Here is a 72,089-nt window from a genome sequence, read left to right on the forward strand (position 1 = left end):
CATGCTCTTTTTCAGTGAGTGGGCAGAACTTCATTGAAGGAAAGAGGTTATTAGATTTTTAAGGGTCTCACTCAGTATTCAACCTTGTAGTTGGTGATGATTTTGAGTCCACTTCAGAACAAGCATTTGAAAGCAAAAGCCTGTTTATGTCTATACAGAAACCAGGAGCTGTCAATTTAAGGTAACTCTGGTCAAGGAGAGGCTTGCACAGCATACTTATGTTACTTTTTAGTCTTTGCCTGCCACCCAACTCTTTCTTTTTTTTTTTTTTTTTTTTTTTTTTTTTTTTTTTGCTGGGCAGTGAGGGTTAAGTGACTTGCCCAGAGTCACACTTCTAATAAGTGTCTGAGGCCGGATTTGAACTCAGGTCCTCCTGAATCCAGGGCCAGTGCTTATCCACTGCCCTCACCCAACTCTTTTTTAAACTAGTATTTATTTTAGTAGCTTTTTCATGTTGTCCTTTGAAAGATACTGTGGCTATAACCAGTTTTCTTTTTCATTCTGAAGAACTAAACATATTCTTGTATAAATTATGCCTTAGTTGAGAAGATTCACTGGAATGCTGAAAGGGAACGTGGTAGAGTGGGGGGGGTGGGGGGGGAATGCTACACCTACAAAGAACTTGCATTTAAATCTTTCCTTACTCACTATCTTTGTATAATGTGACAAGTCCCTTAACCCTTTTGGGCCTTAGCTCTTCTTCAATAAAATGAAGAATTGGAATGAAATTGTCTCTTCAAGATCCCTTGGGTCAGCAAATCTATGCTCCTATTTAATTTGTATCTTTGTATCCCTAGTACCTAGCACAATGTTTTGACCACAGAAGATGCTTAATAAATGTTGAATTTAATCTTAAAGTTATTACCCCAAATTAATGCATATCAATGGGAGATGGTAAATATTATTGCTTATAACATCAGTTCTCACTCTGCTATTCTTCATTTTTTTTCTTCTGAAAGTAATGGAAGTGTCAGTCAGAAATTAATAGCTCAATTAAGTGTCACAATCAATAACACATCATAGTGTCAGAAATAATTCTAGACCCTTAGAAATTGATCCTCTGGGTTCTGTTTCTTGGTTACTAACATACAGTAGAGTCATGGGTATCCAGTTATTTTAAAAATATATATTTTGGCATGCTGACTTAATGATTTGAGATAAAGGGAAGGGTCCAAGGCATAAAACCTGCAATGAGGGAGAAGGAGCAGATCATAGATATCCTTGGTTTTATCAATAGTTAATGTGTTTGTGGAAGTCAGTACTATTAGAACTTTATTCTTTACATATAAAGCCATTTGTGGCTTCCTGAATATTAATAGTGTGCTATAAAAGTCAGCAATTATCCTTATGGCAAGCTATTGGTGATTTCATGAATCAAGTATAATTAGGATAATTAAGCAAAATCCATTCAGTTAATGTACTTCAGAAAGATGTGCCTCTAAGTCAAACCTCAACTTATCAGAATCATTAAGTTTATGGTTAGAAAACTAAATCATCTGAATTTATATATAGTAATCATAGGTTGTTTTTCCACTCAACTTCATATACCCATACCTTTCAATAGTGGATATAAACAATCCCCTAGTACCATCTTTGGACAATGAGGTTCTGAACATTTTATGACGTTGAATACACTTGGAAATAAGATGGTATAATAATAGTATTCTGTGGTGAAGATCTTATACTAACACTGAGTAACAATATATTTTCTAAAGTATTATTACAAGTAACAGTGTAGAGGTGACTGGCTTTGTAGTGAAGAAGACCAGTTCAAAACTTGACACTGACATATAATAAAAAGGTGATCATGTTCAAGAAATTTGATCTCTCACTACCACAGAAAACATATTTAGGATGATAATATGAATTGCAAATAATCTTTGTTATATGAAGATTCTATACTTGGAACTCACAAAATGGATAAAGAAAAAAATTCAGAACATAGAGCAAGAAATGCAATGTTGCCAGATGGCTGAATATTGTTCTCCAGACATTTCATAGGATCATAAACTAGACCTGATGTAAAATCAAATACTACTCTCTCATTTTATGAAGGATGAGAATGAGTTTTAGAGATGAAATAATTTGCCCCAAATCATGTATTCCCTCTGAGCTTAATTTTGATTCAAGTTGTATTTAATTTATGTGTGTATAGTTGCTCATATCTGGTCTCCCCCATCAGAATGTGAACTTCTTGAGGGTTCTTTTTGGCCAAGCACTAAATCCTTGTCAACTTACTCTTTCTAGAGCTATTGCTTTTTATACTGCATAATCCAAAAACCAAATACATAGTTGTTTGTTATTATTGTTATTAATGAAAATAATAATACATACATCTAATAGGTAGACATGTAGAACAAATTTTTTCATCAAAAATTCTCCACAGGGGCAGCTAGGTGGTACAGTGGATAGAGCACCGGCCCTGGATTCAGGAGGACCTGAGTTCAAATCTGACCTCAAACACTTGACATTTACTAGTTGTGTGACCTTGGGCAAATCACTTAACCCTCATTGCCCCCCCCACACACACACGTTCTCTATAATTTTTTTCTTTAACTATACAGTAGGTCACAATTGTCTGAGATAGTAAGGTGAAAAGTCTTCCTTGCTTCAAGCAATACAAACATTTATTCTAATGACTTTTACATACTCTCTTCAAACATCAGCAAAACTTTATAAGGGACATTTAGGAGTAACATTTGTTTGAAAAAGTTCACTTACTAGGCTTATACACTACTTCCACTAGTGAGCTCGAAAGCAATGTAAACAGGAGAAAGACAAATGGAACAAATAATCTCCAAACTGGATAATCAAGTGATTCATAATTGAGAGTTTCTATGTAAGTGTTCAGAATGAGAACACATTAGGAAAAAAAGTATCTTCTTTGTATTCTCTCATCTCAAGGTTTTTCTTTACAACATTCTGCTGATGTTGTCTTCCTCTTTTACCAACATTTCCCAATAATTTTTGCAGGATTATCCCTAGTGAGACCCACTCAAAGTATAAGTATGCTCCAGTGTTCTGTCCTTCATCCTTTCCTGTTCTCTCTTTATTCCCTCTCAGGAGATTTCATCAGAATTTTAAGGTATCTTTGATGATTCTAAAAATTACATAACTAGGCTTCTTCATCTTCATGTTATAACAGAAATCTTAATATGTTTGTTCCATAGGCATCACAGACTCAACAAATCAAAATGGAAAACAATTTTTTTCTCCTATGTTATGATGATTTTTAATTTTTTTTTTAAATTTGACACCTTGGTTGTGAGACTAAGAGACTTGTCTTCCATAGTAATAGGGAAGGTCAAAGGGTGAAGCATTTAGGGGGATAGATGATGAGTTCAGTTTTTGATATATTGAGTGTAAGATGTCTGCTGGTCATCAAGTTCAAGATGTCTGAAAGGCAGTTGGAGATGTGAGATTGTAGGTCAGCAGACAGATTATGGCAAAATAAAATGTTTTGAGAATAATCAACATAGAGATAGCAATTACTTTTTAAAATTCCAATAAAGTTAATTAATTCTATAGCGTTTATTGCTATCCATCTATTCACCCAGTATTTTGACCCAAGAATCATCCTCCCACTCTTTTTTTCTATCATTACCCACAACCAAACAGTTGCATTATTTTGTCTTTTCTACTTCTACAAAACCTCTGGAATTTGTCCCCTTCTATTCATTCATATGACTCTGATTCCAATTTCTCTTTAACTCTCTCCCTGAATATTGCTGGATCCTCTTCATTGGACCCCTTGATTAAAACATCCCCTCTTCTCCAGTCCAACTTCCAAAGAGCAGCCACATTGATATTTCTAAAGCACAGATCTGCTCATGTAACTGCCAACTTAAGAAAAGTTTAAGACTTGAATAATACTTTACAACAGATTGGATATAAGGGTTAAAGAGACAGTGAGGACTCAGAGATGAATCCTCAATTGTGAGCCACAAGACTGGGAGTAAGGTATTGCCTTCTACTGTAATAGCATTTAGGGGTATGATGAGTCTAATTTTTGGATATATTGAGTGTGTGTCTACTGGATATCAAGTTCAAGATGTCTGAAAGGCAGATGCAGATGCAAGACCAGAGGTCAGCAGAAATGTTAGGGCAGGATAGAATGATTTAAGAATCATAAGCATAGAAATTGCAATTATATCCATGGAGATGCTGCTTCATTAAATCAATAATAAAGGAGAAGAGAAGTGGGACCAGGACAGAATTCTCTGGCATACCTATGGTTAGAGGGTGTGATCTGAATAAGGATTCAGCAAATGAGACTGAGAAGAAGGGGATCATACAGGTAAGAGGAGAATATGTTCTCCCAAAAGCCTAGAGAGAAAATAGTAGCAAAACATGAGTGATTAACAGTGTCAAAGACTGCAGAGAGGTCAAGGATGATGAAGATTGGAAAAAAGACTGTTGGATATAGCAACCAAGAAGTTATTGCCAATTGTAGAGAGAGAGCATTGTCAGTGGAATGATAAGGTCAAAAGGAAGATTATAAGCTATTAAGAAAGGAGTTAGAGGAGAGAAAATGGAGGCACATATTATAGATAGCCTTTGTAAAACATTTAGCCACTAAGTCCAGAAGAGAAATATGATAATAGTTAGGGGGGATGGGAAGATTAAGTGAGGATTTTTTAAGGATGGGAGGTGGGCATGTTTGTAAGAGTAAAAATTCAGTCAGTAGATGGGGTAGAATGAAAATAAGATAGAATGGGGATGGCAGAGGAATCAATCTGTTGGAAGATATGGGATTGAACAAATTTATTTAAACAAGTAGAATGGCTAGCCTTCCTAAAATATAGGACTACCTCTTTCTGTGAGACAGGGTTAAAGAAGGAGATAGTGGAAGAATACATAAGAATGATATCAGATGAAGAAGGTAAAATAACAAGAAGCTCATGATGAATGGCTTCAATTATTTTTGGTAAAATATGAGGCAAGGTTTTCAAATGAGATGGTACATGTGGAGGAAGCCATGGGAGATTTGACAAGAGAGGAAATGATGTGGAAGAGGTATTGTGGAAGGTAGGATAGTGAATTGACAAGGGAGGTATAGTAAGATTGCCTAGTAGTATTTGGAGCCCAGGTAAGGTTGTGTGATATAAATTTGTAATGTGTGAGATAAGTTTGTAATCAAAACAGATGCGTGATCTTCTTCACTTTGATTCAACTGCACATGTCAAGGAGTAAAGGCATTAGATGGTAGGAGTGATCCAAGACTCAGATTTTGTAGGATGAAATGATGTAAATTCTAGGGATTCAAGAAAAGAGGATAGTGTAAAGTTGAATTGGTTCACCATAGGGTCTAGATGGGGAAAAAAGAAGTGCAATGGAGATGGCCTGGGTAGGAACTGAGGAATCAAGAGATTGGACCAAATGGTATGGACAAAGATGAGGGTTTTATAAAAGAAGGTAGGAGGAGACTTAAAAATCCAGTAGATTGTCATAAAAGAGGATTTCAGAATTCTTGAACACATAAATGGTATGTTTCTGACTGGTTGAGGTATAACAGGTGAAAGAGGTCATGAGAAGTAAATAGGTTAAGAAACTGAGTTTTTAGGCTGTTGGAGGGAGAGTCAATAGGTATGTTAAAGTCTCCTATTATGAGGGCAGGAGTTGAGGAGGAGAGAAAAAAATTGAGTCCTGTACCAAACTCAATGATAAAGGATGGGGAGTAACCTAGAGGTCTGGAGACAACAGATACCAGGGTTTTGTTTGTGTAGTAGAGATAAATTTCACCAACATCAAGGGAGAGGCTACTGAATGATGGCAGTATGTACAGTACTGGGAAGCTGGGAAGTGTCATAGGGACCAAGAAATAGTCCCTCAGATGCATCCAGTACCAGAAAGGATGGTCAGGGAAGCTATGTTACGGGGGGGGGGGGCATGTCAAGTTTAAGCAATAGATAGAAAATGAAAGGAGTGCAAGAGGAAAATATTTAGGATGAAGGGAAGTTAGTTGACTATGAAACAGGCATTCCAGAGGGCACAGCAGAAGGGGTGGGTGGTATTTGGTTCTAAATTTGCAATGCATGGTTTGAAGGTGATGGGAATAAAGAATTGGGTGGTAGAGGGTATGGAGTGGGGTTTGGATGATAACCTATAGGGGATCAGAATCACTGGCATGTGTAAGGTGTGAGTGGGTGTGAAAATGATCATTGTGTTGATTTGTTGCTTGCTTTTTAAAAAAGAAACCTAAACTAAATACAAATTTTCTCAATCTCTTTTATTAAGAATATCATTCAGGAATGCAATTTTGTCTTTAAGATCCATGTTAGCTATATCCAATACATTTTGATATATATTCATTATATTGCCATCATGTTTAATGTAATTCTTTATAATTGACAATTTTATTCATATGATCTAGTCCATGGTGTGAGTAAATTTCATGTGATGCCAAGAAATATGTATTTTCTTTCGTTGTCCCATTTAGAAGATGCCATAATTATTTTAATTCTGGTTTCTCCAGTAATATATTCAGTACCAGATTATCCCTTCTGTTTTTCTTTTTGTTAGATTTATCCAAAATAGAGAGAGAAATATCGAGATCTCCTATCTCTGTTGTGTTACTTTCTATTTCATCTTGATGTTCAATTAATGTTTCCATTATAAATTTGCATGCTAGGTCATTTGGAGAATATGTTTATTATGGATTTAAGTTTTTGTCTCATGTTCCCTTCAGTATTATATAGTTTCCTTGTTTATCTCTTGTTTTTTTTAATGTTTATTTTTGCTTTTTCAGATAGTGTGATTTTAAGTCCTGCTTTTTTGGATTCACTTGATACATACTGTTTTGATTTGTTTTTTCTATCCTCCTAGTTTTATTTTGTCATGCCAGTTAAGTTTATATTTTTCTCCTCTCTCTTATTGTCCACCCCTGCCAAGTTATGATGACTTTTCCTCTTCTACTCTAAACACAATGCTATGTCCTTTCAGTCACTTTACTGGAGGTGGACCTATTCCATCTATTGAATCTTTTCTTATTATCTCTGATTCCCACTTTTTATTTGTTACCCCTTACCCTTTGGATTTTTCTTTTTCCCTGTTTTTCCCTGTTTTCTCCTGCTTTTATCTAATTATATAGCTCCCTTACCCCTTTCCCTTTTCAGTCAATGCACATAGAAGTTTTACCCCTCTACCACCAAAAGACCCCAGAGAGGATTGCTAAAAAGACCTTCCTCTAGGTCTTTTAAGAGTGCTATAAAAAAGTGATCAGAGTTAGTGAAAATGAAGACTTTTGAGGACTCTTACTAATCTGAGTTGATTCTCTACTACCTAGACCCTCCCTTTCCCCAAAGCATTGTCATTGCCATTGTCCCCAGTCCCACTCTGAATCCTGGCTAATATTGAGAATACTGAGATGACCCAGAAGGCAAATGCTGGTCATTTGCATGAAGGTAGTGGGTGACAGAAGAAGCTAAGCTCTCTCATGAGGAGTGTAACTTGCTCTTTAAAAACCTGACATTATAGATGTAATGTCAGTTTCAAAGTCCACTGATATAGGAGTCTCTCCTTACTGTTAGAGATAAAAGTCCTGCCCAGGATGTGGGTCTTTGAGAAGTGGGTGAGAGGCAACAGAACCTCAGCCTTTGCCAGTATGCCATTTAGACTCTTCATGACCATTAACTTTGGTGGCTTTTCCATTATTAAGTAGTCCTCTTAAGGGCAGAGACCATCTTTATTTCTGTTAGTATCTGTTAGTATTTCTGTTAGTATCTTGGCACATTTACCACTTGAGTATTTAGCAAATACTTGTTGACTTGATTTCACTTGTTGACTGTCCCAGAACTTGACAAAAGGAGAAACATGCAGTTGCTTATGGACAACTTAAAATTGTGGACACTGGACAAAATACAAAGAAGTTTGTGATGATGCAGAAGTATGGAAAATTTAACCTCATGCAAGGTGTCATCTTTTCCCTGAAGAAATATTTTTACACATTTCCCTTGGATTTCCAATAGCAGAAAGATACTTTCCTTGTGTATGGAAACCAATCATTTATCATCTTTTTAGACTGAAGCGTTGGGAAAGCTCATTCTTTGGTTTCTGTTTATCTTTACCTTCTTGATATGTTCTTACTGCTATAGAAAAATATTAATAACTTTCTTTCATATAAACATATTTAACTTATACATACTTATGTATAGGGTTAAATTCTATATGGATGTTAAAATTTTGAAGCAATTCTTTAAGTGACCATTTTGTTTTACAGTAAAGAAATGAAGCAACTTGAACATTCAACATAACTTCCCAACTCCTTCCCCATTCCTACCACCTTCTTTTTTAGGGTTTTCTCAATAGCAAATAACATTCACATGCTTCTCTTATGTATACCTGATGTTTTCAGAAGATTTTGAGTTAGCTAGATTGTGCAGTGGATAAAGCACTGAACCTGGAGTCAGGGAGAACTGAATTAAAATCTAGACAGACATCTTTTATCTGTATGACCCTAGGTTACCTTGGCAAATCATAAAATCTTTGCTGCCTCAGTTTCCTCACATATAAAATGGGAATAATTAAAACACCTACCTCATATGGCTTTTGTGAAGATAAAATGTAATACTATTTGGGGAAGGAAAAAAGGAAGGAATCTGGTACTCTGTCAAATGGAAAGAAATTTGGAATCTTAGGACTGGGATCACAAGTTGAAATATGCCTCCCGTAAAATATGTACTTGAGACCATAAGGTGCTGGAGATAGTAGGTAATGTTCCTATTCTTCAGTTGCTGCTATTTAAATTGATGAGTTCACTTTACTATATAATAAAGTAAAATAAAACTGCTAGAATATAGGGTATCCTGTTTAATGCTATTAAAGCTGCTTTTTCAGAACAACCAGAGTAAGATATTGCCTTTTGCATTTTAAAGATTATGTCATTTTCTTAATACACAAAAAAGAAAAAAATTATATACCAAAGTCCAGGTTGAATATTTATACTTCTTTTCTTTATAGCCTTGTGCACAAATGTGAAGGTGTTAAGTTTGTCCAGTGATTATTACTTAGAGGACTTGGACCACTTTTGTATTTTGCTAAGCACAGAGTAATAATGCAGAAATATTGCATAAAAACATAAAACAAGTGACATAAAATTTTGAACTTGGTTTAGTAGTTTTAAAAAGGTGAAATAATTAGCATTTTAAAAACCAGTTCATTTTTAGTGTGTACTGCCCAATTTACTAAGCCATTTCCTCACAATAGCCTGGTTAATTGTTCCAATATTACTATCTATATTTTACAATTGAGGAAACTGAGGATGAGTGGGTCAAATGACTTGACTGTTATTTATCACATTATAACAATAGAGGTAAAGCTGAATTACTCCATCAATGGCCTGATATACTAAAAATAACTACAGTTGCAGCAAAAAAATAAAGTAAAGGCCACCAGCTTATGAGGTAAATACTAAACAACTTATAAGCAAATTCAGACAAGAATTGCAAAGAGAGAAATTATGTCACTGTTGTTTTCTATGTGGATAGGAGGACCAACTACATGATTACTAAAAACATAAATCCATCAAATTATGAAAGCTAGTGAAGAGAAACAAATCCAAGATATTTAATATTGAGAAAAAATATAAAACTCAAAAGAATAAATTATAACTAATTATTTTTTTCTGTTTAAGAGGTGTGCAGAGTTGCATAATGAATATAGGAGAAAACTAGGAATCATGAAAACAGAATTAAGCCTTTGTTTTGTTTTTGTTTTTGTTTTTTAAGAGTATTATAGCTACGTGACCAAGTGTAAGGCATTTAAAGTCTCAGTGCCTCTAGCACTCATGTACAAGTATGGCTTGATTGAAGAGATGTGAGAATACACTTTGAACTGATACTTTGCAGATATGAGACATCCGTAAGTGTTGCAAACAGTATATTTTCAGACTCTTGCAATGTATTCATCTATTATGGTGATTTTTCCTCTTACTTTTTTGTCTTTAAGAAAGTACTTGTGGGGCAGCTAGGTGGCACAGTGGATAGAGCACCAGCCCTGGAGTCAGGAGTACTTGAGTTCAAATCCGGCCTCAGACTGTCAATACCAGTTCTTTCTCTGGAGATGGATAGTATGCTTCATAATTAATCCTTTGGCATAGTTTTGGCTCATTGTGTTTTTGAGAGTAGTTAAGTCATTCACAATTGCTCATAGAAAAATAATGTTGTCACCATGCACAATGTTCTCCTGGTTCTGTTCACTTAACTGAATCATATTTATTAGAAGTCATTTCCCAATTGATAACAAACTACAAATAACAACTATTTCTCAGAAATATAATGATCTGAGATAATTCTGAAGGACTTATGATAAAAAATGTTATCCACTTCCTGAGTAAAAACTGATGGAGTCTGAATGAAATTGAAGCACAGTTTTTTAAAAAAAAAAATTTTGGTATTTTTGGTTTTTTTTTGGTTTGTTTTCTTTTACAACATGACTAAAATGGAAATACATTTTGTATGACTTCACATATATAACATCAAATTGCTTTCCTTCTCAATGATACAGTAGGGAAGAATGATGAAGATAATTTGGACTTCAGTTTTAAAAGTGTTTAAAATTGTTTTACATGTAATTGAAAACCACAAAATATTCTAAACTCCAAAAAATATATATATAGACATTTTTATAACAGTGCATAACTCCACGATGTTTTTTTTTATAATTTAAGAAATTGGTAATCCTTAGCAAATTCAATTTTTATTTATTTTTTTTTTGTGAGGCATTTGGGGTTAAGTGACTTGCCCAGTGTCACACAGCTAATAAGTGTTACATGCCTGAGACCGGATTTGAACTCAGTTCCTCCTGAATCCAGAACTGGTGATCTATCCACTGTGCCACCTAGCTGCCCCAAAATATTCAACATACAAGAACACATCAGAAAATTAAATAAAATTATGAACTTTTATAAAGTAATTCACTTTGTAAATAAATCTACACATATAATTTAACAAGACAGAAACAAAATTGTCCCTTTATGCTTAGTTTTGTTTTCCTTTATACACAGTTTAAAAACTTTTTAAAATATATCTACACATTAGACTTCCCCCCTACCCCCCCCCACAATGGAAGTTCTTTTTCATAAAAATACAATTTTGTTGTTAATCAGAAATGCTCATTAGTTTTGTACATTTATCTTTTATCCTGCTCTATTGGTATTATTAATGTTTGGTGAATTCTTTTTTTTTTTTTTAAATAAACTATCCTGTGGATAAAGCACCAGCCCTGGATTCAGGAGGACCTGAGTTCAAATCTGGCCTTAGACACTTGACACTTACTAGCAGTGTGACCCTGGGAAAGCCAATTAACCCTCATTGTGACACAAAACATAAAAATAAAATAAAATAAAACATTTTCCAAAAATAGTGATTTTTTTTACTAATGCTTATTTCTTCATTTTTCTCATTTTGTACATATAGACATCATAGTTAACATTTATATAGTACTTACTATATATAAGGCACTGTGACTATACAATTATTATCTCATTTTATCCTCACAACTCCACAAGATAGGTGTTTAGTTCGTCCTCATTATACAGATGAGGAAAATACAACAGAAGCCCACCAGTGTCTCCATAGGTTATAAGTGTTTGAGGGAAGATTGAAACAAAAGTCACCCTGAAGTCTGAATCTTGCACGTTATCCACTACACCACTCAGCTGTCTCAAAAACACTGACAAGGTCAACTGAATTTGAGCCAAGAATTTTTTGTTCTTCAATTAAAAACTCTAGTAATCAGTTGTATGCCCATTTCTGGAACATTCCTGAATATTAACCATGAGGAACCTTGCCCAAGCCATGCTTTTAGTGGGAAAGATACTAAAATCTCCTCATTTATAACACTTTTGTGTCCAATTAAATACTTTCTGATTTATGTCTCCATAACATACACTGGGTAGATTTTCATCTCCATTTATTGTTAGAAATAGTTGTGTGATTAGGATTATTTATTCTAAAAATGTTTGAAATAATTCATTAGGGGCAGCTAGGTGGTGCAGTGGATAGAGCACTGGCCCTGGAGTCAGAAGTACCTGAGTTCAAATCCGGCCTCAGACACTTAACACTTACTAGCTGTGTGACCCTGGGCAAGTCACTTAACCCCAATTGCCTCACACACACACACACACACACAAAAAAGAATTCATCAATGATTCTATTTGTTTCTGGTAGTTTATTTCAATGTAGTGTATTAATCCTCTATTCAATTATTTTTCTATTGAACTATCAATTTAGGTCCACATTTGTTATTTCTATTTTGTAACTTTTTTGGCCATTTTAAACTTTCTCCATTTTATTGACCTATAGTAATGAAAAGATTGCTTGTGATAACCTCTAACAGTTTTCTTTATTTCTTCCTTATTCATCTATTTAAAATTTTGTTTTTAATTTGGGTGGTGTCTTCTTTTTGGTAATTATACAGTATCTTATTAATTTTACTGATTTTTAAAAATACATTTTAATCTATTATTTTAATTTCAATTCTTTATATATGTATATATTTTTCATAATAATCACTTTGATTTTTATTGTGCTAACATAGATTCAGGGCTAAAGCTTTCCTATAAGAACTACTTTAAATGCATCCCATTAATTTGTTACATTATGATTATTTTTATATCTCTATGATTATGAATGCTATATATTAATTATTATTTTCGTATTATATTATTGTTGTTATCTTTTTATATAATTAAATGTTTTCTTTAGTTTGGTATTTGACTTAGTCATTAGCATTTCTTTTAGGGTTCAAATCACTTATTAAATGTTAATAGCAAGTATTAATACCCCTATGAAAATATGATTTGCAAAAACATTTAATTATTTTTGCCCATTTTTGGACATCAAAGGGTACCTAGAAGTTTTAAGTTTTCATTTCTTTATTTATTGATGAGATTGAAAATGTTCCCACATGATTAACAATATTTTTTCTTTGGAAACTGTTTATATTTTTGACCATTTACCCATTGTGCCTATGAAATTTATTTGCTATTTTTAACAGTTCATTATAAATTTCACAAATCAAATTTTCATCTGTCATAATTTCCATAAATGTTTTCTTAATCTGTATTTTTGTTTTATTTCACTGTGAACATTTTTTAAAAATAATGTTTTGAGCACATATGTCTTGTACCTAATAATTCTTTTTCTTTCTTTCTTTATTCATTCATTCATTCATTTTTGGTGAGGCAGTTTGGGTTAAGTGACTTGCCCAGAGTCACACAGCTCATAAGTGTCAAGTGTCTGAGGCCACATTTGAACTCAGGTCTTCCTGAATCCAGGGCTGGTATTTTATCCACTGTGCCACCTAGCTGCCCCATTCTTTTTATTTTTTAACAAAAAAGGGACACAGCTCTTTTTGTAATGTTTACCTTTCGTACAAACTTTTATCCACTGAGGTATGATGAATGCAGTCATCTGAGGGGCTAGCTGACCCTGACCTCATGGTGGGAGCAGGTTCAAAGCAGTGGAGCTGTTCTTATGATTTTCGATGTAGACTCCCAGTTGCTACAAAAAAGCCTCTTGGTTGTTCTGATCATATTTCACCACTCCCTGAGCCTCCCCTCTCTTCCCTACAGACTTTCAGCTATTCTGCTAAAAAAACTCATGTAACAGCTTTGAGAGGCTGTAACTTCCAATGAGACTCCCTCTCTGCTGAAGTACATTTAAACCCTACCCCTTCTGCCCCTCCATTCCCTCCCCAGCACTACAGTACTTTTGTTCTGAGTGATATTCCAAACTGCAATTCCCTCACATTAATTAAAGACCCTTGTTGTTGCTACTTTTGTAATTCTCCTTGTTTCAGGTTGATAAGTATATGCTATGCAATATGAGTCTAAGTGCATCTCTCACTAAATCACTACCCAATTTATTAGCCATTCCTTTTCCCCAATTTTATTTTTTTTAATTATAAAATGCTAAACTTCTGTATATGTTTTTTGGATGCCTGGTATTTTCCATTCATCTAGTTCTTTGTTTTTTGTCTTCTGTTTTTTTTTTATTTTGTTTGTTTTGTTTTTCTCCCAGCACTGTATAGCTTCAATGACATCTACTTAGTTACAGCTTTTAAAGCCTGGGAATACAAAACAGCTTTCATTGTTTTCCCCTGCGTGTCTACTGACATTTTTGAACATTAGGTTTTATACATATATGTCATATTTTTACTCAGTTCTGTAAATAAATTCCTTGGTAGTACAAGGGATAGTACATTTAATTTGGAAATTATTTTGGAGAGTATGCACATTTATTACATTGATACAACCTGCACATGAACATTAGTTGTTCCTCAAATTATTTGTCTTTCTTTCAGAAAGTAAACTTTTCAGTGACCTATATTGAGAAGGAATGGAATATAGTGGATAGAGGGGCAACTTATAATGATGGATACCTGGGTTCAAATACCACTTTGGGTGCATCAGAACTGGGTAACTGCAGTTGTATATAAGTGATCAGACTCATTTTGCACATGCTTTTAGTGGGAATATTTATAATATTTCTTTACTATATATTATTTTAATTCCTAGATCAAAGTAGATAATGTTTCTTGTGTTGAGTAAAAATACTAAATGTCCTATTCTTAGCATAAGCACCCCAGTTCAAACCTTCACTATATTTCTTGTCCTGTCTATTATAATAGGCTTTCCAAATTGGTTCTGGGGGCTGTGGCCAGATCTCCATGGATATGTGATAAACGGATCAGATGGTCACATGCCATTCTCCACAATAAGAGGTCAAGATGGTTCTCTCCAACACTACCACACCTACCCTTTTCTGCCAACACTCTCAATCCAAACCCTCTCTGCTGTGCAAGTCCCCAAACTTCTACCTTCCATACCAGATGTAGCACCCTGAAAACATTTGTAAACTAACTGCAGCAAATTGCATAGGTGACAATGTTAAAATTTTATCCATTCTACATATTGATACCCTGCCCCCCAAATAGCTTTGTTGCTGGAACAAAAGTTTGTGGAATGGCAGGTTCTAGACTTCAGGTCAGTGGCTCATGAGAGCCCTACCTCCACCATTTAATGATGGGTGGGACAGAATGAATCATACAGCATGAAGAGGCATGGATAGGTTGTTAGCTATATGAATCTCATTACATGGTCTTTCTGCCCAAACTTAAACATCTTCCAGTTTTCCCTATTATTCTCAAGTTCACCATTTCCCTTCTGGTTACCTAATTTCACAACCTCAATTATTTTACTTTAAATATCTAATTAGTTAACAAATCTTATTTTGTGTAGCATGGCCACATCTCTTGAATGTGTCCTTTTTTTAAGATTTTAAATAGTCACCCCCTAGTTCAGGCTTTTATTATTTCTCTAGTAGAATATTGCAATGGCTTCCTAATTGATGTTCCTGCCTCTATCCTCTCCCTTCTCCAATCTATCTTCCATATAGTTGCCAAAATGATTCTCCTAAAGTATAGTTCTCACACGTAGCTCTTCTAATCAATAAATATGAGTGGCTCATTATTGACATTGAGATCAAAGTTCAGTTAATTGTTTTAAAGTTCTATTTGTTTTCTCTTCCTCTCACATCTTCTATTACCTATGTTCACATCAATCAATCTCTAAAGATTAAGTACCCCCTATCTTCCAATCACTGTGGTAAGCCATGGGGATGCAAAAAAGGGTAGAAAATTCTAAAGGAAATTACAGTCTGTTATGGGAGTAAATATCCTAAAAGGAGAAAACAAACCGCATAACAAATATGAAGTCAAGCATCTTTATCGCATCTTTTTATTTATTTTTCTTCAAGTTTTATGTTGTAAAGAAATTTTGCTACAGAAATGCATTAGGTGACTTTATAATTAAGTGTGTGAATACATTATGGAGATATTTACAAAAAAGAAAGTTTTACTAATTATTTGTGCTATAAAAAAAAAATCTTTAGAATCCATTGTTCCATATTACAACTCAAATTATCTTCCTGATTTGCCATAGCTACTCATAACATTCAGGTGTTCCCCATTGCGTTCTTTTTTTTGGGGGGTGAGGCAATTGGGGTTAAGTGACTTGCCCAGGGTCACACAGCTAGTAATTGTTAAGTGTCTGAGGCCGAATTTGAACTCAGGTCCTCCTGAATCCAGGGCCAGTGCTCTATCCACTGCGCCACCTAGCTGCCCCCCATTGCCTTCTTATGAAGAGATAAACTCAAGGTCCTTGAAAACCTAGCTCCAAACGTCTTGCTTTTCTGTTTTTCATGTAGCCCCCCTTCATATTTTCTACAGTCTAATCAGTTTCAAATATTATTTAGCTTCTATTCTGATGCCATTCTCTACATCACAGCAGAGACTACTGGGGAGTATAATTTTACATATATGTAAAGGAAAGTGTAGATATGCTTAACCAGGAGTCAGAAAACTTCTACATTTGTGAAATTTATGACAAAAGTATTTTTTATTTTATGGACTTAATGTCAGGATCTATTTAGGCCAAGGTAACAACTTGCTCAAAGATAATATTCTTTTTGACTGGCATCAAGAAGTCTAGAATAACACCTTCCCTTCCTCAAGAAGATCCCAAACCTGAAGGTTTCTACTGCATACTGATGAACATACTGGGGCCAGTGAAATCAGAAAGAAAAAAAAACACACAGTAAAGACAGCATATGGCATTCCTTGTATATTCATAAAATTCTACTGGGAATGATGTCACCAACTTTACTCACTACCTAATGATGTTTGGACAAAAACTACTTTTTACCTTCTGATTTGCATATTGGATTTGGAAAGAATGGAAAACACATACACACAACCAATAAATTTCTTAGTGAAACTTGACACCTAGATACATCTTCAGTTTGAAAGAATGCTAAGATAATTTTTAAATGGTATATAGTGTGTTCATCATTAAGGCATTCAATAAGCTGACAGAGTTCTGCTGAGAAATCTTTGTATTTGTGTGGAGAATACATAAGCAGAATAAGAGAAAATTACTCTATGCCTTGTGGAGAGACTAGGCAACTTACCTATTTAATAAATATTTGCCTATTTAAAAAAATAAAAACTTGCCTATTTCATAAATAAAAACTACACCAGTAGTTGGTGTAGGTCCTGTAAGACAATGTATTGCAAGTACTTATTTCCATTTGGTGAATGAGTTGATCTCCCTGAAAGGCTTACATTGACATTTTGACTTCATGAGAATCTAGACTAATGAGATTCCTTGTCAGTCATTCAAAGACTGTTTGGTCTATATTGAATTAGAAACAGACACTACAAAGAATCATGTATATAGTAAATCCCTAAAACTATTCAAATAACAGTAGAGGACTAAACCCATAGGCAACAACTTTTCTGTCCAATACTTCACCTCTAGTTTTTCCTCAGGTCAGATATACTTTCAAGCTCAAAGTTCACTGCATGTGAACCTTGTCTCCTTATAGACTCAGATTTAGGTACACAAGATTATTCTGATGAAGTTTATGATCAACCTACTCCTTAGAATAGGATAGGTATTAGATTAGAAAGGTATTAGATTAAATATTTCATTAGAAAAATTAGGAGAATATAAGCAGTTACCAAAAAAATTTTGATGTCCCAGGTGAAACTAAAGAAATATGTATATATGCAGCCAAAAGATAACATTTTATTCAATTAATGTTTCCTTTGAACATAATTACCATATTAATAGCTACAACTGTTACATGTTTAAATATTCTTCTACTTTTTATCATTTTATTATGCTTATTTGTGTTCTGTGTATATCTGAAGCAACATTTGTCTGATAATTATGGATATCCTGCTATAATGCATATTTGTTTTCTACATAGAGTTGCACGTCCTGCTGCTACACATGCATGCATTATAACTGGCAAGTAATTTAGACTTGTAGCCACTAGAGAAGTCCGCTAAGTGATGCTTCATTTTGGACTATATCTATTGTATATACTATTGGTATTCATCCATTGTGAATGGCACCAGTAAATTGCTAGGCTACTCATCCTAATTCTAAGTGATGATATGTCATTTGATGTTCTGATGTCTAATTACAGATATCAGAGATGCTGTGACAAATTCTAAACCTTAGAGAAATTATTTCTAGGTAACCTGCATATCTTATTTTACATAGGTTATAAAGATATGGAAATTTTGGCTTATGTAGTAGAAGTTGATAGGAAATGTAAATATTTCCCTTTTGAAATGGAATGGAAGACTTAAGGATTGTGAGATGCTAGTGCATGCAAAAGAGAGAGAGTCCTGAACTACAAATGTATCGCTACAGGATTAGGTGTAAATGAAAGGCTCTCTTACTCTTACTCAACTACAAGAGTAGTTGAAGTTTTATCTGACTCATTAATTTGCTTATGAGTGATCTGCCTGGTTTGCCCAAATATGCATGACTTGCCACACTTCTAAAGTTCTGAATTTATCCATTCTTTACTTCCTCTCCCTCCTATGTCATCATTGCTTGGTGAATAAACAGCATTTGTCATGTAAAGTTGCTGGCTCTTTTTGGATTTTAATTGACTATACTTATAGAATAGGTTTTTATCTCCAAATAAATGTTAGCTAATTTTTATTGAGTTCTGAGGATAGGTTTGGTCTGGAGGAGTACTAGTAAGAAGGATTATGCAGAGAAGAAAAGGAACAAAATTGGAGCTATTGGACTACTTGCTGTAGAATTTAGGGAAAAAATTGTAAGCTCTGTGGTGAGATGAAAAGGGGTTTCTTCTTGAATGGATTTTCCTCATCAATGTCCATTGAACTTCTTTCCTTTACTGCCAAACTCAAATGACCCTTCCCCCACAAAATCCGTTCTTTTCTCCTAATGTAATAGATAAAAGTGATCTCTCCTTTTCAAATTTCTCATATAATTTTTGTGTTTATTTCTCTTTAATGCTAAACACACTTTTACTTGCACCACAGTAATTTGTGTAAATGCTGCTCCTCATTAGATTGTAACATCATCAATTAAAAGATTATACCATATTTGTCTTTGTAACTGTACCTTTCATTACCAAGTTTTACATATAATTACTTGCACATAGTTGTGTAAATAGTTGTGTGTATATACTAAGCACTTGAGAAATAGTCATTGAATTGAATTGACTCTAATTTCCTGTTTCCATTAACCTTAGCCTAATCTTTTTTTTTTTCAATCTCTTGGTCATGTGCACTAGTTCTCCATTACAAAGCTGGCTTTAAGTATTTCTGAATGTGCAAAGTAAAGCAATGAGTGTTCTTATTTCCTTTCTATGTTTAGATAGCCAGATAAAAATATGAGCTGGATACTGCATTCATTATAATGTGTAAACCAAAATAGATAATAAAAGCTGACATAAGAAATCTCAAAGGAAGGCATTAAATTATAAACAAATCTTAATAAGCTGAGATATTGATATTTTCTTGACATTTCAGCTAGTTTCTGAAAACCAATATTGTCCCTTCTTTTAAAGATGTGACATATTCTGGGAAGTTGCCTACATTGACAGTGCCTTAAAATTAAATTTTTATCTTTCATCTATTTTTTTTTATTTTATTGTCTGCCTCATATGGTTGCTTTCTTCACTGCAGTTCAGAATCGCATTTGCATGCAGAACCCAATGGTGGTATTTCTTTTTTTCAGTAATATTTCTGATACAATTCCCTTTCTCAGACCTATTAATTGCAGAGCATCTTTTCAAGAAGTTCAACTGAGGTACTTCTATTAGGATGTGATGCTCCAAATGTACAGGCACATTGATTATTTTAATTTTACACAGAGCTTTCCCACCTCACACAAGGTATTGCCTGAGTTGCATTTAAGTTAATCCATCAGTAAAATGCAGTCAGTGCAGCTTAATTTGAAATAAAAATGGATGATGTTAATAAGCTTAACTTCCATGCAATGTGGCTTCATTTAAAGCCATTCCTCTGGGAATCTGCATTATTTTGCTTTCAGCAGGTTCCAAATCTGGAAACCTAAGACTTTATGGAAAGATATAAACATTTTGCTTTGAATTTGGGAATATTTATTTTGATGAGGTGAAAACTTATTAGGGAAAGCAGATTTTTACAACTGAAGAAAGTTTGAATTTCAAGTGGATAGAATATTTGTAAAATAAAAATGGAATAAATTTATTTTCATGTAACACATAATTTATTATTGTTGATTTTCAGAAGTAAAATATAGATCATTCTCTGGAGGAGAATGTTTTTGTTAATTTTATAAAAAACAGGAAATTATAATTATTTAATTTTAGATCCTTAATAAATAGGGTCAAGCATAGCTACACTTTAATTTAGAAAGATGTTTATTTAATGTGGAGTATTCTATTTACTATCTAATATACAAAATGATTCGGTATTGTCATATATACATTGTTATGTGAAATACGGGTTTTTATATAAAATTCAAAGTCAATGTATTCATTTTAAGCATAGAATAAATTTACTGAGTATCAAATCAAATAATTTAAGAGGACCTAAGATATAGCTTTTAAACATTTTGTAATTAAGGCACTTAAAGAAAATATATTTGCCAATAGAAGATAATGATGAGGATTTATTTACTTATTGAAAAGTAAGCTTCAGATTTAAATCAAATAAAATGATCTGGAACAAATACTGAAATTTATATTTGGGAGTTCTCATAGTAATACTTTCATTTAACATCTAATTATTTAGTATTGCATGGAGAGAAGAACACTAAACCAGGTAGTCAAGAAAGAGAAAAAAAGGCATAAGATGGGGCCCATGATTTCATGGATATATTTCATTCTGTATTACTTATTATTGTACAGCTATTACAAAACTGAATTACTAAAACAATAAACATTGTTGCAAAGCACTATGAAAGAAAGGAGAAAAAAGATGAGGCAAAATTCAGAATTGTTTGGATCCAGTAACATTCCATGGAGGAGGTGACATTTGAATTGGACTTTGAAGATTGATAGGATTTCAATATATAACTGGGGGTGGGGGGCGCTAATCCCTGATATAGAGAATGAAGCACAGAGAGGTAAGAGGGTAAGTGCAGGAGATGATGTTCAATTTAGCTGGAACATAGAGTAAATGAAGAGAACAAGTATAAGATAACATATGAAAGGGAGGGTGGCACTAGGTTGTAGGAGCACTTAAAAACCAGTTGGGAACCATTGGCAGGTTCTGACTCTGGGGATACAGAAAGACAGTTTATCTGTAGGTGAAGGATACTTTGGTACAAGGTTAAAGATTTGACTCTCGTTTACAACAAGTTATTGTTTATAACTTTTGTGTTACTCCAGGCATATGTTGAAATTTTCCTAGAATAAGGTTTTTTCAAGAGTAATTTTAGTCTTGGTAAATTTCACTCAGGGCCAGTTAGGTAGAATACTGGATAGAGTGCCAGGCCTGGAGTCAGGAAGACCTAAATTCAAATCCAGCCTCAAGACACTTGCAAGCTATGTGACCCAGTGCAAATCACTTAACCTTGTTTGCCTCACTTTCCTTATCTGCAAAATGAACTGGAGAAGGAAATGGCAAACCACTGTAGTATCTTTGCCAAGAAAACCCCAACTGGAGTCACCAAGAGTCTTATATGACTGAAAACAAATTGCATTTACATTTAAGTTTATCTCTTGACTGCTTAGTGATAACTAACACAACATACTCGATTTAGGAATAAGAATAAAATCAATCTGCAAATATTTCTTAAGTGCCTCCTAATTTTTAGGCACGGAAGATACAATATGAATACTAAAGAAATAGTCATGCCCTTTGGAACTCACAGTGCATTAGAGGGATACAGAACATAAATATCAGTCAATCAACAAGCATTTCTTAAGTGCTTGGACTGTGCTTGGTACTGTGTTAACCCCTGAAGATCCAAAAACAAACAAACAAAAAAAGCTCTCTGTTCTGAAGGAGCTTACATTCTATTGGCAAATTAGATAAATAGACAGACAGACAGATAGATAGATAGATAGATAGATAGATAGATAGATAGATAGATAGATAGATAGATAGATATAGATAGTTAGACAGAATGACATAAAAGTAAAAAGAATATACATATAAATAAATACAAGGTAAAGGAAGGTGGAAGAAACCATGAATTACTTTGGGTGATCAAAGGAGGCTTCATAGAAGAGGCATACTGTGAGTTGAGTCATAAAAGATAAAGATTATTGTAAGAGGCAGATGAAGATGAAATACATTCCAGGCATGAAAGAAAGCCCGTGTGAAAGCAAGGTGAGAGGAAAAAGAATTATTGAGTTTAGGAACAGATAAGGGGAGTAAAGTAGGTCAGAAATGGTTTTTTAATAGAATCTTTCATTTCACTGGTACAGATAGCTTCCAAGAAGGGAGCTTTCTCTGCCAATGCAAATTAGCAGCTATCCCATAAACTATCAGGCCTGGGGCACTGAAGGATAGTTTGTTGTAGTAGGTAAGGAACTAGCCTTAGAGTCAGAACACTGGCTGTGTGATCCTGGGCATGTGACGTCACCTCTCAGTACCCCAAGCAGCTCTCTAAGACAGAAATTAATATATGTAACAAATAAAACTATATGTGTTGTTGCTGTGAGTCAATCAGCAGAGTCAATCCAATCAATTTTAATCCAATCAATTCCCTTGAGCTGGGGCCTTTGGGTGTTCCAAAACCCATTATTTTCTCTCATATGGGATGCAAATAATACAGTTAGTCAATTATTAAACATGTATCACACACATACAATGCTATGCCAAACACTGAGTATGATTGCTCCTATGGGTCTCTAATACACCCTAATAAAATTGCTCACAATTTTGGCTGATATAAAGAAAGTTATTCAATGAACTTGTAGGGTTATTGAAAGCACACAATTCACCAGTATGCTCAGTACTTTTCAGAGATTTAAATGTCACAAATAAAATCAACAGACCTATGAGGTTATTGATATTTCTATTGAAGAGTTGTGCTGTGTCAAAACTGACATTTGGGAGATATTTTTTGATAAACTTTTTGGATTTCCTTGTTCAGGCTGCTCACAATGATGCCCTCCATCAATGCACTTTGTATAAACCAAATTTGCCATTTATAGAGGCCTAAGACAAGACTGAATCAGTACATTCATGTGACAGAATTTTTTTAAGAGCTTATAATCTCCATACAGTCCAAGAACTCTCCCTAACAAACTCAATAGAGTTTACAAACAAGAAATGAAAGCTTCCCAATATCTGCTGATATGTTTAGGCATTACATGCCTCTGCTCAAGCTATGGATTATTACACTGACCCTCTGCTTACAAGGTCAGAATGCAGATTCTGCAAAAATGAGCATGCCCATGATTGAATTTGGCATTCATAAGGCCTTATAACATCTTTATTCCTTCATAGAACAGCACAATAACCACTTCCTATAGAAAAAAAAACACACACACACACACGCACGAAACCTTTTCAGATATCCCAATTGTTAGTCCGTCCCTCAAATTATTTTATGGTTACTGTGTATGCATTTTATATTTTCTTATCTATCTATATATGAATGTGTGTATAGACTTATGTATGTTTTTAATGTGTGTGTTGGGAGGGGACGTTTCCATAATAGATTGTAAAACTGAGGGCAGAAACTCTTTTGTTTTTGAGTTTACAGCACATTATACAGTCTCTGTCACTTATTTGGTATTCACTTGATATTTGTTGAATTGAATGAAACATAATTGAATTAAGGAAATTTAAGCCATTACTAAATACTGTCACTCTCTACTAAGCATCACAAAACCTTGAATTTGTAGCATATTCAGTCAGTGACAAGTTACCTCAGGATACTGCCATATATGTAGCAGTACTTATAAATCACGAAAATGTGAACACCTGTTTTAGAGTATCACTAATAACTAAAGGCTTCCATACTACCAATTTTTTCACAAAGTTCATTGTCAAGTGACTGCTATGTAGCAATTTCTTCCCAAAGCAAAACAACAAAAACCAAAACATACTAAATTGTCCTTATCAAACTCTTAAAAATATAAAACAACATATAAACAAAAATATCCAGCAATGCTATTTTTTTTTAAGTGAGGCAATTGGGGTTAAGCAACTTGCCCAGGGTCACACAGCTAGTAAGTGTTAAGTGTCTGAGGCCGGATTTGAACTCAGGTACTCCTGACTCCAGGGCCGGTGCTCTATCCACTGTGCCACCTAGCTGCCCCCAAGCAATGCTATTTTTAAAAAATTCTTAAATTATATCAGTAGCTGAGAATAAAGAAAAGGTGTCATGGGGCAGCTAGGTGGTGCAGTGGATAAAGCACTGGCCCTGGATTCAGGAGTACCTGAGTTCAAATTCAGCCTCAGATATTTGACACTTACTAGCTGTGTGACCCTGGACAAGTCACTTAACCCCCATTGCCCCAGCAAAAAAAAAATTTAAAAAAAGAAAAGGTGTTATTCTATAGCATATAAAGGCTAATTATGTTTATGCACTATATTAAATAAAAAAGATTATCTAGTAAAGGGTGTCATAAAGGGAAATAATAGTAGTTAAGAAGCAAAAACAGCATAAATGTCAAATTTACAACACAAAAGATTTAACCAAGTCACAGGAAAGAGAATATACATCTGCCTATGTGTTACTATTTAGACTGATATAACTGGGTTTAAACTTACCATGGCCCTTCCTAGTGTGGCCCTAACCAGAATAACATGAAATTGGGAAGTGCACAACCAAATTAATTAACAACAAAAAAAGAAAATACAGATAATGTCAATTCGTGGTTTGCTTTTTTAAAAAAATATTTTATTTTCAGTTCACAGGGGAAAAAAAGCAAACATTTCCATTATAGTATAATAAAAAGATGTCACACATGAAACTGCAAATCTACCATGTACAACTTGTTATTCCCACCAAATACACAACAATGTTATCATGTACTTTTCTTTTTTCCCCTTTTTTTCTTCCCTCTCCCTCTTCACCCTAGAGGTGGTTACCATTAGAAACACACACATATATACATACATATACCTACACATACACATGTATATGTATATATACATATATTTATATACCCTATATGCACATATACATACACAGTAGTAGTAGTAGTAGTAGTAGTAGGCCTCCACCACTCGCAGACGACCAAAAGAACCACAGACCACAGGGTGGCTGTGCAGTCTGATGTGGGAGCTGCAACAACTGAGTGAACCAGTAACTGCTGCATCCTGTGTTGTATCTACCCCATAAGGAGTAGCTGGAGTATCCTCTCCAGGGCCCTGGCCTGGGCAGATCAATATGGAAAATAAGCTGTTGCCCATGCAGCAGACTTTCCTTCTCCACACTGGTGGATTCAAAGGAGAGGCAGAGCGAATACAGTTTGGCACCAGTGCCACCACAGGAGTTAGAGGGCAATGGAGGCCATCTCCCATCCCTTCAGACATACACATGTGTGTATGTATACATATATGTATATACCCTATATGCACATATACATACACATGTGTGTATGTATACAAAACAGGTGTGTGTACATATGTATGCACACACATGTGTGTGTTTAAGTATGTGTATATATGTATGTTCGTATATATGTATACATTTATAAATATACATAACTATTCTATACTTATTTCTATTTCTCTTTCTTTGGATACAGATAGTGTCTTTCTTCATGTGATCTTTATTCTTAATTTGTGTATTTACAATAATCAAAAGAACATAATCACTCTGTCCTTCTTAAAACAATATTGCTGTTACTATATATAATATTCTCTTGGTTCTGCTCACTTCACTCCATCATTTCATGCAAATCTTTCTATGCCTTTTAAAGATCATTGAGCTCATCATTTCTTATAGCACAGTAGTATTCTGTCACAACCGTAAACCGCACCTTGTTGAGCCATCCTGTGATAATGGGGATTCCCTGCAATTTGGGGGACTTTGCTACCACAAAGAAAGCTTCTATAAACATCCCATTCACATTCAAAGTTATGAATTTAAGTTAGTTAAGTTAGTTTGTCAGTTTTCCTCCATCTTATTTTTACTCACTATTTTCTTTCTTAGCCCATCTTTTTACTTTATCCCTATCACCTTATTTTCTCTCCCCACCCTGGTTTTCTAAATTAATAGGAGCCCACAGGGATTAATTTCTATCTACATGAGTTTAATAAACTGGGAGAGGAAAAGGGTAAAACAAATTGGCATAGCATAGCACCAGTTTCATTGAAAATGAGAGTGAGGGAGGAGGCAGTGTGGGCATACAGTTTACATTTAAGGCAGTAAAATAGGAGAATTGCAAAATCTGTAATAATAGAAGGTAAAAAGACATGACATGCTCCATTAGCAGAACTCCAACAATAAAGGCCTACCAGGGTTCATCTGCCCCAAGGTTCCCAAATTTATTTGGAATACTTATGTCTGCTAAGATGCCTTGATGATGTCTCAAGTGGTCTTTGTGATGTTGATAGTGTTTCAGTACTTCCAACACTAGTTTTAGGGTCAAAAAGTGGTAGCTATTCTCAATAAACAAAGTAAACCTTTAATAAAATATTAGTGCTTCTTCATAAATCAAAATGATCTAAAGTCTGAGTCTCCCATTAATACATATTCAAATGGACTTTGTGAAAGCATGAAGCATGAAAATACAAAAACAAAAATTAAATTATGTATCGAAACTGAAAAGCACAGAATTAAAGAAAAGGAACAGAATCATATTAAATTGAAAATTTATTTTAATAATTATATAATGGATAGGTAATGACTGGTTATATAGTTGGTGGCAAAATTCATTCTTTAACTTATCTTAACATAAAAACATGTGAAATGCTTAGTCAACTTGTTTAATAGGGATTTTGCTTTCGATCTATTTCCCCAGGTTCCTGGGAATGGTGGTTAACTGCATCTGAATTCAGGTTTCTTAGCAACACAGTCTGGATAAACTGCACTTTGCTGTCTCTTGGGTCCTTAAAATAATGTAGCCAGTTTTCTGTGTGCACCCATCTGGCCTAAAAACTTTTTTTAATCTAGAAAAATGAATAAAATTATTTTGTGTAATAATGATTGACAAATGCAATAATAAAAATGTATGTAACAATTCTGTTGACATGGAATTTTAAATGAAATGATTTTGTGTTTTCTGGCTTTTATGAGTTTGATATTTTAGCTTCTCTCAAACATAAAAATGGAATACTTTAGCTTCCTGGTGTCTTTACTTGGAAGCATTACTATTCTAAAAATGAACACTGTTGATCGACTTCTATGTAAATTCTCAACATTTGCTATTCTATTATAATATTTGAATACATGGGGAGACTAGGAAATCACATAATCAGAATAGGTATGGAATTCAGTTGGCAAACTGAAAAGCAGAATATTGCCCTCTCATCATAACAAGGAGATGAAACATACAGGGTGTGTAAATAGCAAGATAAAAAGTGTTTATTGATCTATGCATGTGAAATATATTTGATAATAACTCCTTCCACTTCCTTTAAATCCCAAACAAACCATGCATCACAAGCTCAGCTCCACTGTGGACAATCTTAAGTCCCCTGGCTGGCATGAAATGTTAAGGGTTGCCAAGAGACCAGTTTAAATAGCTAGCTAATACCAGGGAACTTTTCTGGACCCTTAACTGTGTCTAGTATTGAGTCTCTCATCCATACCCCTCCCCAAAGGAATGGTATATAGGTTTTTCAATCCAGTAATAGGAAGAAAATGGGTTTTCTGGCTCTGTATGGAGTGTTACAATAGGCTCTCAAGCATAATACATGTTGTTGATTGCTGTGTTCTTGAAAAGTTTGGACAGTGCTGAAAGTGCTTTCAGTTAGTAAACTGCCATGCAATTTACTATGTCAGCAAAGAACATACATTGGTGCTTGATGACTAGGCAAGGTTAAGTCAAGGCATAATTCTGAAGTAGGTGATTAATCTTCACTACTCCCCTGCTCTTTGGTGATTTCTTGCCTTTATAGTGCTTGTCACTAAGCATCCATTTCAAATGTCCTTTCACTGTCATCCTGACTTCCCTTTCCCCATCACCAGAATTTTTTTTCCTGAAATGTTCTTACAACTTCCTTGCTGTATTATTAAAAAAACCAAGGGGTCAATAAACTCATGTTCTCATCCGTATTAATGGTAGAGGGCTGGATATCTGATTACCTTCAACAAATGTAAATTGTAACTGTTTTTTTGGAGACCATATATGCAGTGTCCTTGACTAATTTATATTGTATTTAGTTCTCACAATCATTGACAGTAATTAGCCTCCAAGAACCATTAATTCTGAGTTTTTTTCTTGACTATAACTCTCTTCTTCAGCCACAATATTATTTCTCCTGAATTTGTTTCTTGCCCTCGTCATGATGTCAAACTCTCTAGTCTCTCCCTATTTTTAGGAGAGACATACATGTGTGTTATAGAACTTGTTATACAAAGATAAGTTGAAAAAAAGCTATATTTATCCTAGTGAAGAAAAGACAGCAAAGACATGATCTTAGTCATTAAATGTTTGGTAAACTATTATGCTAAGGATGAATTGGTCACAATCCAGAGGTTTGCTGGAGCCAGCTCAAACTGATTTGTGAAGGTTAACTGTGAAATTGTCAGTATGAGCCTTTTCACCTCAGAAATCAGCCAATGTTACAAATCAGGGCTTGATTTATTGTTTTGTTGATTATCTAAACTTGAGGAAGTGATAGAGAAAATGTTAATAAATCTTTAAATGCTTACATGTGTCTTGTACACATTTTCTCCTTTTTTCCTTTTTACCCCCAGAAAGCTGACTTTCAGGTATAGCCAGAAGACTTCTGGTATAGCCTAAATTGCTCCAAAGGACAGAAATATGATCAATAGGCATGTTGCAAAGAGGTTGTAGGTTGATATAAGGAAATTTTATCAGCTGTTAGTCTGAGACAGTAGTGGTTTATCCTTCACTAAATATCCTCAAATGGAAACTGGATGAATTCTTGTTAGCCATGATATAGAGGAATTACCTATGTAGCTATGTATAAGATTAGTTGGGCTGTGAAATCATGTCTTACTTTGGAATTTTGCAATGTTTCAATTTTATCACCCATGTTCTGATTCATTCTTCACCATACACTCCTGCCCCTACAGTTGTCTCTATAGTGTGATTCTTCATTTTTTATTCCTCTTACAGCTGCTTGAGTTTTTCAACCCCTTTTCATCTTAATAATCCGAATAATTTAGTAACTTTTTCTACATACCTTCCCTTATTCTATTCCAGAGAAATACCCTACTCCCTTATCCATCAATAATTCTTACTAATTCAAGGTGAAGCCAAGATGATAGAGAAAAGCCAGGGAGTTGACTAAATTCTCCCAAATTTCCCTCAGAAAAACAAAATGAAAACTCAAAGGGATGTTGTTGCCAAATTCCAGAATTATCAGGTGAAGGAGACAATACTATAAGCAGCCAGAAAGAAATAATTCAGATATTAAGGAGCAACAGTCAAGATTATATGGGATCTGGCACTTTCAACAATAAAAGATCAGAGGGCTTGTAATATGATATTCTGGAAGGCAAAGGAGGTTGGATTGCAGAATCAGCTACCCTGAAAAACTAAGCATTATCTTTCAGGGGAAAAGATGGACATTCAATAAAATTGGACTGTAAAACTTGCCCAATGAAAAGACAAAAAATGAATAGAAAATTCAGTCTTCAAATACAAGACCAAAGAGAAGCAGAAAAAAGGTAAAATTTAAAAAAAAGTATAAATATTTACATTCCTAAAAGGGAAGATACATGTAACTCTTGAAAATTATAGTTCTATTAGGGCAGGTAGAAGGAGGATACATAGACAGAGATTGTAAGTCTTAACAACTGTATTGCTTATAAGAACAAGTCTATGGAAAGGGGGTAGCTAGGTGGCACAGTGGATAAAGCACTGGCCCTAGATTCAGGTGTACCAGAGTTCAAATCCAGCCTCAGACACTTGACTCTTACTAGGCATGTGGCCCTGGGGAAGTCACTTAACCCCCATTGCCCTGAAAAAATAAACAAACAAATAAGCAAGATAAGAAGAAGTATATGGAAAGAGTGTGGGTTGTAAGGTAACATTGATGGGATGATATCCCCCCCCAAAAAAAAAAAGTGAGAAAAAAATTGCACTGGACGAAGAAGGGGGAAGATTGAATGGCATAAATTACCCTACATGAAAGAACTATTATAATTGAGGGGAAAATGGGAGTGGTGACAGTGGGAAAAGGCTAAATCTTATTCTCATTAAAATTGGCTCAAAGAGGAAATAATATACACAATGATTTGGATATAGAAAGCTAGGTTACAGTAAAGGGAAGTAAAAAAAAAAAAAAGGATAGGAACAAAAGAAGGGGAAGGTAACCTGATAAAAGGGAGTAGATATTGGAGAAGATGGTGATCAGAACTTTAAAAAAAAAAAAACTTAAAAAAAATGTCATTTATTTATTTATTTGTTTGTTTGTTTATTTATTTATTTATTTTAGTTTCCAACATTTGTTTAGATATGATATCGAATTTCAACATTTTCTCCCTCCCTCCCCTCACTTCCCCCCACCCCTAGACAGCAGGCAATTCAATATAGGTTTTATATATATATATTAACATTAAACCAATTTCTGCATTGGTCATGTTATACGAGAAGAATCAAAGCAAAAAGAAAAACCTCGAAAAAGGAAAACAGCACCAAAAACAAAAGAAATAGTATGGTCCAGTCAGTATCCATATTCCACAGGTCTTTTTTTTTTTTTCTAGATTTGGGGAGCCTTTTTCATTGTAAGTCCTTTGAAACTTTCTTATGCCATTGGATTGGTGAGAAGAATCTAGTCTATCACAGTTGATCAACACATAATGTCGATGATACTGTGTAAAATGTTCTCCTGGTTCTGCTCATCTCACTCATCATCAGTTCATGCAAGTCCTTCCAGGTTTCTCTGAACTCTTCCTTCTCATCGTTTCTTACCGCACAATAGTATTCCATTACATTCATATATCACAACTTGTTCAGACATGCGCCAATTGCTGGGCATCCCCTTAATTTCCAATTCTTTGCCACCACAAAAAGAGCAGATATAAATATTTTTGTATATGTGGGTCCTTTTCCCTTTTCCATGATCTCTGGGAAAAAGACCCAATAGAGGTATTGCTGGGTCAAAGGGTATGCACAGCTTTATAGCCCTTTGGGCATAATTCCAAATTGCTCTCCAGAATGGTTGGATCAGTTCACAGCTCCACCAACAATGCATTAGTGTTCCAATTTTCCCATAGCTTCTCCAAAATTTATTATTTTCCTTTTTTCATATTAGCCAATCTAATAGGTGTCAGGTGGTACCTCAGAGTTGTTTTAATGTGCATCTCTCTAATCAATAGTAATTTAGAGCATTTTTTCATATGGTAATAGATAGCTTTGATTTCTTCATCAGAAAACTGTGGGTTCATATCCTTTGACCATTTCTCAATTGGGGAATGAGTTGGATTCTTATAACTTTGATTTAGTTCCTGATATAATTTAGAAATGAGGCCTTTATTAGAAGTGCTGGCCATAAAAATTGTTTCCCAGCTTTCTGCATCCCTTCTAATTTTGAATGAATTGCTTCTGTTTGTACAAAAACTTTCTAATTTAATGTAATCAAAATCATCCATTTTGTATTTCATAATATTCTCTATCTCTTGTTTCATCATAAACTGTTCTCCTTTCCAAAGATCTGAAAGGTAGACTATTCTTTCTTCTCCAAATTTACCTATGGTATCACCTCTTAAGTCTAAATCATGTACCCATTTTGACCCTATTTTAGCGTAAAGTGTAAGATGTTGGTCTATGCTTAATTTCTGCCATACTATCTTCCAGTTCAAATACTGAATTCCTATCCCAGAAGTTGTAGTCTTTGGGTTTATCAAACACTACATTACTAATGTCTTTTAATACTGTGTCTTCTGTGCCTAGCCTATTTCATTGATCTTCCACTCTATTTCTTAGCCAGTACCAGATAGTTTTGATGACTGTCCCTTTATAGTAAAGCTTCAGATTTGGTACAGCTAGCCCACCTTCCTGTGCATTTTTTTTCATTTTTTTCCCTTGATATTCTTGACCTTTTTTTGTTTTCTTTTAGTGAGGCAATTGGGGTTAATTGACTTGCCCAGAGTCACACAGCTTGTAAGTGTTAAGTGTCTGAGGCCAGATTTGAACTAACATACTCCTGACTCCAGGGCTGGTGCTCTATCCACTGTGCCACCTAGCTGCCCCAACCTTTTGTTTTTACAGATGAATTTTGTTATCATTTTTTCTAGATCTATAAAATAATTTTTTGGTAGTCTGATTGATATGGTATTGAATAAGCAAATTAATTTAGGTAGAACTCAGGTCCTCCTGAATCCAGGGCTGGTGCTCTATCCACTGCACCACCTAGCTGCCCCTCCCCCACTTACTGTTTCAAGGAAAGCTCCATCTATTCCTAAACTCTCTAGTGTTTTTATTAGTAATGGGTACTGTATTTTGTCAAAAGCTTTCTCTGCATCTATTGAGATAATCATATGATTTTGGTTAGTTTTCTTATTGATGTGGTTCATTATGTTAATAGATTTTCTAATGTTGAACCAGCCCTACATTCCTGTAAATCCCACCTTGTCATAGTGTATTATCCTGGTGATCACTTACTGTAATTTCCTTGCTAATATCTTGTTTAAGATTTTAGCATCAATATTCATTAGGGAAACTGGTCTTTAATTTTCTTTCTCTGTTTTTGCTCTGCCTGGTTTTGGTATCACCACAATATTTGTGACATAAAACAAATTTGGTAGAACTCCTTCTTCACCTATTTTTCCAAATAATTTGTCTAATATCAGAAACAATTGTTCTTTAAATGTTTGTTAGAATTCACCTGTAGACCCATCTGGCCCTGGGGATTTTTTCTTAGGGAGTTCCTTAATGGCTTGTTCAATTTCTTTTTCTAATATGGACTTATTTAAGGATTTTATTTCCTCTTCAGTTAACCTGGGCAGTTTGTATTTTTGTAAATATTTATCGATTTCCTTTAGATTGTCAAATTTATTGGCATACAGTTGGGCAAAATAGTTCCTAATTATTGCTTTAATTTCCGCTTCATTGGTGGTAGAATCACCCCTTTCAATTTTGATACTGGTAATTTGGTTTTCTTATTTCTTTATTTAAATCTAATTAACCAGTGGTTTATCATTTTTATTGTTTTTTTTTCATAAAACCAGCTCTTAGTTTTCTTGATTAATTCTATAGTTTTCTTGCTTTCAATTTTATTAATTTCTCCTTTAATTTTCAGGATTTCTAATTTAATATTTAATTGAGGATTTCTAATTTGTGCTTTTTCTAGCTTTTTAAGTTGAATGCCCTATTCATTGATCTCCTCTTTCTCTTTTTAATTCATGTAAGCATTTAGAGCTATAAAATTTCCTCTAAGCACTGCTTTGACTGCATACCATAGATTTTGATATGTTGTCTCATTATTAGCATTCTCTTGGATAAAGTTATTGATCATTTCTATTATTTGTTTTTGACCCACTCATTCTTTAGGACTAAATTATTTATTTTCCAATTAATTTTCAGTCTACATTTCCATTGCTCTTTATTACATGTAATTTTTATTGCATAATGATCTGATCAGGATGTATTTACTATTTCTGCCTTTCTACATTTGACTATGATGTTTTTGTGCCCTAATATATGGTCAGTTTTTGAAAATGTGCCATGTACTGCTGAGAAAAAGGCATATTCCTTTCTATCCCCATTCAGTTTTCTCCAGACATCTATCATGTCTAACTTTTCTAGTATTCTATTCACCTCTTTCACTTCTTTCTTATTTAGTTTGTGGCTATATTTCTCTAATTCTGAGAGGAGAAGATTCAGATTATTAATTTGGTGTCATATGAATCAACCTACCAAAATATTTTAAAGAGCAAGAAAAAGTTAAGACAACATTCATCTTGAATAACTAAAGCTCAAGGATATCAATGAAAATAATGCAAAGGAAAGTTGTCTAACTGTACCACATCTCAAGCTATATTATAATATTATAAACTAGTAATTCTCAAAACAATCTGGTTCTACCTAAAAAAAAAAAGAGTGGTGGATCAGTGGAAAAGAATAGGCATGAATTACATTATAGTAAATTATGATAGTAATCTTGGATATCATAAACACAAAGATCCAAGCTTTTGGAATAAATATTCATTGTTTAACAAAAATTACTGGGAAAACTGGAAAATGGTATGGTAGAAATTAAGTATAGGCCAACATCTCACACCATATAATAAAATAAGGTTAAAATGCATATGTGATTCTCACATAAAGATTGATAACATAAGCAAATTAAGAAAGCATGGAATTGTTTGTCAGATTTTTGGACAGGGAAGAAGGGAGGGATAAAATTTGGAACTTAAAACTTTAAATAAAAATATTAATTAAAAAACAAACAAATGGGGCAGTTAGGTGCACAGTGGATAAAGCACTGGCCCTGGATTTAGGAGTACCTGAGTTCAAATCCAGCCTCAGCCACTTGACACATACTAACTGTGTGACCCTGGGCAAGTCACTTAACCCCCATTGCCCTGCAAAACAAAACAAAACAAAAACAAACAAACAAACACTGGAGGGCATAGGTATTATGGAGCTTTCCTAAAAATGAAAAGCAGTATTTATCTAAACCCATCAATAAGCATTACATGGTTTTTTTTTTTTTTTTCGTTTTGTTTTGTTTTGTTTTTTGCAGGCAATGGGGGTTAAGTGACTTGCCCAGGGTCACATAGCTAGTAAGTGTCAAGTGTCTGAGGCCGGATTTGAATTCAGGTACTCCTGAATCCAGGGCCAGTGCTTTAACCACTGCGCCATCTAGCTGCCCCAATAAGCATTACATGTAAGAGAAAAGTTAGAAGCATTCTGAATAAGTTCAGGGGAGAAAAAATGATGTTAATTTTTACCACTATTATTCAATATTGTACTAGAAATGTTAGCTTTAGCAATGGGGGGGGGCAGAAGTAATTGATGGAAATAGAATAGGCAAGGAGGAAACATAATGATCACTCTTTGCAGATGATATGATGATATACTTAGAGAATCCTAAATCACTAAAATACAACTTGATACTATTAACAATTAGCAGTTATAGGATATAAATAAAAATAATCCAAAAATTTATAAATATAAACTATAAACAATGAACACAATGAATGAATCATGAGCATTTCTACATATGACCAACAATGCCCAGTAGCAAAAGATAGAAAAAGATTTAAAATAATAAATTTTTAAAATAATACAAATATAAATTTTGAGGAGTCTACCTGCCAAGACAAACACAAGAACTATATGAACACAATTATAACTCATTTTTCATACTAATAAAGTGATAACTAAACAATTAGAAAATCTCAATTGCTCATGGGTAAGATGAGCTAATAAAATAAAAGTGACAATTTTACCTAAATTAATTTACTTATTCAATGCCATGCAAATCAAAATATGAAAAAGTAATTTTATGGAGCTAGACAAAATAATAACAAAATTCATCAGGAAGAATAAAAGGTCAAGAATATCAATACCAGATCTAAAATTATATTAGAAAGTGGCAACCATCAAACCTATTTGGTACTGGCTGAAAAATAGAATGGTCCATCAGTGGAATAGGCTAGACACACAAAACACATTAATAAATGGATATAGCAATCTCTTGTTTGACAAACCCAAAGACTCAAGCTTCTGGAATAAGAACTCATTATTTGACTAAAACTGCTGGAAAAACTGGAAGACACTATGGCAGAAACCAGGCATAGACCAACATCTTACACTGTCTTCCAAAATAAGGTTAAGATGGGCACATTATTTAGACATAAAGAGTGATACCATAGGCAAATTAAAAGAGGAAGGAATACTTTACCTGTCATATCTATGAAGAGGGAAAGAATTTATGACAAAAAATGAGATAGAGAATATTATGGAATGTGAAATGAATCATTTTGATTACATTAAATTAAAAAGTTGTATATAAACAAAACTAATAAAACCAAGATTAGAAGGAAATAAGAAAGCTGTGAAACAATTTTACAGCCAGTATTTTTTATAAAAGATTTCTTTCTTTTTTTTTTTTTTTCGGTAAGGCAATTGGGGTTAAGTGACTTGCCCAGGGTCACACAGCTAGTAAGTGTCTGAGGCCGGATTTGAACTCAGGTACTCCTGAATCCAGGGCCGGTGCTTTATCCACTGCGCCACCTAGCTGCCTCATTTTATTTCTAAAATATAGAGAGAACTGAATCAAATTTATAAGAATACAAGTCATTACCCAATTGAGGAATGGTCAAAATATATGTATAGGCAATTTTCAGATGAAGAAGCGATCTATAGTCATATGAAAAAATGTTCTAAATCACTATTGATTAGAAAAATTCAAATTAAAACAACTCTGATATACTACCTCACACATATTAGCTTGGCTATTATGACCAAAAAGAAAACTGATAAATGTTGGAGATGTGGGAAAATTGAAACACTAATGCATTGTTAGTCGAGTTGTGAACTGATCCAACCATTCTGAAAAGCAATGTGGAGCGATGACCAAAGGCCTTTAAAAGTGTGCACCTTTTGGCCCAGCAATACCACTATTAAGTCTATATCCCAAAGAAAACCTAAATAAGGGAAAAGGACCCAAATGTACAAAAATATTTATAGCTGCTATTTTTGTGGTGTCAAAGAATTGGAAAATGAAGGCATGACCATCAATTGGGGAATGGCTGAACAAGTTGTGGTATATGAATGTGGTAGAATACTATTGTGTTTTAAAAATGGCAGATTTCAGAAAAACCTGGAAAGACTTATACAAACTGATGCTGAGTGAAGTGAGTAGAATCAATCAAGCATTATACCCAGTATTAGCAACATTGTGTGATGATCAACTGTTTGATGATCAAGATAAACTTAACTCTCCTCAGCAATACAATGATCCAAGACAATTCCAAAAGACTCATGATGGAAAATGCTTTCCACAATAAAAAAGTCTGAATTCAGAATGCAGCATACCATTTTTACTTTTGTTGTTTTTTCTTGTTGTTCTTCTTCGTTGTCTTTTTTTTTTTTGCTTTTGTTCTTATTCTTCTCTCACAACATGACTAATATGGACATACGTTCAATATAATTGTACTATATAATCTATATCAGATTGTTTTCCTTTTTGGCAAGGGAAGTAGAGAAATTAGGAACTGAAAATCATAAAAATGAAAGTTGAAAACTATCTTTACATGTAATTGGAAAAATAAAATGAAATACTATTAAAAATTTTAAAAACCAATTGTTGATAATTAAGATTATTTAATAGAGGAGCAAGTGGAATATAGAAAGACTAAAAGCTGCAAAACTACTTTCTCATGGGATGGAGAAGTATTATGTACCTAGCTGAAACCAGCTTAAAAGAGTCAATAGTTATTTCCAGTGTGTTCACACCTCAGAAATGGACAAATAGTAAAAATAGGGGCTCAATTTACTGTTTTCTTGATAATCTAGACATAAGAAAGTTTCATAAAACATTGGTAATTGAGATTTAACTTAAAACTGTGATGTGTTGTTCAATCTTTCTTTTCTGAGTCAGTTTCTAAACATTTAGCATTACAACAATGCATAGAATACAATATTCAAGAAATCATAACTAAGGCCTTATATGACTATATTAAAATGTGCAAAGGATGAGTATAATAAATGTGGGAATCCTAATGCAAAGAGGTAAATTTGACCTTTTTTGCCTCATTTCTGTTAGGATGTGTCTCATGTCTAGAATATTGTTCTTCAAGTATATACCTTCCTAGAAATAAATAATACATATAAAAAGAAATTAAGTATCATGGAATTATATTTACATGGGGAAACCTATGAACTTCAATGAAGAAACATGAAAATAACTGAAGGAAGAAATGGAAGTGAAATTTTCATTGGTACACAAAAAGGAGGAAGTAAATAATGAGGTTGGGAATATATCATGAACTTGATATGAGACAGTAGTCATTAGGGACTACCATCATCTGACAATCTGTTGGTGTTCTCTCTCTGCAAAAAGCAGAATAGCTGATATTGTCTTAACTTGCCTTATTAATAATTTCATCTCTCACAATTTGGGGAAAGTGACAAAGCAAATATTATCCTAAGTTTTATTCTGACTAACACAGAAAAACTGTTTGTTGAAGAAGAAACATTAAGAACTTCAGGGGCAAGTGACCACATTTTAGAATTTGTAATAGAAAAAAAGAAGGGGGCAGAGAAAAAGAAAAGGCAGAACTAGAACCAGTAAAGGAAGCCAAATAGAAGATTATTTTTAGCCTGATATGCAAAAATCTTCCTAACAAAAAGAACTATGGAACAATGGGAAAGCCTACCTTAGCAGGTGCTGTATCTACTGTCACTGAAGGTTTTATTTTTTTTAACAGTTGCTTAATGAGTACTATCCATAGTGCTGTAGATAATTTCTTAGTCAAGGATGAATGAACTGAATTTTTCTGATGTCCTTTTTGGTACTGATTCCATAATCACCTATCACCTGCTTCCATAAGCAGGACAAGAGACTGAAGGCAATATTGCCCAAGGCTTTTACCCAAGTAAATGGTTGTCTGTCTTCTTCTATGATTATCTGGCTTTCTACCCATCTGTCGTGTGTTCATCAGGCACCTGTGGCGGACTGTCATTTGCTTTTTCCTAATTCCCCTCACTAAATAAGTTTTGTTTGCCAGAATCATTGTTTATAAGTCACCTTCTATAATTTCAATTATTAAGTAAATAAAATGACTCCCAAATCTGAATTGCTCATCCTGCTCTCTCCCTTTAGCTATAGTCCTATGTTTAAAATGGGTATTTGGGTGTCCTGTGAACACTTCAATATTAATAATTCTAAGATTAGTCTCACATGCTTTCCTTCCTAAACTTACAGCTCTACTCATCTACTATATTGATAGTGATAGCAGTACCGTTTTCCTCATCATTCAGATATGAATATTTGGAGCAAATTCTTTTTTTTTCTCTCCCCTTTACCAAGGAATCCAGTAATTTGTCAAGTTATATATATCCTCCCTAACCAATATCTCTCAAATATGTTCCTCCTTTCCATTCCATTGATACAATCCTAGTTATGGCTTTCATTAACTCTTACTCAGCTTCAGCAGCACCTGCCAAGGTAGGCTTTCCCACTGTTCCATAGTTCTTTTTGTTAGGAAGATTTTTGCAAAAAAAACTAAACAGAATCTTCTATTTGGCTTCCTTCATTGATTCTAGTTCTGCCTTTTCTCACTACATGACACTGCCTTTAAATCCTTTTCAATTAAACTTCTGTATTGAATAACAAGAAGAAGAAAAAAGAAGACATAATAAAACCAAAATGAGGGCTGCGGGGTAATTTGAGGGAATAGGACAAGGGGCAATATCAGTCATAGATGGATAACAAGAAACATTAGTTGGCACAAAGTAGTAGGAATAAAAATTCTAGAGTAAGCCAGAGTCAAGATAATGGGAATGTCAGTGACATTTTCCTTCTGCTTTCTGGCAAGTGTTATATTGTCTTCTTAACAGAAAGGACAGAAGTTAAGATTCCTTACCTCGGATCATATTTTTCTTTTTTATTTTGCTTTGTTTTTTTGTTTTGTGGGGCAATGAGGGTTAAGTGATTTGCCCAGGGTCACACAGCCAGTGTCAAGTGTCTGAGGCTGGATTTGAACTCAGGTCCTCCTGAATCCAAGGCCAGTGCTTTATCCACTGTGCCACCTAGCTGCCCCTCATATTTTTCTATTAAGGGTTTTCCTGAAAAACTTTCAGAAAACAACCTTATCTGATGCTTGGGGGCTCACCTTGTAAAAAGACTAAAGAAATAAAATAGTTTGTTTTTACTTTCATCCATCAGACCTTTGCCTCTATAGGGAATTTGCTTACTAGATGTTAATAAGGTAAATGAATGTGAAACTGAAGAAACATGTATATATTAGTATTGAGAATTGACAGATTATATTTCTCTTCCTTAGAAGTTGTCATCTTTTCTACTATATCCAAAATACTGTGTGACACCTGTTTATATTTTCAAATAAATTACCTAATTTCTGTTTTCTTTTTCTCAATATGGCATAATGTATTTCTGTTTCTTTTATTTTCTGTGCTCAAGCTTTCTGTGACTAAACCACTATTCATACTCTATTATACACTATGATTTAATCAAAACAGTTCCTAGTGGGGGATTTCCCTCCACCCAAGCAGATCATAATAATTCCTCTAATTTATAATCTTAGAGAGTTTACTGAGACTCAGGGAGGTTAATTGACTTCCCCAGAATCATAGAGCTAGTGAGTGACAGGAGAAAGCATTGAAGATAGGTCATCTGGCTTCTAAGTCCAATGTTTCATCACTATGCCATCTTAAATGTTCTATGATTTGATAAAAGCTTTGCAAGTACTGTGTGGCAATTAATGATAAAATAATTGTCTGAAGGGAGAAACAAAACAAATAGCTTATTTTGTCTTTTTCCTCAAATCTCAAGCTATAATAGAGGATCTCTTGTAGCACAGTATGTACATAAAAATATAAACACATATATTCCTTTATTTCTTGTAAATGTTTATAACTATTTTCTGTTTGTATATCACACCTATGCTTCTGAACATGTCTTTTTTTCCTCTCCCTCTCTGAGAGGAGAGCCATCCCTTATAACAAAGAACAAACAAAAAAGAGTGAAAATGTCTAGCAAAATTTTCTAAGGTAAAAACAAATGTATGACCTTCTGACTAATAAGTAATTGAAAGGGGCAGCTAGGTGGTGCAGTGGATAGAGCACTGGCCTTGGATTCAGGAGGTCCTGAGTTCAAATCTAGCTTCAGACACTTAACACTTACTAGCTGTGTGACCCTGGGCAAGTCACTTAACCCCAACTGCCTCACTAAAAAAAAAAAGTAATTGACTTGCAAGTGATTTTATCTAAATTTTTCTTTTATTATAAATATGTTACAATGATCCTAAGAGTTCCATTTTTGGAAATATGACATTGATTTCTAATGAATAGACAATTCCAGAAAGGTGTAATTGGAAATTTTTTAAGCCATTTAAAGGATTGAATACCTGAAGACAAAATTAAGGTCATAGAAATTTATTTACTATAGCTACTATACAATGTAATTAAAATAGGGGGATTTGGAAGCACTTTCTTCCTGACTAGCGATTATTTTATTATTATCAAGTTCCACTAAGATAGTCTAAATATAATTCATAACAGCCAGAGTTTACATCTTTCTGTGAGAAAGTAAAGAAATAAACACAGACCAAAATAATATCAAAGATAAATATTATTTGAATTTCTATATATACAGATCCATTTCTCAAAACATAGATTTTATTTTTAGAGCACTAGAATAATTTTCCACATCAAAATACCCATCACAACATACCAGAATTTACAATGTATTTTTTAAAAATATTGATAGGTGTTTAATCACTTTAAGTTTATATTATCCTATTAAATTTATTCTTCAAAGTTCCTATCATACCCACAGTGCCTAGCAAGATATTGAGTCGAATTTCATTTTGATATAAAAACATGAATAAAAATTAGAGTTTTCACACAAACTGAAATATATCATCAGCAAAATAGTGGAATAGTTAATTTATGTAAATATCCTCAACCTGTGAACCTCAAAAGAAAAATATTATGTAAAAGATGTAGAATAATCACATGTGAATCTGCAATAGAAGACAGAATTTTCCCTCTTTTAACATATATAAAGTAAAAAAAAAACTGCTCAGTTGAATCGAGAAAACTTTACTAGGCAGAACTCTAATTCAGAGTTCCTATCCTCAAGTGAATATACAAGCAAGATCATATACATGTGAATAAACTGTAGCGGTCTCCTACAGCAACAATTCTACCCAAATGTATACACATACATACACACACACACACACACACACACACACACTCAGACATACAAAAAGCAAGCATTGATTCTACCTAGCCATGAGAAGGAACAGAAAAAGGTAGCTGGAGAAATTGTGCAGTGCTTGGCACTTACTCAGCTTATGAGGGTAATCATTTCATTTGTTAAGTGTAGATATATTCCAAGTCATTGGCTCAAAAATTTATTTTTATGGTTCAATTTAGATTTTAAAAGCAAACATTTCCCTCTTTGGTCTTGTTTATTTAAAAAAAAAAAGTAAATATGCCAGCTATGGGAAGACCATGGACTTGGTATTGTTCTTTAGCAAGTAGTTAAGCCCAGGTTTCCAAAAAAATATAATCTTAGCAATCAGATTGATTAGCTATTCAAGCAACTTGATAACCGCATCAGTTCTTACAACTCTACTAGTACAAATTATATTAGTTTGTTTACTGAAATAATTTAAATGAAGCTACTTGTCAGTATATAGGAAAACCAGTTGTAAAACAAAAGAAAACCAAAATAATAAAGAACATTTGGGTAAAAGTTCCATTGAGAACAAATTCATTAAGCCTCAGGAATGGTCATGAAAATTGTGGGGTATACCTTTATTTCATATACAAAATTATGGCACTTTTAAAAATTGCTTTTAATCAGTTTAATATTAAATTTGTGTCTTATTCTATTGATTGGGTAGTGTCCACAGAGGAAAAATATCAGAAAGCTTGTGTTGAGATTTTCCTGAAAAAAAAAAACAAAACTTAGTATTTCAAACTTTAGAAACAGAAATCTTTTTTGTTCTAGGTTTAAATTTTAACATATTGTCTTTTTCATTATATGCTCTAAATTCCATTCTAGAGTCCTGGTGTGAGTTCTGACAAGTTACAAAAGTTAAAAAGTATGGGGATCATAGATTTTCTGTCATGCAAGAACTTGGTTGTTATTTAAAAGAGGATAAATTCCAGAAGATTGGGTAGCAAATGATAAAAAATTAAAGCCTCAACAACTCATAAAGATTTTCTAGAAATGCATGGAAAGATTGTAATCAGCATCAGAGGAAAGATGTCCACACATGAAATCAGAGATCTTTGAAATATTCAAATTAATTGGTGTTTTTTTTAAAATACACTGAATTTTTGTACTGTTTTTATTCATCTAGACTTTGCTTTAGGCAATAGATGTTTCATGAATAATATATAAATGATTGATATAGTAATGCTTATTACATACAGGAAATTTAACTATTTATAAATCCTTCCAAAAATAACAAAAAGTTTTAGAATAAGAAGTGCTAAGGGTAATCCTGGCTCACTTACCAGCTGTATGAACTTGGAAAAATCACAGCCTCTGACATTGTGTGCCTTCTCTCCTTTAGAGTATAAATACTAATATCACATATTTGTTATGCCCATTAAATGAAATTATGGATATAATGTTCCTTTAAAAACTATAAGCCAGGGGGCAGCTAGGTGGTGCAGTGGATAAAGCACCAGCCCTGGATTCAGGGGGACCTGAGCTCAAAATCGGCCTCAGACACTTAACACTTACTAGCTGTGTGACCCTGGGCAAGTCACTTAACCCCCATTGCCCTGCAAAAAACAAACAGACAAACAAAAAACACTATAAGCTATTTTATAAACCTATGGGACATTTTACATATTCTTCTTTATGCAATAATTGAAGGATAAGACTGCAGAACAAGATATGAACCCTTTGTGTTTAAAGTTAAAAACTCCATGTAATTAGGTGCACACAAATTCAAGTAATAAATGTAAGTCAAGTAATAATTACCCTAATTTATGATTCCAAAGCACCAAGGTCCCATTCATATTGACAGCCTAAAGCATTATATTGTCATTAATTAACAGACAATAACATTTCTAGCCGTTTGTTTTTAAATACATTTGTTGAGAGTTCCCTGCAATGGATTCTGATAGGAATGGGTGTGGTATAGATAACTAGTGCTTTTTAATTTTACCTAATTCATAAAGGGAATGAATAAATAATCACAACACTTGGAAGGAATGTGGTAAAATAGGGTCACTAATTCACTGTTGGTGGAGTTTTGAACTGATTCAACCATTCTGGAAGGCAATTTGGAAATATGCCCAAAGGAATATAAAATCATGCATACCTATTGACCTAGTAATGGCAACACTGTCTGAATCCAAAGACATCAAAGAACAAAAGAACCAATATGTACAGAAATATTTATAACAGTTCTTTTTGTGGTACTCAGAATTAGAAACTGAGGGGATATCCATCAATTTGGGAATGGCAGATCAAGTTGTGTTATATGATGATAATGAAATACTATTTTCCTATTAGAAATAATTTGCAGGGGGCAGCTAGGTGATGCAGTGGATAAAGCACTGGCCCTAGATTCAGGAGTAGCTGAGTTCAAATCTGGCCTCAGACACTTGACACTTACTAGTTGTGTGACCCTGGACAAGTCACTGAACACCCATTGCCCCACCAAAAAGAAATAATAATAGAAATAATGTGCAGGAAGGGCAGTTAGGTGACCAAGTGGATAAAGACTGGCCCTGGATTGAGGAGGATCTGAGTTCAAAGGGCAAATCCAGCCTCAGATACTTGACACATTAGCTGTGTGATCCTGGACAAGTCACTTAGTCCTAATTGCCCTGCAAATAAATAAAATAATGAGCAGAATACTTTTAGAAATAACTGGAAAGACTTAAATGAACTTAATGTAAAGTGGAATGAGAAGAATGCAGAGAACATTATACATAATGATAGCAATATTATGCTATGATTGTGAATGACTTGACTATTTTCTGCAATACAATGTTCTGAGTCAGTTCCAAAGACTTATGATAAAAAATGCTATTCATCTTCACAGAAAGAACTGATAGAGTCTGAATTTATTTAAAAAAAACACTTTTCTTTTTTGTTCTGCATTTTCTTTTTATTTTTAATAGCATTTATTTTTCCAGTTACATGTATAATTTTTAATATTAATTTTTACAAGATTTTGAGTTCCAAATTTTTTTTCCTACCTCCCTTTTCTCCCCCCTGCCCAAGACAGAAAACAATCTGATATCTGCATTTTCTTTTGCACCATGGTAAATATGGAAATGTTTCACATATCTATACATGTGTAATCTACATCAAATTGCTTATCAATTATGGAAAGGAGAAGAAAAAGAGAATTTGGAATTCAAATTGTTTTAAAAGGGAATGTTAAAAATAATTATTTACATGTGATTGAGAAAAATAAAATAAAAATCAATTTTTAAAAAAGTCTCAGCTCAGGTATTACATGTTCCATGAAGCCTATCTTGAGTCTCTTACAATGTAAGTTTGTTCTCTCTGATCAAATTCTTTATCTCTGCATATATGGTATTTACCCTGACTCTACTCCAAAGTATATAATATAAGCCTTTTGAAGTCAAGTAGTGGTTCATTTTTGCCTGTGGTTCTCCAGGAACTAGCGCAATGTCTTGTACACAAGAGACACTTAATGAGTGTGGTTTTTTAAAATTATAACATGAAGAAAATTCTAAATCACTATTGATTAAAGAAATGCAAATGAAAACAACTCTGAGCTACCACCTCACACCTATCAAATTGACTGATATGACAAAAAAGGAAAATTACAAATATTGGAAGGGATTCGGGCAAATTAAGGCACTAATGCATTATTGCTGAAGTTATATAGTGATTCAAACATTCTGGAAAAACAATTTGGAAATATACCCAAAGGGCTATAAAACCAGACATCCCTTTTGACCAAGCAATACCACTACTAGAATTGTATCCCAAAAAGATTTTTAAAAAGGAAGAGGACCTATGTGTACAAAAATATTTATAGCAGCACTTTTAGTGGTGGGGAAGAATTTGAATTTGAGGCTATGTTCTGTAATTGGGGAATGGCTGAACAAGTTGTGGCATATGATATTGATGGAGTATTATTGTTCTATAAGAAATGAAGAACAGAATGCTCTCAGAAAAACCTGGAAAGACTTAAATGAACTTATGCAAAGTAAAATGAGTAGAGACAGGAGAATATAGTATATGGTAACAGCTATATTGTTTGATGATCAAATGTGAATGACAGCTATTCTCAGCAATATAATGATCCAAGGCAATTCTGAAGACTTATTATGAAAATGCTATACAGGTCCAGAGAAAGAACTGATGGAATAGGAATGTGGATCAAAGCATACTTTTTCATCACATTATTTTTCTTGGGTTTGTTTGGTCTGTATTTTCTCTCACAACATAACTAATATGTAAATGTTTTGAATGATTATGCATGTATAACCTATGTCAAATTGCAGACATTCTCAATAAGGAGTGGAGAGAAGTGAGGGAGAGAGCGCATTTGGATCTCAAATTTTGAAAAAAATTTTACATATAATTGGGGAAAATAACACATTTAATTATTTTTTTAAAAAAAGAAAGAAGAAAGTAATTCTATGAGGTAGAGAAGAGGAAGAGTTTGCCAGGTATACAAGATTTGTATGTATTAAGGTATAGCGTTAACATAGAAATATGTCTATATGGGGAGAAGATGCACTCTGATCTTAACCATTTTACTGATGTGAAGGAAGCAACAGATTGCTTTACTAGTGAGGAGCTGAAAGAAGGAGAGTTTATAATGAATGACAGGGAGAGCAATACATTACATTAGGAATGTTTAGCCACTTTGTGAAAGACATTAAAAAGTAAAAGGAAGAGTTACTTTTTTTCTTTTCTTTTCTTTTTAGCAGGCAATGAGGGTTAAGTGACTTGCCTAGGGTCACACAGCTAGTAAGTGTCAAGTGTCTGAGGCTGAATTTGAACTCAGGTCCTCCTGAATCCAGGGCTGGCTTTATCCACTGCAGCACCTGGCTGTCCCCAGGAAGAGTTATTTCTGAAAGGCAATTAGGGAGTCCTTCAAGTTTATTGTTTGACAGCTAGGTGGCACAGTAGATAGAGTGGCCCTGGAGTAAGGAAGACTCATCTTCATGGATTCAAATCTGGCCTCAGACACTTACTAGTTGTATAAACCTGGGTCAGTCACTTAACCCTGTTTGCCTCAGTTCCTCATCTGTAAAATGAGCTGGAGAAAGAAATGGCAAATCACTCCTATATCCTTGCCAAGAAAACCCCAAATGGGGTCATGAAGAGGTGGATATGACTAAAACACCTGAATGACAACAACAAAAGCTTATTGTTTAGTAGAATGAAAGTCAGATTTTAAGGAAAGTCACTTGATAGTAGTATGAAGGATGACTGGGCATTGTGAAACTTATATAAGGCCAGAATACCATTTAGGATGTTTTTTCATTAATGTACTAGTTGAGAGGTAATGAGAGAGTAGACTAAAATGATTATTCTATGAGTAGAGAGAAGTGGGAGATAAATTGAATAAGTAGAAATGGCAAAATATAGCATATGTGGGATGGGTGAGAGTAAGAATTCAAAAATAACAGTGAGGTTAAGTCATGGATTTGGGAACTTTATGTTAGCATCCTTTCACCCCAATACAAATAAAGGGCAAATAAATGTATACATTAAACTTGTTTATGGCATTGACATAGTATGAGTGCCAAATTCCTTGAAATGCAAGTTCACTGTCATTATATAAAATTGAAGAGCCTTGCACATAGTAGAAATGTGGTGTATATTGAATTAAATTGGAAAGAAAAGTTGAAGGTTAAATAAAATGAACTAAAAAGACACAACTATAAAGTGGATCTAAGTTAAGGAGAGGCTACCAAATGGGGAATAACTGATGATATTCAACTATAGAACTTTAGAATTTTTTTTGTAAAAGAGGAATTACAATAAACTATAAACAATATGATTCAACAATCTAGGTGTTAAAAAAAACAATTGTGATATTTACATTCCTATTTTGTGGGGTCTGCAACCTCATCAAGATGGACATGCTGTAATGGAAAAACTGTTGACTTTAGAGAAGGGTTGGGTTGAAATTTTAACACTATGTGGAAAAATATTTTATTATTTATTAATATTTTTAAATTATAAAAATATTTTATTATTTTCCAGTTACATTTAGAGATAGTTTTCAACATTTGCTTTTATAAGATTTCTAGTTTCAATTTTTTCCCTCCCTCCTGTCCCTCCCCCCTCCCCAAAAGAGCAAGTAATCTGATATAGGTTATATATGCACAATAGCATTAAACATAGTTCTGTATTAGTCATGTTATAGAGAAGAATCAGAGCAAAAAGGAAAAACATCAAAAAAGAAAAACAATAGCACCAAAAACAAAAGAGATAGTATGGTCCAATCAATGTCCATATTCCACAGTTTTGTTTTTTTTTTTTTTCTTGATTTGGAGAGCATTTTCCATCATGAGTCCTTTGGAACTATCTTGTATTGCTGAGAAGAATCAAGTCTATCACAGTTGATCAACATATATTGTTTTTGTTTTTGTTTTTGTTTTTTAGTGAGGCAATTGGGGTTAAGTGACTTGCCCTGGGTCAAACAGCTAGTAAGTGTTAAGTGTCTGAGATCAGATTTGAACTCAGGTCCTCCTGACTTCAGGGCCGGTGCTCTATCCACTGCGCCACCTAGCTGCCCTAATCAACACATATTGTTAATGATACTGTGTACAATGCTCTCCTGGTTCTGCTCATCTCACTCATAATCAGTTCATGCAAGTCTTTCCAGGTTTCTCTGAAATCTGCCTGCTCATTGTTTCTTACAGCACAATAGAATTCCATTACATTCATATACCACAACTTGTTTAGCCATTCCCCAATTTATGGGCAGCCATTCACTTTCCAATTCCATGCCACCACAAAAAGAGCAGATATAAATATTTTGTACATGTGGGTCCTTTTCCCTTTTTTATGATCTCCTTAGGAAAATACCCAATAGTGGTATTTCTGGGTCAAAGGGTATACACAGCTTTATAGCCCTTGGGGCATTATTTATTAATATTGTTTTGAGCTAGCTTTGTGTTGCTAGAAAGTTGTCTAACCCACAGCTCCCAGCAGAGGTCAGCCTGGTCTCAGAGATGCTCAAGGGAAGCTGGGTGGTTTCAGGGAATTTTTAGATCCCACCCAAGTCTTATTTGGGGTGTACCCAAAGCTTGTTTTAAGTTTCCCAAGTTTGAATGTTTATACTTATGAGCTGTTATACATCTCAAACTACACTAATATCTAAGTGAGGCCAATCAAGCAAATGTCCTTATGACCTTGTTTGGACTCTATATAATATAACCTCCAAAAGAAGGAGCCCTCCCATTTTTCCTGCTCTCATCCTTTGCCAAAGGACCTAATAAAATTGGTTTGAAAACTATTTCAAGTTTTGTAATTTGTTCTGTACCCATAATTACCAACATCTGCCACCTGTTACCTGTGTGATCTCAGGAAAGTAATATAACCCCTTTGGGCCTCATATATCTCATTTAGAAAGGGAGACTACAAAAGAGCACTCCTAGATTTAAATCTCTGATCCTTTGGAAACTGTCTATAATGGTGTAGATGGCAATGTACCTATGCTTTCTCATCTCCATGTGGTACCACAGCAGTCTATCAGTTTAGAGGTAGTTCATTTTATTTTTTTCAAAATATTTTCATATATATGTATACAAATATGTATGTTTATAAATATGCATATGCCATGCAAATTTTAACATAAATATGTTTATGTATCTATATTGAAATTGAGATTGCACTTGAGAGAGAGAGAGAGAGAGAGACAGAGAGAGAGAGATTAAAGTACAATGGAGCCAGAGAACTTGAATTTGAATGTTGGGTCTGCCAAGATTCCTTGTGTTGACTTTACATAAATCACTTAAGATTTCCAGACCTCATCTGTAAAAGAAAGAAGACAGGGTGCAGCTAGGTGGCTCAGTGGATAAAGCACCAGCCCTAGATCCAGGAGGACCTGAGATCAAATCTGGCCTCAGACACTTGACACTTACTAGCTGTGTTACCCTGGGCAAGTCACTTAACCCTCATTGCCTTGCAAAAAAATAAATAAATAATAATAATAAATAAAAGAAAGAAGACATTTAGGTTTAGAGCCCCTTTCAGTTTTAAATCTAAGACTGATAATTTTTTCCATGCCCTTTCATATGTCTCTTCCACATATAATCTGTTTATTGTGCTGTAGACCTTACACTATAATTTTTTTTTACAATGTTCAGTATCAACCTAGCATCCTTCCCTCTCCCTACATTATCAGCCTACCTGCTTTCTCTTTTCACATTTCCTAGATGTTTTTAACATCTTTTCACATGTGCAAACATCTCTTGTATTCTACTTATACATACTAGATTATCATTATTGTTCATATACAATGATGCTTCAGTATCATACTGAAGTAGATAAATATGCAATAATCAAATATGTATTGAACTGGCCTGAGAAAAGACAAAATGACTGATATGGAAATGTTTTACATGACTGTACATGTATAGCATATCTAATTGTTTACCATCTCATGGATGGGGGGTAGGGAAGGAGAGAGGTAGGGATAGAATTTGGAAATGTCAAAAAAATATAAAAAACTTTTAACATTCAATTGGGGAAACATAAAATATATTAAAAAAAAAACAAAGGAAAGGCCTAATGAAATTGTAGCAAACCTGTGTTAAATAGGAATTGGGGGTGGAGTGTTAAGTATAATGATTGTTATAAAAAGCTATTTGTATGGTAGGACTTGAATGGTGTTAAAAGGTTCTTTGCACCATTAATAGTTTCTCAACTGGCTTGCCATGGTCTTTAAATTTCATTCTTGGTATTAGAATTACTCTTTTAGATTAAGGCATTGTTTTAACAAGTAATTATATTTCATGGGAGAGATAACACATTCTTTTTTTTTTTTTTTTTAGGGCAATAAGGGTTAAGTGACTTGCCCAGAGTCACACAGCTAGTAAGTGGCAAGTGTCTGAGGCTGGATTTAAATTCAGGTTCTCCTGAATCCAGGACCAGTGCTTTATTTACTGTGCCTCCTAGCTGCCCCCAAATTCTATTTTTTTTTTTGGAGAGGGGCAGGGCAATGAGGGTTAAGTGGCTTGCCCAAGGTCACACAGCTAGTAAATGACAAGTGTCTGAGGCCGAATTTGAACTCATGTCCTCCTGAATCCAGGGCCAGTGCTTTATCCACTGCATGACCTAGCTGCTCCTAACACATTCATTTCTTATTAACTATCATTACATGAGCAAGATTTTTTTTATCAGATTAACTATATGTCCCCTTATCAAAAAAGAAGAAGCATGAAGAAATTCCATAAAGGATAAATGTGAATGAGGTAAGTTCTTATGGGAAGGAGAAAGTTGGGGAATGTATAAGACTTAGACTAATAGCTGAACAAAATTAGGTGGGAAACCACAGTGGAGACCACTTTACATGCAAAGGAAAGCACAAGGTTGCTGGATTGCAGAGATGAAATGTTTCAAAGATTGTAATAAAATTCAAAATAGAAGTAGAGAATACCCAAGAGAAATTTAGTGGTTTAATTTTTAGAGACTGACCCTGGTGAAAGTTTTAGAATTTCCATTCAAGACTTGTTTTCACCAACCATTTCTGGGTATTTCTTATGGTCTATGATTTCTGATGAACTGTGCACTCATTTTTTTTTTTTTTAACAAGTCCCCTTTCTAAATTCACTCCAGTTTTTCCTGATCAATAGTGAACATGCTATTGGTTTCTGTTAAAAACATAAATATGTTCCCTTAGGTATTCTGAAACACAATATAGTCAAAATGGAACTGAAAGATTAACAGAGAGGTGGTAAAACAGTAAAGCAAATAGGGGGTACTGGTCTGATTCAAATGTCTTTTTTCGTTTGGACAAATACTTGCAAAGTGTGTCAGCAGTCAAAGCTCACTGCCTTTCTCCTATTCTGATTACCACAAAATGATTACCCCAGAGGAAAATGCTTAAAGGGGATTTCTATTTGCATTGCCAACACAAATCACTTTTAAATACCATTAATACCAAATAATAGCAATTGATCCAAAGAGCTTTTTTTTCCCTGTTCCTTAGAGTATGTGCACATCTTTCAATGAATATGAATATATTTTAGTGATGACTGAATAAGTGAAGTAACATGATATAGAGAAGAGAGTTGAAGACTGGAACTCAGGAGAATAGGGTCCTCCTACCAGTCAAGCTTCTAACTAGCTTTGGTGTCTTGGGTAAATAACTTTATCTCACTAGGCCTCAGCTTCCTCATCTGGAAAATGAAAGATTGGGAGTAGATGTTCTCTAAGGTACATTCTAGTTATTGTATTTTATAATCTCTAATTCTTTTTTTTCCAGGGACTATGCTATTTTTTATGAATGTTTTAGCAGTATAAATATAAAACATTGTGTTCGAAAATGTTCCCTTTGCATCTGGAAAGAAACAAGCCACACAATGTCCCCAGACATGAAAGAATATCCCAGATGCTAATCTTTCCTTAAATAATTTTATCTATTAAAATGAAGACTCACTTCTCTGTGCTATGACTCTCAAAATCCACCTTGACACTTAAAAGTGAAATGGAACAGAAAAGCTGGCACTGGTTAACATAATAATGGCCCGATCCCAACTGTTAGCCAATGTGTGGAAACACTAACCATGACACCTTTGAAGGTTGGGCATCATCTGCGCAACCCCCATGTAGAGACAATCTGCTTGTATAATTTTGTTTTTCCACATCCCATATTAGATATCCAGCATAAATTTACACAAACATGGTCAGAAAAATCTCCGTGGTTTCAGACAACTAGGTCACTGTTGGCTTTTTGCCAACAATCACCCCATTTATATATATAAATGAAGGAAAATATCAAAGGAACAAGTATTTATCAAATATCTGAGTCAAGCACACATTTAGGGTGATACAACATCAAAATTTTTACCCTCAATGAGCTGACCATCTACTTGGGAAGGCATGACAAAATCATGAAATCATTGATATTCCAGAAGTATACAAGATAGTATATAAGCAGTACAAAATTGTGAGGTCTTGTTAAGGTGGTGGTTCAAACATGCTAATTCCCATATAAATCACCACTGGCCAAAACTTTCTAATGTCCTTGATTCAAATTCTTCATTCACCCTTTCAGCAGTAGATGAGAAATGACACAATACATTCTTGCCTGATGGAGAATATAACTGTAAGCACTTCGTTCTCCAGTTAAAAAATTAACCACAATAATATCATTGCAGTGACTATGAAGTTTGCTTCAAATTATTTATAGAATGTTATTGTGATTATAAGCAAAAACCTTTGACACCCTGGTCCTGGATATCTTGCCTTTAACATGCTGGTGGATTATTTTAATTTTATTTTTTAAAGTAATTCAATCTTTCTGATCAGTGTTATTCAGAGAGATTCTTATAAACTTCAAAACAGCATCAGTTCCTCAGTTGGATCATTAATTTGGCTTACAGACCTCAAAAACCTACATAGTGCCAAATAATAACATCTGTCTTGTTATATTAGAAGATGTAACTCTATTCCATTCACACTAATTGGCTTTTTGTTTCATGTTAGGAGACTGAAGGGTTTTGCCATTTATTAATTTCAACATTTTTCTTTTTATAAATGAGGAAATAGCCATTATATTGTAACTAACACATAATAAGTTACTACTCTGAAAAAATGGGATGGATATCATCTAATTTTAAAATTTGACTGTTTAAAATTAAAATGGGGGGGGAATGAATTTCAGGAAACAAAATATTTTTCTTTGGATAATTATCTTGGTTTGTAGGGTTTTGATATTTATTAATTCAAGCCTTAAAATCACAGAACCAAAAACTGTTAGAAGAGTTGGAAGGAACCTTTAAGGTCATCAAGTATAACCATACTTGAAGCAGAAATCTCTTTCCAGTGTCATTTAAAAGTGCTCATTGGTCCTCCCCTTTAAGATCCCTAATGACTGTGAACTCCCTATGCCCTAAGGTAATCCACCCTTAGGGCCTCTAAGTATTTATCAGGTTCATTATCTTCTCTCTATTACCATTACTAAGGTGTAGAAAGTTTCCCAATTAACCCACTCCTGGCCTGCATCTCCTTTTTTTAAAAAAAAGTTTAAACTAGAAAGGAAGATCATTTTTCTCAACCATGTTATTGACCTCTTAGTAGCTCATGCTTTAAAGCATGAAATAGAAATTGTATATGATGAACTTTGAAGTCCATGATGTATTGCTTTTTGCAGCATGTACAATGTATTTCCTATACCTAACCTCCAAATTGAACTGGCAAACTTGGTGTTTCTATAGGTGTAGATATAGTTAACATAGCTACATATGTGTATATGTATCTATGTATTATTGAAAATTAAATATAGTTTTTATATGCCTGTTTCCTACAAAAAATAGTAAACGGATCAGAGAAATCAATTTTATAATATTTCTGACAATTTGTTTCCATACCTGTCAACCTATGAACAAAACAGATCAGAGAATATAATGCCTCTCCTACAGGAAAAAGACAGACAGGAAAACAACAACAACAACAACAACATAATACCAAAGAAAGAAACATGACCATGTGGAGACCCCCTCCTAAGAAGGGAGTTTAGGGACTCACAATTTCTGAGAATATATAACTTTTGTTGTTGTTTTTTTATTTTTGTTTTTGTCTACTGGTTACAGAGTGTTATCAGTTTCAATAAAATGATACAAAATCAACCCAGAAGCAAAACCAGTCAAACAATTTCAGTTATAACAAGCATGGAGGAAATACAGTAGCATCATGATAAGATTATAGGATTCCAAAAAAGGGTTTGCCAAGGATAAGGACACCCAGATGTTCCCATAAGATAGGGACTTACTATCCTGACAAAAGAAGTTACCGGATAAGAACTTTCATCTGCTAGATATCTGGGTTTAGTTTGGAGCTCAGTTGAAGGACATTTTGCTCCTATAAACCCAGGGTTTCATTAAAAAATATTTTGGATTATAAGGCACCTCCATCTAATCCAGGTGATCTATACATTCATATTAAAGCATATACATATACATATAGATTTGTAATTTACAAAGAGTTTTACATATGTTATCTCATTTGATCAATGTCACCCTGTGACATTGGTTCTATTATCAACATTTTATAGATTAGAAAAATGAGATATAGATAGTAAACAACTTGTCTGTGGTACAAAACTAGTAAATTTATGTGGCAGGAATCAAACTCAGGTTTCTTTGTTTGTTTTTTTTTTTTACTCCAAGACCAACTTTCCACTTTTTTACTTAGCCCCCTCCTGCTTAACCTTTTCCAGACCTTAAAAATAGTCTTAAGATACATTTCCTTTTCCTTTGCACTTATATCTTCAAAATCAAGTTTCATTCCTCAACCCAAACCTCATCTATTTTGTTTTCAAGGCCAAAATATGAAATAGTTTTAGTAAGAAACTTATTAGGCTATGTGGTAGAGAAGAACAAGCAGAAAATGAGGTGTAACTCCCTCTCATACAGGTTATTGAAAGATTATATTATATAGGATTTAAATACCTAATAACCCATATTAAGTCAAATTTAAATAACATAATAGTAAATGTTACATAATAATTAACACCTGATCCAATAGGCCTCCACAAACTATAATCTCTCCAGAGCTCTCTAAGATTATAAACAAACTGAGAAGAAAAAAAAGATCTTTAAAATCATCTGAGCCAGTCCTTCAATTTTACAGAGAAATAATCTAAAGACCAAATAGATAAAAAGATTTTAATCAGAAGTTCTACTTCAAGTCATATTTTTTTACTCCAAATCCAGAATTCTTTCAAGTCAAATAACCTAACTTTGTGTGTGTGTGTGTGTGTGTGTGTGTGTGTGTGTGTGTGTGTGTGTGTGTGTGTGTGTGAGAGAGAGAGAGAGAGAGAGAGAGAGAGAGAATTTCCTCAAATTACTTATTCAGTAATTTATGACTCTGATGTGAGGATGGATTTAATTGGTCAAACTGATCATGAGGCATCCCAAAGAATTGCAAGATTTAGTGGTCACTCAGTTTCCCAAGTTTTATTAGAAGACTGGTGGCCACAGGGAGACCACCCAAAGGAGAAAAGCAAGGTGTCTCAAATAGGGAGATGAAAATGATGATATAGTGAAAAAGTAGGTTATCTCCTCATTATTTTAATCTCCTCTTTGTGGGAGGTTCACATCCTATTTTGAAATTCCTGTGGTCCTAAGACGTCCTCCAAGGTCGGTACCTTTCTCATTAGGGGTATGTTTTGGGGATTTAAATGTCATAAAGTGAACATAAGGACACATTTGGTCTTTCTGTGCATGATCCCAAAGACATGCTTAAAGTTGTCAGAGCCAGAGGTTCTCTCTATTTATTGTATCTTTTTACTTTTAGATCTGGTTTCTAGGTACAGTTTCTGTTTCCTGTCATCTAGGAATATTAATGGAAATTAATGGTTAATGGGTCCTGGTTACTATCTCCTTAGGCTTCTGTTGATAGTGCTGATTGATAGGGACTGAAACCCTCTGTTACAGTACTGTTGATAAGATCTCAAACCTTAGTTATTCTGTTTAGCCATTTAGCTGGTTATTTTATCTGTTAACCCTTTCACCCTCATCCATCACTTCTATTCCATGAAATGTAATTTTCAAGTCACTAGCAAAACCTCAATAATATGGTATTCATTCATACTTTTTATTGATTCAGAATTAATTGAATCAAGAAGTTAATTAACATCAGTAAGTAACTTTATGATTCATTATATTATCCTTATAAAAATTGTCTTGGTTGTTAAAGGAACAGGTAAAGTAGTTCTATTTAATGAATGGAATAAGTTACACAAAAGGTCCACAAATTGATATTTTTGAGCAATAATAAAAGTAGTTATAAACTAGGTGTTAGCAAACATTTTACTTCTGGCTGCCAGTCTTGAAGACTAAGAAATATCTGTGAATCTCATTACCAAATCAAAGAAAGAAGAAAAAACAAGAAAAGAAGGATAAGACAAGGAGAAGTGAAGTTTGGTGAATAGTAATGTATAGGAGCAATTAAGTTTCCATAAACTAAACCCAAGTTTCTACTATTAAAGCATATTATTGAGATACAACACTTTGAATTGAGACATTTTGATAATATGTCAGGATTGGGAAGAGGAAAAAGTGAGGAAAGGATAGAATCTCACCCATTAAAGGCTTATTTTATCTATAGAATACTTTTGAAAGAAGATAATACTAGCTTCAAAAGTCTAGAAATCTAAGTCAAAAAACTTATATCCCCAAAAGTAGTACCAGCCCCTCTGGTAAGGCTCGAGAAGGTTGCAAACCTCCTGGGAGGCATATTTCTTCCCAAACTTTGAAGAAAAGAAGCTAACAGATGCAATTTTCACTTTACAAATGGGAGTTTGGAGAGGATTTGTCTAGGGAAAGGTGAGAGAAAGCACAGGGGGATATGCAGATGGTGAGGTCACTTGGAAGAGCAGCAGAATTTCCTCAGCTGGTGGCAGTGACAAGTACAATCTTTATACTCAACCAATGATTCTAACTATTACAAAAAATGATGAGGAGAGGTTAAAAGTAAAATGATGAGGAGACTATATGGACTTTTTTGTTTTGAAATCTCTAGAGGCTGAAACTCTGAGAGAAAAAGAAACTGATGTTCCTTCTTGGGCCTCTCCTTTACTTCACAGGGATACAGTGATGACCTCTTCCTAATCATTTCTTTTATTCTGTTAAAAACTCTTTAAAAAAGAAATTTACATGGTAACTTTATTATATATTTTAAAAAGAATAGTAATTTGTACATAACAGATTTGAGTTTCACATGCAATCATCTTTTTAAAAAAATATTCTGTTATGGAAATCATTGTTTTATTCCATAAATTAAAATTTTTTAAAAAATAAAATTTTGAAAACAACTGATTTTATTTGTGATATGAACCTGTGATTGGCCTTGAATGTCTATTTCCTTGTTGCCCATTGTCAGGCCATGGGGGCCTGGGAGAGTTCTGGATACCTCAGGAAGAAAGTGAACTTTCCTAGCACAGTTAGGGGATGTTCCTTCCAGGCTATTGTTTAAGAGTTTCCCTAACTAGGCATAACATCAGGAGATATTCATGTGTCACACTTCCTTTATAAAAATCTGCCTCATAAGATACAAGCTTTACTTAGTGATTTCTAGAGTCACAAAAGCAAAACACTACCAAAAAGAGGCAATACAGCACTGGTAGAAAGAAAAAATATATAAATCAATGATGTTTAAGTGGCCAAAAATGTACTTAGTGAATCACAAAGAAAATTGAAAAGGAAAAATAAATTTTAAAGATAAAGAAAATTAAAAAGGGAAACATAATTCTTGCCCTCAATGAGATTACAATCTATGATTGAAAAGTAAATTCAATCATCAATTTATAGGAGGAATCAGTAAGTAATAATTTCCTTCATGGTGAGATGATTTTATTTCTGTCTTTGTATCTTCATCACCTACTACAGTGCTTAACACATAACAAGAGCCTAAAATCTTCTTATGGAATTGAAATTGGTTCTATCATTGAATAAAGCTTATGTATAGATGCCACATTTAAGAGGACACAACTTCCCCTCAAAGTTGAGGTCCATCTATTAGCTAGCATCCAGAGAAATAACTGCTTTATTCCTCAAGAGGAAAATGAATTTCAATTCCCCGACAAAGTTAACTGTGTTTAAAAGAATTTCATCATGAATGTGACATGGGACTTAGGATGACCAGATATCAGGACAGACATACCTAATAAGTAAGGGAAGATAAAATTCTATAGCAGGAAAGTCAGGTATGTATGGCTACTGCCTGACCATAACTGGGAGACAGAGATCACTCCAGAGGTCAGGACTATCATTCAAAAAAAATACCCCTTGACTCCCAGGAATGACAAGCCTCCAACCATTCCCCACACCACCCCAAAAAGGAACTTTCCATTTTCAAGTAATCACACCATCTACCCTCTATAAAAGATTTTGCCTTTCTTCTGTTTAGGGAAGAGAATGATTGAGCCCTCTTTCCCAGGGGTGAAGTCTCTGGTTTAATCCATGGTCATTTTCTCTAATGCCCAATAAAAGACCATTTTAATTCTAAATGGACTATGTTGAGAGTGTAATTATTTTTTGTTGTGTTTTTTTGTTGTTGTTGCTATTGTTGTTTTATGTGGGGCAATGGGGGTTAAGTGACTTGCCCAAAGTCACACAGCTAGTGAGTGTCAAGTGTCTGAAGTCAGATTTGAACTCAGTTATTCCTGAATCCAGGGCCGCTGCTTTATCCACTGTGCCACCTAGCTGCCCCGAGAGTGTAATTCTTTACAAAGGAATACCTAAGGACCCCCACCACCTTTTCCCATGACAAATATATATGTGTGTGTATGTGTGTATGAATGAGTGTGTAAAAATGAATGTGACAAGATAAGCAAATTGTGGGAAATAATGTAATTAATGTCTAAATTCAGTGAATGATTATTACTAGAATATATGCCATGACATTTGATCCCTTCAAACAGCGTTTTCTGACAGATTGAATAATAGTAACATCTAAAATAATCATAGGGGACTTGAGTAAAATTTTACTGTCAGGTATTTCAGAATGTAAATGAAATATCAGGAAAATAGAAGACCAAAATTTATGTTTACACTAATAGAATAAATTGACTTTTTTTGAGAGTGTAGAATTCTTAGGGGAAAGAACCTCTCACCAATCTTAAAATGCACACAAAGCTTCAACTTTGATGCTAAACAATAAAAGAAAAATGGGGTTACAATGCATTTAGTCAGAAAAGAAAATAACTCAGCCAAGAAGATACCTTAATTAATAAGAATTAAAGTTAGGATTTCACAGTACATGAAAGCTGCTGGTGTTTGTTCCCAGAATAACACAGTTTCCCATTGGAATATGTGATCCCTCATTTAAAAAAAAATTCATGTTGAATCAGAATATAATAAAAGGCCATTATGTACTAATCCAAGTGAATACTTCAGACAGGTGTAGGCTGAGTACACACAAAATTGACTCATGCATTTGCAAATGAGAGTGGCTTAGCTCTAATGCTCTCATCAAACTGAAAATGTCCCTCTTACAGAATATGATTATAAAAGCCTCAACCAAGTCTACTTGTAGACTAATAGGCTGGGATGTAGAGTTCTAACGGACACATTTTTATATTATATTTTCCAATTTGGCAATAAAAATGCTTTGGCAAGATTATGACATTAGAAACCAAGAAGGACTGTGGTGAAAAAAGAGGTGAGAAAAAAAGACACCAAGCATTAGATTTCTTTCACTACTGAAGCCTTCTGGAATTTCTTTTAATGAGAATCTTAAAATAGCTGTTATAACGGTTACATGAAAGAAACTAGCTGGTAGACAGACTGCTTTATCAGTAGCTATTAAGAGGATTCTGAACTTGCCCTTTCATTGTCATATAGCATAATTTTGAGAGAAAACTTTGGTATTAAATTTTTAGCATCTTAAAAAATTAACTAAGTAAAGTCTCATGGGCAATGTATTTCTTTATATAAGTTTTAATGATATATTTTGTTTTTAAAACCCAGGCATCTTTTCACTAATCACATTTCAGCCCAGACAAGAGACTGTGCCTAAGAGGATTTAAACCTTTTTATTTGAGGAATTCCAGATCTATGGCCTCACTATGCCAATAGCTAAGTGCCTCACCTGACACATTAGGCAGCCCAAACCAGGCTACTCTGCTCATTTGCCTTCCAGTCAATTGTCCAGAAATTCCTCAACCCAGAGATTGTAAAACTCTCCCACAGATTAATTCCTCTCATCTTGGTCCTTTTGACTAGAGGTGAATATATCAGAAGGTAAAGCTACAAGATAAAAAGTTTAATTAGCATCAGCTAATGGGCATTTGCCAGGTAGATAGCAAAAGCTCCAAACAAAGGAATACACACACACACACACACACACACACACTCATATACACATATATTGGTGTATGTATGTACACACATACACATATATAGGTTTTATATTACTTTAGGGAGACTTCTCAAAAAACAAAACCTATCAAGTGAGCCTCACAGCCATTTATTAACATGAGAGTTTGAGCAATAGGGACAAGATATCACAGGAAACAGAAGAAAATGTGTTAAACTTTTACTCTCAAGATATGCTCAAGACCAGGTGTTTTCTAGTAAAACAGTTTTGTTTTCTTTTACTGAAATTAATCTCAGTGTTTGGGCAGTTAATCCCTAAATTAACATAGGCCTCCCTCAGGAAGAATATCAGTTCATGCTTATCCTGCCCTTGTAAACTTGAGGATCTCCATTTACACAATCCTGTAGCTCTGTTTCCTTAATCTTGATTATTATTATAACTGTTTTCTTTCTGGGAAAAATATGTTTCCTTCAAACTCATAGTACAATTGTTTATTCACTCTTTCCATGATGATATTTCACCCCCTGCCCTTCTTACACATCTAGAACCATAATCAAATCAATATTGGTATGGCTACTGGAAAGTTTAAATCAATATGGTCACTTATGGCTCTATTGATGGTCTCTGGGGTTTTCCAAACAAAAATACCCTTCCCCAGTGACCTCTTTCCTGATGTATATCCCACACTCCAGTAAAATATAAGCTAAGCCTTGAAGACAGGGAATGTCTCTCATTTGTATTTGTACCCCGATTATTTCCCACGCTACTTGAGATATACTAAGCACTTTATTTTTTTTCCATTCAGTCTCCTACCTTCTTTTCCCAAAATGTCACATCCCCACATTGAGAAGCATACAATATATACCATGTATCACAATGATTGCCCCACATCTCTATAAAGACAGCAAAGAGGTATTTTATATTTCTTCTTTGGGACCCACCTTGAACACCAATATAATTACACTGTTCTTAGTTTTGATTCATTGTTATTATTGTTCAAATGAGATAATTTATGTAGAGTGTTTTTCCAATCTTAAAGTACCATACAAATCCTAGCTATCTTTATTAATACTTTTCATTTACATATATGTGGTCATTGTAATAATGTTTTCTTAATTCTGCTTAATTTGCTTTGTATTAATTCTTATAAATTACCATATTTCCCTGTATTCTCAAATAAATGAATTTCTGGTCTGATTTTAATTCTTTATTATTAAAAACAAACAAAATGCTCCCACTGCTATATATGATATTTTTCTATCCTATACATCATGATATATGCCTACCAATGGCATATCTAGATCAAGGGAATATATATTTTGGACACAGCACAATGCCAAATTGCTTTTCAGAGTGGTTTGACCAATTGTCAGGTATGCATTGCCTAGTGTAAGACTGTTACAAATGATGTTCTACTAGAAATCTTTAAACGATGGAAGCTTTGGTTTTGAATTGCTTCAACATCACATTGGCTGGGGTTCCAGAACATCAGGGTAGAACACTAAGAAGGTTTTAGAGCTTCCAACAAATTTGATAGCATAGTCATAAGCAATTGCAATAGAAATAAAGAATTATGATATGCTTTAGCTCAAAGGGAACTTCAGAAAGATGATACATTTTAAGGTGACTTTAAAAAAGTAATAATGAAATATAATTATTGTCCCTGGGGCCTAGAATATGGCAAGATTCACAGAAAGATAGGTTTTAAGAATATTTAGTTGGTTAATTTTAATCTAATATATAGCTTATAATTTTTAGTACAGTGATTAAAAGAATCATATAGATTCAAGTTCTTACTAGTACTTCACAACCTGAATGAAAAACTTCTAAAAATTTTTTCAGAAATAAATATTTGCACTTTTTTTCTAGAATTAAATTCTCATTCTACTATTTACATTATCATTATTGTAATTAAAAGAAAAGATCAAAAGGTAAACTACAAAAACCCAGTACTTTTTCTATAACAAAAGTGATTTTTAAAATGTCATGAAAAACCCTATATCAAAAAGAATCTCACAAGCAATTCCTTGTTAGGTTTTTCTATTGTTGTAGACTTTATAGATACAGGTCACCAACAGGCTAATATATAACAGTCCACAAGATTTACTACTTCAATAAAAAAATAACAAAATCTAGATAATCTTTTTCACGTTGAGTTTTGAACAATTTATTTTATACAACCTTTGGAAAAGTTATAGTTGCAAAATTGAATATTGTTGTATTCATAGTTAAAGTGGATATTTTCCTATTTTTAATATTAAATGTGAGCTATTAAAGTCAATGATGGACTCTTGGTCACTATAGGTCATTAATCATGACATATAGAACACTAGCTTACCTGTGTAAAATAAATTTTAAAATGAAGTGTTTTGTTAAAGTGTTTTCATGACAGAAAATAATTTTTTAACAATCAGTATATATTGAGTGCCTACTAATCACAATATTTATTAAGTGCTTAGAAGAGAGGGAGTTGTAGTATAGAGATATAACTTGTCTGAGCTTTAGGCAGTGCCACTATCACATGTATTTTCTTTCAAGAATTCTAGATTCCATTTCTCATCCCCAAAACTTATTTTGGACATCTTTAACTTCTCCACCATGCCCCTGTGCCAGCAAACAACTATTTGGATGTTGGGAACAATATGGCAGAGTGGATTGAACACTACAACAGAACAAAATTCTCCCAATATTCCTTTCTAAATAACTTTAACTGATGCCTCAAAATGAATTCTGAAGTGGCAGAGCCAACAACAGCAACAACAACAACAACAACAACAAAAATCACAATGAGATCCAGCCCAAGATAATTTAGGAGATCAGAAGAGGTCTGTGAATCAGATCTGTCACAACATTGACTCATTATAAACTGACAGTCCACTAAAGCCTATCTAGCATTGATTTTTGCATGCCCAACATCTAGTAGAGTGACTAATGCACAGTCAAGGTTAATAAATGTTAATTAGTTATTGATAGAGAGCAGCTAAGCATTTTGTTACTACTTTCTCACTTTCAGTTTCAACTCATTAACTCTACTGGACTTTACTCAACTTAACTCTATTCTATTCTATTATCTGCAATTCCAAGTTAATGCTACCTGGAATGAAAAACAGAAGTAAATGAAGACTGGTAAATTTTGCCTTTCCTTCTTACCTACACAGATAAGCTGTGATATTCATTTAATCTTTTTGCCTCCAACATCACTGTAAAAGTATTTATTGATGTTCTACTATAGTGGTAGTCTGAAACTTTCACTGAGAGCCTCGGAAGATGTTTCTACAAGTGGAGAAACCAAGATGTTTTTTTGTTGTCATGATGTTTAGTAGACGTACCTTGGACAGACTGTGTAGCATAAAGAGACATTTTATAACTAACTCTGAACGCTTAACCACCTGGTGAATATTTGGCTATGGAGACATTCAAAAGGCCTTAACCAGCTTTTATCATGCCTCTCTCTTGCCTCAGTTCTTTTGGCTGTTCTGTTCATTGTTGAACTCATTTTCCTACAGTGCCTGTTGATAGACATCATGGTAATGAGAGAGCCCTTGGGGACTTCTACCTATTAAAGCCAAGAGGCCACGAGAAACAAACTTCAGTCCATGGCCTCTGCATTTGCACTTTGCCCAAGAAATCAAGCCATAGTAATCCAGCATTGAGAATTCAGAACAAATTTCAGCCCAGCAGTTCTACTCTAAGAAGCAAGGAGTATCCTTTGGCATGACCCAGTCTAATGGTATCAGAGAAAAGGACTCATTTACCAGTATTGCTACTTTTGAATATGAAATTGGCAGAACTCTTGTTACAGGAAGACTAAGGATTACTTGAGCTTGAACATAAGCTTGAATTGCATTGAACTAAACTGATTGGGTATCATACTAAGTCTGGAAATATTTTTGGTGAATACCCAGGATTGAAGAGCCATTAGGTTGCCTAAAAGGTCAGGAAAGGAAAAAAAAATCAAGACACTTATACTTGTGTGTCTATGAGGAGAAGTTCCTATTCTTCCAGCCTGGGTCAAATAAGAAGACTCAGCCCTTAATAAATAAATAAAGGAATGAATAGATGAATAGATAAATAAATAGAATGAATTAATTAATTAGTATATATTTAACCCTGCTATATTTTAGCAGTAAATATCCCTGTGCAGAGGTTATTTTATGTTAAGTGGTTAAATGAAATTAAGGCAGATGTCAGTGCCTTATATAACAATGGGGGATAGAAAATATAGCTGGTGAAACTACAGCCAAGGCATAGAGAAAAGAACACCCCAAAAGACCCTTGTGGCACCCTAGGACAAAGGTCAAGAGATGTAGCTAATTGGCTCTGGGAGAATGAGCTAGAGCATGCTCCCTATTATTAGAAAGCATATCATAGAAAGAAGTTCCTTCTGAGCCTTATCACTCTCAATAATATTGTTATAGGATTATACTATTATTTGGCATTAATTTTCAATTATTTATTCTTTCCTCACTAGTCTATACAAAAGATCGCTGTCTTTTCTTCCAGACTTTGGCATGGTGGCAGCACTTCATGTGGGCTACTAGGAAAGAAAGGTTTTTCTCTCTGGCTGTACTGAGTAGATCTAAGCTAGGATTTTCGATGCTATAATGAATCTGTTCTCAATCTCTCTCTCTTCACTAACTTCTAATACACTTTAATAAATACTTAAAAGCCTAAACTCTTTCTGAATTGATCAGTAAATCTTAGCTAATTTCTCCTCCACACTGGGGTCAGGTCAGGCAACCACACATTAGATTTTAAACATCACAGCTAGAATTTTAGGCTTTACATTCATGAAAGTACATCCATCTCTTTAGATTACTCCCCTTTTCCTCTTCATTTGATAACTTCTTCTTTTACCTTAAGTATTTTATTTTTAAGGGTTTTTCATAAATCTTTTGTAAATTTCTTTTAAGGAAATGGAGAACATGAGGTTCTCTTTCTGTTTTCTCTCAATCCCTTGACATATGTCTTTCCAAATCTTGGGTGTGCATACAACTAAGCCAAAATTCCTCCCTTTCTTTATCATAAATTCAAGAATGTAATATTACCTTGCATCATTCTATGGGAGAAATCAATTCTCCATTTTTGTGCAGTTTCTTGTCAAGAATAGCAATTATGCTTGTTGTTTTCATTTTTTAAATATAGAGTGAAATAATTTTTAAGGTTGCTTCTGAACCACTACCAACAATTTTAATGATGTTATGCCTTTTAAAATCATGTGCATTTATATAGTGCTTTTTACTCTCTTGGAGTCAGGGCTTCTTCAAGAATTTAAAAATTGTTCATTTATAAGAACTTATTAGAGTTCATAATAAAATTTGAATAATAATATTAACTTCATGAAAAATAATTAATAACATTTTAAAGAGTTAGTACTGTGATAACTTTGAGCCTTTACAGGACTATGTGAATGATCTGTAAGTTGATATCTATGGAAAACAATTTCCTGGGTCACCTCTCTATGCCACCAGAGAAAACAACTTTTTAATGAATTAATATGTGGGTCTTAGGGAGTCTTCTGAGGCACTGAGAGAGTAAATGATTGACCTAACGTAATGTATTTAGTAACTGTCAAAGGAAAAATATAAACACAATTACAAAACAGTTTTCACAAAAATCAAATCAAATCTAAAAAATTGGGAAAATATTAATTGTTCATTGGTAGGCCCAGCCAATATAAAATAAATGACAATTTTACCTAAGTTAATTTACTTAATCAGTATCATATCAATCACCTATCAAATAATTATTTATATGGCTAAAACATTTTCATCCGGAAGAACTAAAGGTCAAGGATATCAATGGAATGAGGAAAAAAATGTAAAAGAAGATAGCTTAGCAGTACTAGATTTAAAGCTATATTACAAAGCATTAATCATGAAAACAACCTGGTTCTGGCTAAGAAATAGAGTGTGGATAAAGAGAATAGATGAGGTACACAATGCACAGTCTCTACTATGCCACTTAACTGTCATTTATTTTATATTGGCTCACATATTAATTCATTAAAAAGTTGTTTTCTCTGGTGGCATAGATATGATATAGAAAGGGAGGAATTTGGCTTCTATTTCTCAATGTATGTGTATACTTTGTCAATAGAAAAGATGAAAACTGTGGAAATTTATTTTGATTTGGGGACCCTACCTTTAGGCTGAGATTAGAAAGCCTTAGGCCCTCAGGGTCTCTCCCCTTCCTCCTCAGCTTCAGCTGAGCAAAAAAGCCCTGTGGGCTATAGAAGATGCCAGGTCAGACAGCTGGGGGGAAAAAAGCCCCCAGCTCCCTCTGACCTTAGCGGAGCTATCTGAAGGATCCCGGATGGCCTGTGCTGAGGCATGAGGCTTGAGAGCACCACCCCTACCACCAGCTGCAGCTCTGGCTGGCGGATTAGCTTGGTCTGTGGGGGCGAAGAAAGCCCCGAGATTTGAGTGGAGAGAAGAAAAGGTATATATAGACCTGGGAGTGAGACCCCCCCCCAGGGGGCAGGGGAGACGGACTAGATAAAGGAGGAGCAAGGACGGACTAGATAGAGAGACAAGATTGGAGAGGGGTGACTAGAGGGGAGTGCGGACAAGGACGGAGGAGAGTTCGGTTTGGAGAGATGGGGCTGACAAGGTTACTGGCCTTAATACAAACCAGGGAAAGTGTAATGTGCCCTGAGGCTGGAGGCAGCTAAGGCCTTATTGTATTCAAGAAGTTTGTGCAGCAGGTGGGAAAGAAACCTCAGGAAAGCAGTCAGGTTGTACTTTATTTCCCTGTATTCCTAATTTGAAATAGTATCTCATAAATAAACTCTGCTTTGATCATTTAGTTAAGAGGCTTCTTAATATTTTGCTTATTAACTTGGGAATGGAGCAGTATGGTAGAACTTTATAAACGGCCCACATTAAATTAACGAAGTCAGATAGCCGAATAGTCAAAAGTCCCCAGATTAGTCCTCCAGTCAGATTAGCCCGCCAAATTAGGCTAGTCAATTTAAAAATATTCTAACAATTTAATGGCAACCACGAAGGGACTTACCACCCAATTATAATTTTTCTAAATTTATCATTTTTCATATAATCATAATTTTTCATAAGTCCAATTACATATAATTTTTCCAGGTTAGTTATAGTTATTAATAATTAATTTTTTTTACAAAACCTAACTAATAAGATAGTCTGTGCTTATGGAAGCACAAACATTAGTACAGAGCCCAGTGGTTTTTGGCATGCATGCCAATGGTAACAAGGTAGATTTGAGTAAAGGGGTCAGAACAGTCTAAGAAAAAATTGCCAAATAGGTCTAAACTATTTACAGACTCTATACTAAATGTAGATATATGTTATATATAAATACTTTGATTAGCTAACAATAGATTCATATCATGCATTCAACATTTTGATTGAGTGAAGTATTAGAAAATATAGGTAGTGAATAATAAACATCTCATTTTAAAAGTTGGCTTTTGATATAAAATGTTTTTCATTTAAAAATGAAATATATTCATAATTACCTACTTATAGGAATAAAATAATTTTACCACAACTAGAGGAAAACATTTCAGCCATCAGAATGACTCATCCCTATATTTCTTTTGGTCTTAATTGGTAGACATGGATACACAACAGTAAAATATGTATTCTGTAAATCTTTTGTAATCCTCACATTTGGAATTTTGTAATTAATTTGCATTTGACAACCAATACCATAAAAGGATGAAGTGCTACAGCAAACACAGAAATTAGAAGCTCAAAAATCATAGAAAAACATGGATAAACTTGCATAAAATAATGAAAAGTGAAATGAGCAGAACCAAGAGAACATTATATTCAGTAATAGCAATATTATTTTAAGAATAACTTTCAATAACTGTCATTTTGACCATTATAAAAACCCAAATTAACTACACAAGATCTATGAAGAAAGATGCTATATATCAAAAGAAAGAACTATTAAATAGAAGTATGTATAGAATGATTTTACATATGTGTTTGTGTGTATACATCTTTATGGCAAAGAGAGGAGATGGGAAGAAAAAAATAAAGTTACATGATAATTTTAATATATTTGAAAAGAACATCAAGTTGTACATAATATATTTGCAGTATCATCTTTTTTTTCTATTCTACTATGCTGTGGAAGTGCTTGTTATATTTATTAAGTCCTGAATAAAAAATAAAACAAAGAAAAAGCAATGAAACAGTCTGGGAAGACCTGATGAGATGGCTCAAGATCTGTGTGATTAAAGCCATGATCAAAAGGAGAAAAAAAATCAGAAAATCAATATGATTGTTCATCATGGTCATTACAGGACATAAAAGGCAATTGTAGAAGATAAGGTTGTGACAAGTTGAGCTGGAAGAAAAGCAAAGGGGGGCTGGGTATGGGATCAATAAATAGTAACTGGATCAGTGATCTATTTTTTAAAGAAAATAATACTTATTCATCCGCAGCTTTGGGTTTCTTTTACTAGCAAACAAAAGTAAAAAAACCTCATTTACAATTATATCACAGTTTTTATAAACATAAATAAGACATGTTTTGCAGTTATCTCACTAGTTTTAAGAATCTAGCATCTTTCATTTTAATACAAATTGATATTCAAAATGCCCAACATTCCCCCAAATTTAACAGTCTTCTGTGAAATATGGGAGAAATACTTTCTTTTTATAGTGGGAAAACAACAACAACCACAACAACCACAACAACCAACAACAACCAGCAACAACAATCACCAACAACCACCAACAACAAACAACAAACGGCTTGTTCATGAGATTGGTAGAAGCCAGTTATTAGCAATGAGGTAGTGATCCACTACCCTTAGCTCTTTGAACACATTTCTTCTTCTGTAAAATGAGAGTAAGACTACTATTAGTTCCTACCTCAAAAGATTGTTGAGGGGGGCAGCTAGATGGCGCAGTGGTAAAGCACCAGCCCTGGATTCAGGAGTACCTGAGTTCAAATCTGGCCTCAGACACTTGACACTTACAAGCTGTGTGACCCTGGGCAAGTCACTTAACCCTCACTGCCCTGCAAAAAAAAAAAAAAGATTGTTGGGGGAAATCAAAGAGAAAGTAAAGGATATGAAGCATTCTTTAAATAAAGGTACTTCAAAAAGAAGTTATTGCTGCTATTCTATCTATTTAGCTATCACAGGCAAGTTTAGTGGTATATATATATATATATATATATATATATATTTGTGTGTGTGTATATATGTTATATATGTATGATATACATATGTGTGTGTGTGTGTGTGTAACAGATGATACCATTAATAGATTTACAGATTTGTTCTAGATAAAATTGGGTTCTAAAAAGCACATGATTAAAATATTAAATAATAAAATTGTGCCCATCTTCAAGAGTGCAAGGTGCCAGTGCAGGCCCATAAACTGTGTTTTGGAGTTCTCTTTCATGGTAGTATTTTGCCTGAGTGGGTGAACTCTTAGCTGGCAAAATCAATTCAATTCAATAACTGTTGAGTAAGGATATATGTTATCTAAGTCACTCAGATAGCTGTTAGAGCTACAAAAATAAAAATTTAAAACAAGCCTTGCCCTTAAGAAGCTTACCTTCAACTAGAGGGATGTAACACATCTATCAACAGTTATATATTGAAGCAACTACTACATGCCAGTGACTGTGCTAGATACAGGAGAGTACAAATAAAATAGATGAAATGTTTCCTCCTTTCAAAGAGGACACATTGGAAAAGAAAGGATCTGCACACATAAAAATGCATAAATAGAATAAGAAGGAAAAGCATTAATACAAAATAGCTTTATCTAACTACTAGAAATATACTAGTTTGGGGTGTAGGTTCCTAGAAATTTGGGGGTCAAGGAGATAAGTAAAACAAAACTTTCTGTAGAAGGTAGTGCGTAAATTGGAACTATTCCTTGTGCCATGGAATTCAAAAGGGAGCTTCCCTTCATTAACATATTTCACAAACTACATTCTTTACTTTTCTTACTATATTGAAAGAACAGAGTTCTAGTTTGTTTTTTTTTTACCCTTAACAATAAATGTACATTTTGTTATATAGTGTGATAAAATAATAGGATTTGGCAGACACCCATGAGTCCCACCTGAAGATGGATTTGGAATTGATTGAATTGTGTGAGACTGAGAGATTGTGAACCTAGTTAAGGTTGATTAAATTGAGAATATACGTGGTCAACCCTGAGTAGAGTGTGTTCTCAGAGGTGTTTGACTGCGACATCAACAGGCAACCACTCTCAACCAATCAACTTGAAGCATTGTGTAAGGTCCACCTCTGCTCCAGACATATTAAAAGCTTCCACACTCAGTTTGAGGGGCAGTTCATGATTGAAACAGACTCATGGTGGAGGACTTGAGGAAGAATCTAACCAGGCTGGAACTCTAGGCTAGATAGGCCTTTTCTTAACTTTCTGAACTCCATGTGAATACCTGGTATGCTTTTTCCATGTGAATACCTGGTATGCTTTAATAAATGCTTAATGCCCAGGGCAGCTAGGTAGTGCAGTGGATAAAGCCCTGGCCCTGGATTCAGGAGGACCTAAGTTCAAATCCATCCTCAGACACTTGACAATTACTAGCTCTGTGACCCTGGGCAAGTCATTTAACCCCCATTGCCTTGCAAATAAACAAACAAATAAATAAATAAAAATGAATGAATGAATGAATGAATGAATGAATAAATAAATAAATAAACGCTTAATGCCCAAAGACTGGTGCTAAAGCTTCTAATTTAAGGCAACCACACATTTATATTTAAAACATCACAATAGGCAAAGTGAAACTCCTTATTCTTTTATGAATACCTTTACATACTTTTCAGGAAGAGAGATTCCAGTAGGTATAGGTAAAGAGAGAATTCTTGGCATGGGGGATAGCCTGTTCTAAGTCAACAAGATGGAAGATGGAATGTTATATACAAGAAAATGTAGAGAAAGTCATTAAGGGCTACACTGCAGAGTGTGAGAGGGGCATTAATGTCTTACGAAGTTGGAAATATAGTATGATGGCAGGTCCAGAAGAACTTCAAAAAATAAATGGGAGAACTTAAATTTTATCCTAGAGGTAATTGGGAAGCATTTGAGTGGCTTCAGTAGGTCTGTCACACAATCAGATATACACTTAAGGAAAATCCTTTGACAGTAAAGACTGTGGAGGATGAACAAGAATGTGGAGAGACAGGGGGCAGGGAGATAAGTTAGGATGTTGATGCAATCATCTAAGCACAAGGTGATTAAGATCTGAACTGAGGTAGTAATTTTATGAGTAGTGAAAAGCAATCAGATGTGAGAGATACTGAGAAGATAAAAATGACAAGCTTTAGCAACTGACTGCAAATATGAGGTGAGGGAGAGCAAAGAGTCAAAAATAATGCTAAAGATAGGTTATGAATCTTGGAAGCTGAATGAATTGTGGTGCTTTTATCAGGCATAAGGGGATTTTGAAATTTGCCTCATAGAATGCCTCTTTTGTTATGACATAATTTAAGCACCACCTTCTATGTGACATATGTG

This window comes from Dromiciops gliroides, chromosome 3, assembly GCF_019393635.1.
Source record: "Dromiciops gliroides isolate mDroGli1 chromosome 3, mDroGli1.pri, whole genome shotgun sequence".
Classification (NCBI taxonomy): domain Eukaryota; kingdom Metazoa; phylum Chordata; class Mammalia; order Microbiotheria; family Microbiotheriidae; genus Dromiciops; species Dromiciops gliroides.